Below are 72,089 nucleotides of genomic sequence, written 5' to 3'. Positions count from 1 at the left end.
GCAGGTTTTCATATTGTTTTGTTTTTACAAATTTAAAGCATAAAAACAGAAAACAAACAATAAATAAATAAATAAATAAATAAAGTCAAATATACCATTTTTTTTTAAACCAGTCCAGTACAAACAGTACTCCCGCTCATCATCGGCAGCTGTCACAGTTGCTAGGCAACAAGAACAGTCCTCCATAGGCTAGACTGGTCCGAGTCCTTCGGATGCAGCCTTTGATATTGTCACGGAGTCAACTTCAACAGCACCAGACCTCTACACTCCGCCCACTCGTTCCCTGTCTCCTGAATACTAATCACCATCACCTGTCACCACCACCTGCCTGCACTCAGCACCGCTAATCACCAGCACTATATAGTCACCATACCCACAGCATTACATTGTCTGGTCTTGTCATTCCACACCAAAAGACTTACCTGACTCTTCCTTTGATGATACTTACCTCTTCATGCCATTCTTCTACCGAAGTCCTGATCCAGTCCGTCTTCGTCTGGCTTCTGTCTTCCATCCAGATCTTCATCATCTACAACCAAAACCAGATAAGAAACTCAGTCAACCCAGCCAACAAGAGCTCTACTTTACTCTTCAACAACTCACCTGCTCATCTGCTGAATAACATCTTGTGTTCAATAAATCCTGTTTACAAACGTTACTTGTTTGCTGCCTTCTGTCCTGACAGATATGAGACCCAGCTGTAGTTAGCAACAAATCTTTAATATTGTGATAATAGGTTGTGCTTGTTTCATTTTCAAAATAAACTGTGGTTGACTGTAAGGAAGTACATTCGTTAACTATTGACGTACAAATGTAAAGTACTGAGGATTTTTTTTTTTCTCACAGGACAGAAACACTATAAAAACATGTTTTTTTTTTATTGTTTGTTGTTGTATATTAAACTACTCAACTAGCCTAGAAATCTAGACGCACCCTAGCTGCAGCAAATGCAATTTGCAGCCAGGGTCGTCAAGCAACTCTCCATTGGCTTGTGAGCTGGAAAAAACAAACTCTAGTCAGGTCAATCACATTGTGTATAGAGTCGGTGGGCAGGCTTTACATAATGATGGCAGAGATTTTGTTTGTCCAAATTACCCTTGTCATAAAAAAAAATAAAAAATTGTACAGAACAATTCCTTTTTATTTCACAGGCCACCTCATCAAGTTACTTAAAAATAATGCACAGAAATTGTAGTAATTTACAAATAACTGAAATTACCAAAAATAATGTATAGTAGGCTACCTCATTTCATTTTTTTTATTTAGATTACAATTTAAAAAAAAATGTTTTACAAATAAGTGACATTTAAAAAAAATTAAACATTTTAAAGGGTAATGCCAAAAAGCAACCTAGGCTCTTTTTGTTAATCTACCTGAGGCAAACTTCCGTTTAAAAGCATAATTTGAATGGAAACGCCACTTTTAAGTTTGACCGTATTTTCGTTTTCGGTCAAATTGCCTTCTGAATGGTAGTGCTTGGGGCACTTCAATGATAGCATCAAAAATCGTTATTTTTAAAATACTAAAAGCCTCGTTTATACATTTGCGTGGCTCCGCAGCGTGAGTCTCCGTAGTCTGCACGTGCACCTCCCCAAACGGATGAGGCGTTTATACTTGACGCGCACACCATTGTACTATTCTTTAAAACGACAGGGGGGGCGACTCGAGTAATTGTCCTCTAAACCATCAGGAATCAGCGGTGAGAAGAAGCGAGCTATACACTTGACAATGTTTATTTTAGTACACCACCATCAACACCACAATACAAAAAGAATCGTGTAAAACCCAATAAACCCTGAGATTATTACTCGTGACATTAAAATAAAATATATGGATATGAGAACGTGTATGCAATATAACTAAATGAACTCTCTCTTAAATATTTTCTAATTTCACTAAACATTTCATTAGGTTCGTGAACATTTTTTATTAAACATGGACCTTTGTGTTCATTAAAAATACTTTTTATGCTATTGTATGCTAATTTTCTAAATGTAAGCAACTAATTTAGACGTGCAAACTTGGTGCCGGTGTGATGAGAAGTTCGTGCTCGGCCAGATTCGGCTCGAAGTCGTTCATCTTCGGATGCGGATCCGCGCGCGCTGTTACAAATAAAGCTGTGCACACCCATAGACAGTAAATAAACTGGACACAGCGACCCCATAGGTTTCAACGGAGAGAAGTGAAGCACATTAGAAGCCCTCATTTCCTGATTGCCGAGCGTACTGCGCAGACTCAAACTGAGCTTGACGACGTGGATGTGACGTGAGCAGCCTGTCTGACAGTTGTAAGTTTTCTAGTAGCTGTGCCGAACAAAATCTGAACCATTCCCTTCCGAATCTTGCAGAGACGGAAAGCGTGAGTAGGATCTGTCCATGAGCTAGGAGCAGGAGCAACGTCATGACTCTCTATGGGCTTCTCCCTTGACTTTATCGGACTTTATGCCTCCACGTCCCCCCGATTGACTGCGAGCTTCTCTTCCTGTCTCTACGGTAATTTCCAGAGAGTCGCGTGGTTATGACGCAATCGTTAGCCTACTTTTACAAAAACTGCTTCTACGGGGCCATAACGTAAGCTACAAGGTAATGGCTTTTATACATTTTCGTGTTTCTTTAGAAATAAACCATGGACAAATGGAGTCTTTAAACGCCTCAGATATAAAGTTATTCGCTGTCAAAGTGACGCCAAAATGAATGGGAGTCAATGGGATGCTAACAGCAGGTGAAGGCTTGTTAGCCAATGGCGGCTCCCGGGGGTACCTTCAAAATAATATGAAACGCTGCCCCCCTGTGCACACCATCAAGCGAAATGGGGTCTTACGCACGACCGCCCACACCGCAATGACGTCATTTTTGCAGCGCGCACCTTTGCGCTCGTGTGGACGCATCGAGTATAAACCTAGCTTAAGAAGACTCGACACAACATGAAACTTTGCTCGAAGTATCACCAGGGGCTCTACACATGAACTATTGAGAACATTGTTTGTGTACACAGTTTACTAAAAAGAAAGATTTTGAACAACTCACTGTATCTGTGTCCGCCGGCATTTTGACAGTCAAAAATGCTGTTGTCTTTCCTCCAAGCCACGCTGGCAGATTTTTTTGCACCCGTAAATAAATGGTCATTTTCAGACCTCATTTTAATAATTTGAGCTGTCTGCTCCTTGCTCCCTGAAACAAAACAAAATATTAGCACAAGTTTTGCCTCAAACCACCTGACAAATGAAGCCACACAATGGTAACGAAGGAGTTATGTTCAAGTTATGAAAGAAAAACCTGTGGCTTTTAACTCTTGTTTCACTAGCTTTTTGAGTAAATTAAAACACAATACTTACATTTATATGTGAATTCGTCGGCCGCCACAGAACTCAACCACCATTTTTCTTTTATAAAAATCCTGTCGTCACCAGCGCGCAATTACGGGTAGGGTAGGCTGCGGATCCTTCTGATGTATCCACCATTTCACAGGGAAACGAAGAGCGCATTTGGAGTCGCTTTTGAATTGGGGTTGCCTTTGCCTCGCCGCGGTGACGCAATCGGCCTTCGAAGGGCGCAGCTTTTGAATTGGGACATCCTTCGTTGCGCGCTGTGATGCAATCGGCCTTCAAATGCGCCCTACGGAGGGCACAGCCTCCGAATTGAGACACACATACATTATTACATTTTCTTCATTAGCATTTGGTACCATGGTTATTCATTGTTTGATTAATGCACCTTACCCGTTTCTCATTTCTTTGATTGCTTTTTGTTGGTATATATTTAAATGTTTTCTATTAGCCTTTGTTCCGTTCTGGTCTATGTTAGGTGGTTGTTCTGTTCATGTTTTTTTATTTGATTGAATCCTGAGTATTTTTTAGGTTTTTTGTTATAAATAAAAACTACTGTGGTTAGATCCTGCCTTTTTTCATCTTTGTCTCAACTATGTCGTGACACACACACACACACACTCACACACAAAGAAACAGTCATCTGAACAATGTGATTCTTGTAAGCTTTCATTAATTCCTAATTTGACAATAATTATTTATTCGCTTGAACTAATGTACTGCAGAGGTGGACAGTAACAAAGTACATTTACTTGAGTACTGTACTTAAGTACACTTTTTGAGTATCTGTACTTTACTTGAGTATTATTTTTTCTGGAAACTTTTTACTTTAACTTCACTACATTTGAAAGAAAAATATCATACTTTTTACTCCACTACAATTCTGTCAAGGTCCTTGAGTAGAAAGTAACATCAGTCAGTGGATGATTTTGGTTGCAGGGGTTGCATTTTGGTTGGAAATGAAAGTCGGGTTGACGTCAGAACCCTGCATCTGATTGACATCAGAACCCGACGTCAGATTGACGTTGGATATTGATTGAAAATAAAAGTCGGGTTGATGTCAGAACCCGACTGATGTTGGTTTCTGATGTCAACCCGATTTTCATTTTCAACCACAATACAACGTCTGTCCAACGTTGGAGATCAACGTCAATCTGACATTGGATTGACATAAACCTGATTTTCATTTTCAACCACAATACAACGTCTGTCCAACGTTGGAGATCAACGTCAATCTGACATTGGATTCTGACATAAACCAGATTTTCATTTTCAATGTTGGGTTTGGTTTTCTAAATGTGACTTTTGTCACTTTTTTGGAGCACACTAGCTCATAGATAACAGTAAGGCTAACATATTCATACTAAAAGCCAAAAAACTTTAAAAAGGGCACTATTTGAGGGAACAGCCATTTGGGTGTCCGAAACCATTGTGGACGTTATTGAGTGACTTATTCAATCTCACATTCAATCCCACTACTGGAACTGTGTTCTAGAAATAAATGTTATATTGATATGAGGGTAGGCAGGCGTAGATTCAGAGGCATACGGTAATTTAAGTATTACATACAACAATGCAACAATAATAAAACAATGCATTGACATTTACTTTTTACTTTTGATACTTAAGTATTTTTAAAAACGAGTACTTCTGTACTTTTACTTAAGTAAGAATCAGTCTTTACAACTTTTACTTGTAACGGAGTAATATTTGACCAGTAGTATCTATACTTTTACTCAAGTAAGGAAGTTGTGTACTTCGTCCACCTCTGATGTACTGTATAGTCTGAGTATTCAAATACAAATGGATAAAAACCATGTGGTGTTGTATAATGTCTATAACACTGATGACCCATTTCTCTAGGTCACAAATCTCTTCTGAAATATTTTGATAGGAGGCTGGTTCGGGCAGAGGAACGACAGACACCCGCTCGACATGTTCACTTATTTTACTGAGTTCTTCAGCCCATACAGACAACTCACGTATCTACAATTGGGCATGGCTTAACTTACCCGTCACTTAGAACATCTTACATCTTCACACAGTGACCACAACAGCAGTCTATGGCCTTGCTTTGTATCCAGGCCGTATCCAGATCTGACGAAGGACCTTCGCCTGGACCCGATGACAACGCAGTGCTGAAGTGCTAACTAGTCTCTCCCTATGGAGGATCCCTTTACCACTCTACAGATAAGGCGTTGTCGGGAAAATTCGTTTCGCGTTCCTACCCCGAAGTGACAAAATAAAATAAAATTCTTTATCAAAATTTATAAGGAAAGACAAGTACTTTGTTTAGGCTTGGCTTGTAGGGAATTCCAAACCTGCGCACATATATTCAAACGCACATAACTATAGAACCAATTCTAAATGCGCACGTGAACGGCATCAGCGTTTCTCACAGGTTCGCGTTTAAAGTCTGTGTAGAGAGAATGGTGTCGTCTTAGCGACCCCTAATTTAATAACAAATGATCGTTGCGACGGAAGCAAATCAATCAAAACTAACTTTAGCTGGAAAATAACTTTATTAAAGAACCGCTATAAAGCCAAAACAATCTCTGTTACCATAAATTATACGCTTATCTCTGTAAAGCTGCTTTGAAACAATCTACATTGTTAAAAGCGCTATATAAATGAAGATGACTTGACTTGACTAAAGACTTTGTTTGCCCCCTCGTGGACGAGGGTTCTTCTTATTAAAGGGGCGGCAGTGTAATGTCAGTATAAATGGAAGACACTAGTTAGTGTTATGTTAACCATGTTACCAATAGCAACTAACAGCTTTTAAAGCAAGCAGTTTTCAATAGCCACTAGATAGCCTTTAGAACAAGCAGTGTTTCAATATATATATATATATATATATATATATATATATCGTCGCTGCCCGATGAAACTCACGTATGTCCAAAACGGTTACTTTTCAGGAAGTGAAAAAAACACTGCAATTTCAAAAGCAGTTGAACGTAGCGTTGTCATACTTGGTACAGCATCTTTAAATGTAACCATATTCTTGCCAGTGTAATGATATAATCCACATTTGACCAAAATTGAGTTTAAATGGACATACGTGCATATTTTACAGTAACGGTGGTCGATACGCGTTCTTCCGATCATTAATTAGAATGGTCAAGTCGCGTTTCATATTGACAGATATTCATCTGTCAATATGAAACGCGACTTGACCATTCTAATTAATGATTCAGGCTACGCTCAGTTTATTAAATAGCCTACGTCTCAGTTTATTAAATACGCTCAGTTTATTAAATGTCTCTTGCAAACTATGAAGGGACAATGAATCAATACACTGACATGGCAATGCTAGACAGATACTTTGTTTGCACAGTCCTACCGTAATTTTGTCACTCCTCTCCACTCCTAGACGTACGTCTGGCGTCAGGGGGGAAACGTTTACCTCGATAAAGTTAGGCCTACTGTAAAGGAAAGTCATTGTCTCACCAGGCTATGTTTATTTGGCACTGTATTGCAGAAAAGAAAAGTGAAAATGAAGTTGCAGTTCCAGTAAACTCCAGTTAACCAGTTCATGTTTATTCTTCAGGTGATTCAAGCAGTAACGACTAATTAGACTCAATACTGCTACTACAGGTGGAATTATAAAATAGCAAATTATAAATTAATTAAAATGGAATTATAAAATAGCAACAGGCTTTAATGCAAGATTTTAATCACGTCTTTCCGGTCAGAATTGGCTGATAGGAATTCCAAGAGTTCAACAGATGAGACCAAGTCATTTTAAAACATGCACATAAACAATTACATGCCAATACACAATAAATAGAACATTTAATTAATAAATTAATCAGTCAGTCAGTCAGGACAGCCCATTCATCCAGGTAGTGAAATAGTGCATCACTCATGGTCAAGTGCATTGTAAAATGGATGAAAGTCCTTGGGTAAAACATGTTTCAGTTCTTGAAGGTGCTTGAACTTCCATCCATCCATCCATCCATCTTCTACCGCTTATCCGGGGCCGGGTCGCGGGGGCAGCAGTCTAAGCAGGGATGCCCAGACGTCCCTCTCCCTAGACACTTCCTCCAGCTCTTCCGGGGGGACACCGAGGCGTTCCCAGGCCAGCCGGGAGACATAGTCTCTCCAGCGTGTCCTAGGTCTTCCCCGGGGTCTCCTCCCGGTGGGACATGCCCGGAACACCTTCCCGGGAAGGCGTCCAGGAGGCATCCGGAAAAGATGCCCGAGCCACCTCAACTGACCCCTCTCGATGTGGAGGAGCAGCGGCTCTACTCTGAGCTCCTCCCGAGTGACCGAGCTTCTCACCCTATCTCTAAGGGATCGCCCAGCCACCCTGCGGAGAAAGCTCATTTCGGCCGCTTGTATCCGGGATCTTGTCCTTTCAGTCATGACCCACAGCTCATGACCATAGGTGAGAGTAGGAACGTAGATTGACTGGTAAATCGAGAGCTTCGCCTTGCGGCTCAGCTCCTTCTTCACCACGACAGACCGGTGTCATCCCTTACAGCCCCCAGTGCTTGACCTTCAGGGCTTTAATTTTTGGGGGGGATGTATAGAGTGGGGCCACGATGACACACGTCTTCCTCAGGGATGGGGATGTGAAGGGTTGCCAGTTGTCAGAGTGTAGTAATTTAAACTCCATACTGCCATCCACATTGTATCTTATAGATAGATTAAAGAAAAGAAGGGGGGAGGGGTGTCGAGGAACATAGGACACAGAGATAAGAGGGAACCAAAAGCATGTTTAGATTTATGAAACTAAATATTTTAATATGATATGGCTCATGTTTCATGTATTTGTGAAAAAAGTGTGTTAAAAAAACACACAAAAAAAACACCTGACTGCTCGAAGGTCATGCACCATAGGATCTCCAACTTTGCTACCAGGTCGGACTGACTTACAGATGTTGACTTTGCTGAAGTCTTGGAAAAAGCTGTAACCAACATACTTCACCTCGTATGGTTTTGGACTGGAACGAGCTCCTCGAATAACTGCAGCATACTCAGCTGGAACATGTATATCACGGTTTCTCAACCCTCTTTCAAGGTACTTCTGTGTCACACGTTTCTTTTTCTCAGTAGCAAACTTTAAGAGGGCATTGCTCAGGACCAGATTTCTGTTTTGATAACCACACCCATCACTCCAAAGGATGAATTCATTGTAAGTGGGGTGTGCTTCAAGATAATCCACAATGCAGGAGGCGAACTCGTTGGCAGAGACCCCAGCTTCACCCTCATGCCAAAGGTAAATTTTTGCTTCACATGATGCCATATTGTAGATGGTAAAATTATGGACACCAAGCTTCATTTTGTAGTAGAGGGCAGACGCTTGAAGCTTTGTGCACAGGAGAAGGCCCTGCAGATCCATGCATGCAACCAAGGTGGTGTTGTTTGCAAGTTGTTTGTCCTTTACCTTTTCTGCTCGTGCGTCGTCCTTTTTAACACAGTGTTCCTCCCAAACGGCAGCCTCGATATTCCCGGCTTTGAAGGCACAACAAGTGTCACACTGATCTTTCTTCGGATGGAACAGAGAAAGATTTAAATCGTTGAAGGTGTTAGGGAATACTTGCCGTGACAGAGGCTGGATACTGTGGTCTGCACATGATTGCTTATACTGTGTGTGGAGATAACTGATGGACTTGAAGAAAGGCTCCAGGTACATCTTTGATGAGGAGGACCTGCAGTAGTGCGATGGAACTTTTGGCAGATCCAGAAGGAAGGTCTTTAGAAAGTCCTGCTCCTCTGTCCTTACCCTCACTCTCGCCATCTTCTCAGGACTTTCCCCTCTTCGCCCAACCCACTTTAAAAAAGTCCACTGCTTGATGCCAAGTGTAGACAGGAACATCCTTTGACAAACTCTGAGCCTTTTACCATCTACACATAAACAACAAAAGAGAGATGCTGACCTCCGAGATTTAACCGCTTCTGTCCGGCGCCGCTTGACATCACTCACCTCCACCGATGTTTTCACATACATTCTCCTCTCTTTCCATTCCAATTTCCCCCAAAAATACTTGAAAATTTCCTCCCTCTTCCCTTCATCAATTTCGGAGCAGTGTAGTTTGCTCGATTTCTGGCAGGACACAGCTTGGCACCGCCCCCCATTTTTCTTTCTTCTTTGATGACAAATTCAATTTTTTTTTCGTCCAAGATAAGATTGGCCCCTCATTCTTTTCCTTTTCTGGATGTTACCCTTCCAAGTGTTGGCCCTCTTCCTTGACCTTCCCCGATTATCAATGGCACCTTCATATGATTAAAATAAAAATAAAATAAAAATGTTCTACAAATGCACATTTTAATTACATGGTTTCTTAGCATGTGGATATGTGTGTGTGTGTGTGTGTGTGTGTGTGTGTGTGTGTGTGTGTGAGTGTGTGAGAGAGAGTGTGTGTGTGTGTGTGTGTGTGTGTGTGTGTGTGTGTGTGTGTGTGTGTGTGTGTGTGTGTGTGTGTGTGTGTGAGCCCACTAGTAGCTGACAGAAATGTAAAAATAATGACAATAAGTTACTCACCTTCATTGACAGGCAGTGTTGGGGGTAACTCATTACAAGTAACTTGAGTTACGTACTCAGATTACTTTTTCAAGTAACTAGTAAAGTAACGCATTACTTTTAAAATTTACAACAAAATATCTGAGTTACTTTTTCAAATAAGTAACGCAAGTTACTTTGTTTTCCCATTTATTGACTGACAGCTCTCTTGTCCCCATGTTGAGACAAATCAAAGTGCAGAGGTGTGTGTGTGTGTGTGTGTGTGTGTGTGTGTGTGTGTGTGTAAACATGATGGTTATTGTAGTTCTAGACTAAATATGAGCATATACTCATCTCACTTGCACAAAAAAAGATTCAATATTCCTCAAAATGAATATAATCAGTGAAATGCAGAATCAGAATACTATGTAAACCTCTAATAACTAAATATGTTAAATCAAACATACTTTTTTTTTTTTTTTTTTTTTTGCATTTTATCTCACTTTAAGTGACCATTGTACTTGCTTCTGACCTTCGATGATTCAGTTAAACCATAAGCAGATTTAGATTTAGACAAAACTATAGATTTTTTTGTTTTTATTGGTAAAATGTTAAACTTTTCTCTCCTGCATCCTCCTCTTCTGTTATCCAGAACAGCAGCAGCTGAAAGGTTTGTTTGAGCGGCGCCCTCTAGTGGACACTTGTGAATCTGCATTTCCTTCATCCTGAGGATTATTATTGCACTTTTGGGGCCGTATCTTGCACCCAGCGCAATTGACTTTGTACACCGACGCATGTTTCATTCCTATTTTGCACCCGCACAAAGCGCGCTTTTCCCTCCACAGAAGCACGTTGCTAAACTAGGGAATGAACTTGCCTGGGCGGTTCAGCGCAAAAAAGGAGGCGTGTTCCGGCGCAAACAATCCCTGGTGCTATTTTACTGTTCCATAAAACAATAGCGCCACTGGCCAGAAAAAACCTAGTCTAAAGTCAGTGGCGCGTTGCGCGTTGTTCATTATGCTATTTTAAGGGCGCATGCTTGACCATAATGTATAGCGTGCACAACGCGCATACACTTTGATTCTCTAATCTACACAGAAGCAGCAGTTTTCATTTTTGCAAATCATATTATTACAAACGATAGATAGATAGATAGATAGATAGATAGATAGACAATTTATTATAAAAGCATACATCTAGCTTACACATTTACCCACATTATTATATACCTGTTTAACCGAAGCTAATTTGGGTGTGTTTCTCCATCCCCAATGTCACTTCTCTCTCTTTTACGGCCGTGACGAGAGCGTTGCTCTCCTCGGCTGTGAACCGCTCCTGGCGCGCGCCTGGCAAATCCACCGTTATAATAGCAATACGCCAAGGAAAAAGCGCGTCTGCTCTTAAAGGAAATGTGAGATGTCGCTCTGATTGGTTTATTTCACGTTACGCCCAAACCACACCTATGAATAATGAAGCTACTTCAGACCAACCCATTTTAGATTTGCGCCGGGCGCAAGAGTCATTTATCCCGCCGGTATAATAGCAACAGCGCCGAGACCCGCCCACAAAGTTACTTGCGCTTTGCGCTTTGACACTTGCATTTCAGATCGTTAAAATAGGGCCCTTGGTCTGAAAGGGTCTGTACATTTGCCCAAAAATATAACTTTTTTGTTATAAAAAAACAAGAAAAAAGTAACGCAAAAGTAACGTAACGCATTACTTTTCTAAAAAAGTAACTAAGTAACGAAATGAGTTACTTTTTAAGGGAGTAACGCAATATCGTAATGCATTACTTTTCAAAGTAACTTTCCCCAACACTGTTGACAGGTGTGTAATCCGGGTCATTTTCTGGATCGTGTTCAAGTGAGTCTTAGAATAATAAAGAGGAACACATTTAGTACAACGAATGCACTGTTCACATCATTCAGATATAAGATTGCATTCATTTTGACTGGTAATCGATTAAATACGCTAGATTTGTAATTAGTAATGGGCTTTAGTCTTTAAGTCCTACTCAAAACTAATGTGAGGTGGAGGCTGTAGTATAGTCTAATCTGAGAAGAAGAAGAATAAGAATAATACTTACCCTCACTGGCAGCTATTTCGGAATGATTTTCTTTATCACTTTCCAGAGAATCTAACAACAATAAAGATAAAAATGCATTTAGCACACTGAATAGCCTACAATGTTTGAATAATTCAGAACTGAGCTTGCATCAGTAGCTTTGACCAGCAAATGTACAGTAACTATACATTTTGAATTCTCTGATTAAAATGTTTTAATTTAGCCACATACAATTTGATGGGTTAGTACTTGGAAATGCAACAGCAGTTTCCTTGATCAAGGGAACCAGAATAACATGTGTGACACCTGTTCAGTCTCAGAACTGTTTCTTGTCTCTCTTATGTTTGTTTTTACACTTGCATTTTTACCTTTTCTACTTTAGTTTAAAACACCGTCCTCAATCAGCATACAAGTTGACAAATTCACAACCCTGTTAGATATAGGCTAAACACTTTTCTCCTGAATTATGTAGAGCAATAACGAAAATAAAACAATATTTCTTTGAAAACAATTAAACACTTGGAAAAAAAATAACACGATTCACAACATAAGGTTTTTCCTTTCAGTATGCAAATTAGTTATGAGTCAGTGACGCAGTCAAATATACACGAGTCAGTGATGCAGTCAAATATATGGTCATTCGTTGGTGCACATTTACAGCTGATGAATTCAATGTACTCCCGCACATTCAACAATCCCGAAAATGAGTTCACTTACGTCCATCCGACGAAAGAAGCAATGGTGAAGTCACTTACAATACGAACACAGTTTCACACGAGCAGTCCCGGTACGCGATGAATGCAGTTGATCCACATCCCACGACGACGAACCACACAATCTTTCCAGTCCCGGATGAATTCTGAAGTCGACCACGAACGTCCAATAACTTCGACACAGTTATTGACCATGAATTTGAATGTCACTAGCTGTTAAGCTCTCATCACGCACGTCTTGACTCAGCACTATGACTCACGAAAGATCACGAAGAAGATAACAGAAATAAATAAAAAACACTTCAAATAGCAAAAAACAAAATAAACCACACGTCGTTTCTCTACACTTTGGGCCTTATATTACACAGAATATATTAAGTCAATAATATATATAGCTGAAGCTATTCCATTTGCATCATGAATGGTTAATTCCTATCAAGCCATCTGCTTGAATCTGTGCTGCATAGTACTAAAAGCACAGCGTGTGCAACGCAATCAGTTGCCAATGACCACACATAGTAATGCAAATAGCCAATATGATCGCATAAGCCTAGCAAGAGCATTTAATGAAAACGACTAAGTTAGATAAGCCCAAGCCACACGTATAGCATTAGCAACGAGCATGTTGCCAATACCCTGATAGCTTTTAGCAATGAGTATTAAAAAGGACTTAGCTTAGCTTTGTGAAGACTTTCAGAGATCAATGGAGAAAGAATCACGTCGAGTCCTGTGTCAATAATGCAGTGATGCGAGCAGCAATGCGACTGAGGTCACTTCCAAATCAGGCAACTTATGATCAATGCGGCGAATCTCGTGTTCAAGTTTACGATGAATCTGAAGTGAAATCCTTGTGGGGATCGAATTCCTCTTGCTGAATTCCCGATTGCACGATTCCTTGTGAGATGATGTTTCGCCATTTAATTAGCTCCTGAGAAACGCGATAGCTGCTGATAATACTGAAGGAGCTTATACAGTATATGTATATGTCATATTCCTATAGTTAGATGTGGATCAGCTGATGCGAGCTTGACTAACGTGACCTGCCTGAACTAACGCTACGCTTGTATGATGCTTTTAGTGTTTTGTTTTTGGACAGTACTTTAATCCCTCACTATAGCAAAACCGTTTGAGATATTTAATATCTGTTCACAAATTTTCATCATGGTGAAAAAGTTTGGTGTGAATAAAATAAACAACTTAGAGTCTGAAATGTAAAAAATATCCACATTCAAACAAAAATATCTGACTTCCTGTTGGTCGGAGCTAATGACTGTAAATTCTAAAGTTGTCTGGCTGGATGAGATCAATATAACCTACCGAGTTTTGTTACTGATAAAACTAACCCCTCCACTTTTGTCAAAAGCACTTTGAAAGTGATACACTTCCTGCTGCCAGTTGGTGGCACTATAACTTTGACTCACAATAGTTACATCCATGTGATCGGCCACAACGAACATTCTGATGAAGTTTCATCAAGATCAGTTAATGTAAGCAGAAGTTATAACACTTTGTGTTTCTCTTTTCTCGCCATAAATTTGTTTCCTTAAGAGTGTGAAAGTTGTTTAGCCCGATGAGATCTATATGTGTACCGAGTTTCATATTAATTCATGCAAGCATGTTTGATATACACTGTAAAAAAAAAAAAATCGTAAAAAAACGGTCAATGACTGTCAGCTGCGGCTGCCAAACAAAAACCGTAAAAATAAAGTAAAAAATCCTAATTTAAACGAAGTGCAAAAAACTTTTACAGAAATTTTCCTTAAATGTTTTACAGAAAAACACTGTTATTTTACAGCTATTTCCTGAATTATTACGATCAAACACCTTCACTGTAAAAAAAAAAAACATAAAAAAACAGTCAAATGACTGTCAGCAATGGCTGCCATACAAAAACCGTAAAATTAATGTAAAATATCCAAATTTAAATAAGTGCAAAATACTTTTACAGAAATCTTCATTAATCTTTTTTAATAGAAACAGTTATTCCACATTTATTTTCTGAATTTTTTACTGAAAAACATGCAGTTAACTACATGCATGATTTGTTGTGACTATACATCACTGCATCAGCAACTACACAGTTACTGTCAGTTAAATAAAGCAACATGCAGCATATCGTCAGAGTTTCTCTGCTCATCCTGGACTGAAGCACAGGCTCTACTCTTCAATACAACGGTGACACACAAAACACACCATACAGAAACACTTTAAACCCCAACAGAACATTAAACACTAACAGATCTCTCAGGATCTCAGCATCTTCACTTATTACAATCCGGACTTTATTTCTTTCATACTAACATTCTTATTGAGAATTAACAGAAGTTTAGAAGTTGAAGTTTTATTGAAAAGAATAAAGTTTGATGTCACCATTATGGAGATCAGTGTTTGCTTTAGTTGGGCTCTTGACCTTTTAGTTTAACATAAGTATTTCTCTGGCTGCTTTAACTGTGTCTCTGATACATATTTGTTATGGTAGGAATTCAAGAGAAACTCAGATCAGATGATGTTGGTAACTTTTTAGTGATAGTAGTCATCATGTAGTTTCTTGCTTCATTGAAACCATCTGAAGTGTAATATCTGATTAAGTCATTAAATATTAGTTGTTAATTTTGCATGATGAAACTGCTATAGAAGATCCTGCAGTGCTGTGATATTCAGATTTTATGAAGTCATTATACAGAAAATGTTTTGACAGGATCATATAGACTCACTCAGACATCAAGAATCAGCGTATGAATCGCAACAATGGTGACAATGAAAAAAAATCTGAACTACTATAAAGTCACAAAAAGGCTTTGTTGGTTGTTACCATTGTTGAGATTCATATGTTGATTCTTGATGTCTCTATAGCCTACCACAAAAAAAATAAAATAATAATTAACCATTTCAAAACCTTTTTTGTATAATATATATATTTTTTTAATTTCAGATTGTTATAATACTGATGCCACAATATTTCAAAGGACATGTGAAAAATTATGACATTAACTATAGACTTTGTATAAAGCTAAATTCCATCATATTTTTTAATTTAAGCGATCTAATTCAAAGATTTTACTGTCATATCAGTGAATCAGATTATCATATGATGACTATAACATCAATAAATGACCAAGATCATCTGATATTTTCTCCAGCATTTATTGCTATAACAAATGTGTATCAAATACACAGTTAAAGCAACCAGATAAACAAAAGTTAAAAACTCAAGGGTCATGAGCCCAACTAAAGCAGACACTGATCTCAATCATGGTGACATCAAATTTATTTTAAAGTTGTTTACACTTTATTTAAATTAGCATATTTTACTTTAATTTTATGGTTTTTGTTTGGCAGCCGCAGCTGCCAGTCAGATGACCCTTTTTTTACGATTTTTTTACAATGAAGGTATATGATCGTGATTATTCAGGAAATACCTGTAAAATAACAGTGCTTTTCAGTTTATTTAATTTAGGATGTTTTACAGTTTTTTGGGGAGCTGACAGTCATTTGACCATTTTATCATTTAACTGTTTTGTTACTGTTTATTTACAGATTATATTTGTAATTTTACATACATGTTTATGTAATTTAAGAAAACAGAAAAAATGCTGTGTTAAAAATACGATCAATTTTCTGTATAAAAAATGTGAATTACTAGAATGTCATTAATGTCACAATACCTAAAATAACAGCTGAATTTTTATTTTACAGATATTATTTGTAATTTTACAGTGTTTTGACTACAATTTAAAATTAAAGAAAATGATGGTCAAAAAATCACAGTTATTTTCTGTAAAATTAGGAATTTTTTTTACAGTGTATGGACCAAGTTTTCAGACTCCGTTCAACGGGGTGCTGTTGAGCCCCCCGCCACCCCTGGATACCAGCTTCAGCCCGGCCCTGATGGCCGCGGGTTCTGACCTGTGTGCAAAGTTTCAAGAGTTCTCTTACGAGAGGTCTCTCGTACTGCGTTTGTAAAAACGCAATGGGGAAAAACTCTTTTTCCACGAAATACTGAAGCCAAAAAATTATCCTATAATTTTGCATTGTTGTAAGGCGCGTTGCAGCAGCACACAGCCAAAGGCGAGACGGCTCGCTCGCTCATTGGCTGCTCTGCAGCAACTGCATTAGCCTATCGAGCGAGGTCTGAGGTGACGTCAGACCAATGAGGGCTCCGTGCCACTTCCCGCCGAAACGGGTGTGGCCTAGCCTTATAAAAGGAGCTTGAAAAGGCTGATTCACTGATTTTTCAACTCTTCAGCGAAGCTCTCGCATCGCTGGATCACGGAAGGAGCTGCGCCGTCTGAGAAAGCACTTCAGCGGGACGAGCCACTCAGAAGCTGCTGGCCCACGCCGCCTTCGACTGCCGTTCCAGCTGCGCTATCCGGCGCATATATCCTTTAAGCCTTACTGTTCTTGTGTGTATGTGTGTGTTCGCCCTGCAACACGCACTACTAAAAGAGCTAGCGTCTTTCTAAAGATGCCTTCCTGCGGCTCGTGCCGAGCCCCACTCAGCGAGGGAGACCGCCATGTCATCTGCGTCTCCTGCCTGGGTGAAGATCATGCAGCGCTCGCGCTCGCCGACGGCGGCTGCCCTCACTGCGAGCTATGGTGACTCTTAGGACTCGCCTGGCATTTTTCTCCGAGCCTGCACTTCCCGCTACACTGCCGCGCCGTAAAAAGCGTCGCTCTCAGCGGGCCCCTGAGCCTTCTCCAGCCCGACCAAGCTCGCCGGTTCGCCCGCCTGCTTCTCCGGCTTCGCCCGAATCACTTCCCGATGCACAGCGGCCGCGGTCTGCCGCTGCTTCATTCGAGGAAGATGATGCTAAAGCCGCGTCGGGGGAGGATGACACGTGTTCTCTGCTAGCCTCGGGCAGCGAGGATTGGGCGAGCTCTGAGGATCTCGCGCCTCCTGCTCGTAAACCTGGCAAGAGAGCTAACATCGAGAGGGAACTGATGCGCGTACTAATGTTGGCCGCGGCGAGCCTCGGCCTCGAGTGGTCTGCTCCGGAACTCCCTTCTCATACCCGGCTGGATGGTTGCTTCCTTCCTGGTGAGCACTCTTCGCCTGAGTCCAAGCCCGCTCCATTTCTTCCTGAGTTCATGAAGAAGTTGCGAAAGCTTGGGGCGCTCCCCTCTCAGCACGAACCCGTTCGTCTGTGTCACCAGCATTCTCCACTCTGGACGATGCTAAAAACAGAGGCTACCACTCACTTCCGCCGGTGGAACAGGCGATAGCAACCCATCTTTACCCGCCCTCTGCTGGACGGCGGACGAAACCGGTATTGCCATCCAAAGCCTGCCGCACGACGTCAACACTGCTCGCGCGAATTTTCTCCGCCGCTGGGCAGGCTGCGTCTGCACTACATACGATGGCCACGCTGCAGATATTTCAGGGTGATCTCCTCCGTAAGTTGGACGAGATGGGACCTGACGCTATCTGCCTCACGGACCTGCGTAGCGCTTCGGACCTCACCCTTCGCGCTACTAAGTCTGCTGCACAGGCCATTGGACGGTGCATGGCTTCCGCTACTGTAGCTGAGAGACATCTTTGGCTGACGCTCTCGGAGATGTCTGAGTCTGAGCGCACCGCGTTCCTCGACGCCCCGCTAAATTCTGCCGGCCTCTTTGGATCCTCCGTCAATGAGTTTGTGGAGTGATTCACCGAGGCTCAGAAAGCGTCTCAAGCCTTCAAGCACTTCCTCCCGAAGCGCTTCGGCTCTGCGTCGGGTCGTGCTAAGCCGACCGCTCGGAGCTCTCAGCCACAGCGACCGCCTCCCGCTGCTTCATCGCAACGGCGACAGGAGCGCAGCTCGAGACCCCGTTCTCGCTCGACCAGCTGCTGCCCCGCTCCGCGTGGACCGCGGCAGAAGGTCACGGTGAAACCGGAAGCCCCGAAGACATCCTAGCATGCCTAGGAAAGCGCCGGTGTTTGAGTCCCGCTGCGGCCGTACTCTCACCAAAGCGCACTGCTGTTTCAGTTCCAGGAACTGCGACTGTCTCAGCGTATTCTGCAATGCGCAAGCCCGTACAGCTGCCCGCTTGCCTGCACACAAAAGCCGTTTTTACGGCTACCCAGATAAATCCTGTAAAGAGTGTATTTTCTGGTGTCCCGGCCACGGCCGATGGTGCTATAAATGTAGAGCTGATGCCCACTTCCCAGTGCCCATCCCTACACACAAGCACAGCCCTTCACACAGGGCTCGCGCTCATAAGCTCGACCCAGGTCGAACGCGCACCCAACATAGCAAACGTGCCCACAAACACTATGTTATGCATGTCGCACGGTTTCTGTAAAAACGAAACCGGTGTGCGCTCGCTCTGTTCAGACAGACAGCGCGCTCAATGCAGTAAATGTGCCCGCCCCACTGCGCCCACATTTACCCACAGACATCATGAGCCCAGCCACGGCCGATGGTGCTATAAATGTAGAGCTGATGCCCACTTCCCAGTGCCCATCCCTACACACAAGCACAGCCCTTCACACAGGGCTCGCGCTCATAAGCTCGACCCAGGTCGAACGTGCACCCAACATAGCACAAACGCTATGTTATGCATGTCGCACGGTTTCTGTAAAGACGAAACCTGTGTGCGCTCGCTCTGTTCAAACAGACAGCGCGCTCAATGCAGTAAATGTGCCCGCCCCGCTGCGCCCACATTTACCCACAGACTTCATGAGTCCTACGGAACTCGCTCAGCCCTCCCTCAACCGGTTAAGCACCGTAGCGGGGTCGAGGGCGAGTGTCCCGCCCGCTGTAATCAGCGCGCTCCCCGCCTCGAATGTCACAGGCATCACGCCTATGTTGCTGCACACCGAAGTGCTTCGGTCGCCCAGCGACCAGAGCGCGCTTCGCATCCAACCCTTAGCCAACCACGCAGATGCATGGGCAGCGCTTCCAGGGGTTTCGGATTGGGTGCTAGACATTATAAAGAGAGGCTACTCGCTACAGTTCTATCGACGTCCCCGCCGCTTTACAGCGCGCGTCGAGACGAAAGTAAATTCAGAAGTAGCACACCTACTTCGTACCGAGATATCAGAACTGATGAGCAAAGGGGCTATAGAGCCTTTATCTCAGGCTCAGAGCGAAGGGGGGCTGTACAGCAGATACTTCCTGGTTCCCAAAAAAGACGGGGGTTTCAGACCCATACTGGATCTAAGACAGCTGAACAAAGCATTGACGAAACGCAGTTTCAAAATGCTCACAACCAGAAAAATCCTCGCGCATATTCGCCGAGGGGACTGGTTTATGTCAATAGATCTGAAGAACGCGTATTTTCAAATACAGATAGCGTCACGTCACAGGCGTTTCTTGAGATTCGCCTTCGAGGGACAGGCATACCAGTACACAGTCCTGCCGTTCGGCTTGTCCCTAGCACCCCGCACATTTACGAGGTGCATGGACGCAGCGCTCGCGCCCCTCAGGCTTCGAGGCATGCGAGTGCTAAATTATTTGGACGACTGGCTGATTCTAGCTCAATCGCGATCAGAGCTCGTGGAGCACAGGACCATTTTACTCGATCACCTCGAGAATCTTGGTCTCAGAGTCAATTGGGCGAAGAGCTGTCTGAACCCCAGTCAAACGATATCGTTTCTGGGCACAGTTCTGGACTCGCGGTCTATGATAGCGCGGCTGTCTTCACAGCGCGTGATGAACATTTAGCGCGCAGCGAGCTCTTTTCGCTGCGGCGCGATCGTCCCGCTCAGGGGTTTTCAAAGGATGCTCGGCCTTATGGCCTCAGCATCATCAGTTCTTCAGCTGGGTCTGCTCCGTATGCGCCCTCTGCAGTTCTGGTTGAAAGCGCGAGTACCGCACAGAGCGTGGACGTCCGGTCAGCTTCGTCTCAGGGTCAATCAGAGCTGCGTTGCAACCTTGGAAAACGAGCGACTGGTACCAGTCAGGTGTAAGCCTGGGGATTTCCTCGAGAGTGAAAGTGGTGTCGACGGACGCCTCCACCTCGGGATGGGGAGCGCTGCTCGAGGGCAGACCGTTCTTCGGCCAGTGGTCAGAACGGGAGAAGCTCCTACATATCAACTGCCTGGAAATGCTGGCAGTGGACAACGCACTGTCGCGTTTTCGTCCCCTAATAGAGGGCCGTGGTGGTCTTAGTCCGATCGGACAACATGTCTGTGGTGTCCTACATAAATCGCCAGGGCGGTCTCAGGTCCCGAAACCTATACAGGTTGGCAGAACGCCTCCTGTTATGGGCCCAGCGCAACCTGCGCTCGTTGAGAGCAGTGCATGTGCCCGGGCTACACAACCTGGGACCAGACAGACTGTCCAGGAACAACATTCCGACGGGCGAATGGTCTCTACACCCGCAAACAGTCCAGCTGTTGTGGGAGAGATTTGGCAGAGCAGAAGTGGACCTGTTCGCGTCTCACGAAAACGCTCACTGCCCCGTGTTCTTTTCCAAGAGCGAAAGCGCGCTGTCCGCTCTACGCTTTTCCCCCCGTCTCTCTCCTGTCTCAGGTGATAGAATGGATCAGGGAAACAAAATGTTCAGTACTGCTTGTAGCACCGTTCTGGAGAAACCAACCATGGTTGGTTGGCCCCTTGGCCAGTGCCATTGAGGAGGGACCTCCTCTCCCAGGCCAGGGGTTCGATTTGGCATCCTCACCCGGAGTTGTGGTCCCTCCACGTGTGGGCGCTCAACGGGTACCCGCTGACCTCTCAGTGGGAGTGCTGAATACTATCACTCAGGCTAGGGCTCCGTCTACCAGACGGCTCTATGCCTCGAAGTGGTCGGTGTTCTCCAGCTGGTGCACAGCTCGGGGTTTTTCACCCTTCGACTGTGGGGTGACGGAGGTTCTCTCCTTCCTACAGGAGCTGTTGGATAAGGGCAGAGCCCCTTCCACGCTCAAAGTCTATGTGGCGGCTATCGCGGCGTTCTCTAAGACAACGCTCGGTCAGTCGTTGGGAAGAAACGATTTAGTCATCCGCTTCCTCAGGGGAGCTAGGAGGCTTAATCCTCCCAGACCTCCCTCGGTCCCTTTGTGGGACCTCTCTACTGTTTTGGAAGCCATGAAAGGTGATCCTTTCGAGCCTATCCAAACAATTAGCCTCAAGCATCTGTCTTTCAAGACAGCGTTTTTGCTGGCTCTCGCTTCAGTGAAGCACGTGGGTGACCTGCACGCGCTCTCGGTGAGCGCGGCGTGCTTAGAGTTCGGGCCAAATGACTCCAGAGTCATACTCAAACCTAGGCACGGTTACGTCCCAAAATCCCTCAACACGCCGTTTCGGGCTCAGGTCATTTCCCTGTCTGCCCTGACGGTGTCGGGCGAGGAAGGGGACGCAAGCTCTCTTTGCCCAGTTAGAGCCCTAAGAGCTTATGTGTCTCGCTCGTCTGTTTTCAGACAGACTGAGCAGCTATTTGTCTCGTTCAGTGGACGTTCCAAGGGAGCGGCTGTTTCGAAACAGACTCTATCCAGATGGATAGTTGATGCCATAGCGCTGGCATACACCACCAAGGGCTCACAGTGCCCATTGGGTGTTAGAGCGCACTCCACGAGAGGCGTCGCCTCTTCGTGGGCTTGGTCTAGTGGGATTTCCTTACAGGACATATGTATGGCGGCAGGTTGGGCCTCGCCGTCTACATTTATAAGGTTTTATAACCTTGAGGTTCCCGCCTTGCAGGCTAAGCTTTTGTCGGTGTGAGCGAATCAGTTCTCTCTGATCCGGAAACGCTGAGATCGAAAGCGCTGCGCGCTGCCGACTGTTATATTGAATGGGCAGTATTGCGTAAGACCCACATTTCCGCATTAGTTCAGGCTCTCCGCCTTGTCTATTTGATGTCATATATTGCGTCTGTGACGCTGCTATATATGGATAGAGGGATTCCCCATCCTCTCTCCCGGGCTCTCTGTGAGTCCCTATGGTGATTGTGCACTCTGTATCCTGGACTTCGCTTCCAGTTTTAGTAGTGTTGATCCCTGCATGCACGGCGTCTTACAATGGGTCCCCATTGCGTTTTTACAAACGCAGTACGAGAGACCTTCGTAAGAGAACGTACTCGGTTACTAACGTAACCTCGGTTCTCTCTAGAAGAGGGAACGAGTACTGCGTTCCCTGCCGTGCATGTGATTCACTCTGGTTCGCTTCGGCGTTGAAAAATCAGTGAATCAGCCTTTTCGAGCTCCTTTTATAAGGCTAGGCCACACCTGTTTCGGCGGGAAGTGGCACGTGACGTCACCTCAGACCTCGCTCGATAGGCTAATGCAGTTGCTGCAGAGCAGCCAATGAGCGAGCGAGCCGTCTCGCCTTTGGCTGTGTGCTGCTGCAACGCGCCTTACAACAATGCAAAATTATAGGATAATTTTTTGGCTTCAGTATTTCGTGGAAAAAGAGTTCCCTTTCAAGGGAACTCCCGTTGCGTCGAGAATGACGCTATGGGGAACGCTTTGCGTGATGACGTCTTGAAGCACATGTAAAATCAGTCCAATGGTGTAGCGGGACGTCAGAGGCGGGTGACGTCACGTACCAGGAAGCTATAAAAGCCGGCCCGAAACAGAAAACGAAAGCTTTCTGAGTCTTCAGTCGCGCTCTGTGTTGAAATCTGTCCTTGTTATTTGGTGTTGTCTGTCTATATATATATATATTTATTCAGATATGGCGAGCAAGCAGCAGTATCGAGTGTGTGTCCATCCCTGCCCGCGTTATTTAACGGGAGGTGACACACACACTCTTTGTGTTGTTTGTTTGGGAGAGGAGCATGCCCAGTCAGCACTCGAGGGTGGTGACTGTGTGCATTGCTGTGCGCTTCCATTGCGGACGCTCCGATCCCGGTTGGCTCGGTTCAATCCCGACCACGTTCCCCAGGGCTCGGGTCCCGCCGCGGCTGAGGCTCGGCGGCGATCTCAGACCTGGGGTTCGCAAATGGATCTGTCAGTGGATGTTGAGACGGGCTCTGCCTTATCTCAGCCTCTTACTGACAGATCCAGTGCCTCTCATCAGGGTGTGGAAGCACGCGCTGCGGTTTCTTCCCCCCCGATAGAGGCACCAATACTGCAACTATCCAGCTCTGAGGAGTTGGATGTTGTAAGTATTGATGCTGAGTCTGAGGATTCGCCACCTCAGTCTCATGCTTTTGAAGAACTGCTCGATGTGATCACGAGAGCAGTTGACAGATTGTCTATTGAGTGGCCAGAGGATAGGCAGGACGTTCGTTCAAAAAGCAAACTCGACGAACGCTTCCTGCCATCTCGTGCTCAGCCCCAGCGTAGGAGCCTGCCGTTTTTCCCCGATCTCCACACCGAGGTGTCGAGATCGTGGGGGAGACCAGTCTCTTACAGAGTTTACACACCACACACCTCTCTATATTCCACTATTTCACAATATAAAGAGCATGGTTATGGGGAGATGCCGAAGGTGGAAGAGACGCTCGCGGGCTATCTCTCTCCAGCAACGGCATCTTCCCTGAAGGCTCCTACACTTCCCTCAAAGCCAGTAAAGTTGACATCTTCCCTGATTAATAAATCGTATGCAGCCGCTGGTCAAGCTGCAGCGTGTCTGCATACGATGTCTATTTTACAAGCCTATCAGGCAGAATTATTGGGGGATTTAGAGGAGGGCGGGGGAATCGGTCCCGACACTGTGGCTGAACTGCGCAGAGCCACGGATGTTTCTCTCAGAGCCACCAAGGAGACCGCTAAATCTATCGGGCGGTCTATGGCAGCCCTGGTGGCTACTGAGAGGCATCTGTGGCTCAACCTGAGCGATATTAAGGACAAAGAAAAGCATGTTCTGTTAGACGCTCCGGTTTCCACTGCCGGGTTATTTGGGGATGCAGTAAATATTGCGGTTGCAAAATCACAAGAAGCCGCTAAACAAGCATCTGCTCTTCAAAAGCTTCTTCCCCGCCGTTCTTTCTATGAGGCTGCTGAGCGGGAGCAGCCTCACTCCTCTAAAAAGGGTGCTGAGCATCGTGCCACTCAGAAGCAGAGCGTGTCCTCCCGTGCTCCCCCACAAAAATCTCGGGGACACGGAGGGCGCGCTCAAACCCAGCAGTCTTCGAGGGGTAGAACGGATCTGCGGACCGTTATTACCGCCAAGAAGGCTGCTGGGAAGAAATCCTGACGTCCGAGGGCTCAGGATTAATGAGGGTAGTCCCCCCCGAAGCAGAGCGGTTAACACCTCTTTTTACGGTGCCCGTCTCTCTTCGGTACCCTCAGGGGACCGTTCTGCCAACCCTGCCGCCATCGGTGTTACAGGGCGCAGCGGTCTCCGGCGAGCACATATCTCAAGGACCACCCGGAAACGTAGTGGCCTCGGGATGCCCGCCCCCTCCGAGGAGGGTGTTAGAGCAGTCTGTTCGGTCGCTCCCTGCCGGTGCGCCGTTACAGGGCGTCGAATTGACTGCTCAACAACAACAAAATCCAGAAACCAGTCTCGAGAGGCTGGTACCTCTAGTAGAATCTTTGACAGCGTGGAAGCTACTGTCAAATGTTTCTCGTTGGGTCCTGCAGACCGTAGGAAAAGGGTATCAGATACAATTCAAGAAACGCCCACCTCGGTTTATGGGGGTCCTACCCACAGTGGTGGGCCCCGAGCAGGTTCTGGTTATGGAACAGGAAGTAAACACTCTGTTAGAGAAAGGGGCCATAGAATATGTACCTCCCTCCGACAGGGAAACCGGGTTTTACAGCCGGTACTTCATAGTTCCAAAAAAGGACGGGGGATTGCGTCCCATTTTGGATCTTCGAGTTCTGAACGAGTCAGTCATGCAGCTCAAGTTCAAAATGTTGACATTGAGACAGATCGTGCCACAGATCAGGTCCGAGGACTGGTTTGTCACGATAGATCTCAAGGACGCATATTTCCATATTTCCATCCGTCCGTGTCATTGGAAGTTCCTGAGGTTTGCTTTCGGGGGCAAAGCATACCAATATCGTGTTCTTCCATTCGGCCTAGCTTTATCACCCCGCACTTTCACGAAATGTATGGATGCAGCTCTGGCGCCTCTGCGCCTTCAGGGGATTCGCATCATGAACTACATCGACGATTGGTTGATTTTAGCTCAGTCGCATCAGTTGGCGGTTCAACATCGAGATGTTGTTCTCGCCCACATGAAAGAGCTGGGGTTACGGCTGAACGCCAAGAAGAGTGTGCTTTCTCCACTCCAGAGAACCACTTTCCTAGGCGTGGTTTGGGACTCAGTGTCGATGCAGGCGCGCCTGTCACCGCCACGTATAGAGTCCATCCTTGCAGCTGTGAAAAGTGTAAAGCTAGGCCAGCTACTCACTGTCAAACAGTTCCAGAGACTGTTGGGTCTCATGGCAGCAGCTTCCAACGTGATACCTTTTGGACTGCTGCACATGAGGCCCCTGCAGTGGTGGCTCAGGACCAGGGGGTTTTCCCCGAGGGGCAACCCATTTCGCACAATCAAGGTCACGCGGCGATGCCTACGTGCCTTGGTTATGTGGAAGAAACCTTGGTTCCTGTCCCAGGGCCCAGTGTTGGGAGCTTCTTGTCGTCGCAGACTGCTAACGACGGATGCTTCCCTCACGGGTTGGGGAGCGATCCTGGAGGGTCGCTCAGCTCAAGGTCTGTGGGAAGACCATCATCGTTCCTGGCATATCAATCGCCTAGAGATGTTAGCTGTCTTCCGGGCTCTGAGGAGCTTTGTCACAGACCTCAGGGGACACCATGTGTTAGTGCATACGGACAACACGTCGGTAGTCGCCTACATCAACCACCAAGGGGGTTTGCGCTCGCGCCCATTATCAAATCTGGCACGCCATATCCTCTTGTGGTCCCAGGGGAAGTTGCTGTCACTCAGAGCAGCCTACATCCCCGGGGTTCAGAATATAGGAGCAGACACTCTGTCGAGGCAGGGGCCGAGGCCCGGGGAATGGAGGCTCCACCCCGAGGTGGTGGAGCTGATATGGAGGGAGTACGGCCAAGCACAAGTGGATTTGTTTGCGTCTCGAGAGACGTCTCACTGTCCACTTTGGTTCTCCCTCACGCATCCAGCTCCTCTGGGACTGGATGCTATGGTTCAGACGTGGCCGAGGCTACGTCTGTACGCCTTTCCCCCAGTTGCTCTGCTCCCGGGAGTTCTGGAGAGAGTTCGCAGGGACCGGGTTTGCCTGCTTCTAATAGCCCCGCGTTGGCCGGGCAGAGTATGGTTTCCCGATCTGGTCTCCCTCCTCGACGGGCATCCTCTGGAGTTACCCGTCAGGAGAGACCTTCTGTCCCAGGCAGGGGGCTCAATATTTCACCCCCGCCCAGAACTGTGGAACCTGTGGGCTTGGCCTCTGAGGGGGCCCAGCTCATAGAGTCAGGTCTCTCAACTGAGGTTGTTGAGACCATTCTACAGTCCAGAGCTCCCTCCACGAGGAAACTTTATGCCCTGAAGTGGAGAGTATTCACTTCTTGGTGTAGTGACCGTCGGTTGGACCCAGTCCACTGCCCAATTGGTACAGTGCTGGAGTTCCTGCAGGACCGGTTCACTGCAGGTCTGACCCCGTCCACTTTAAAGGTCTATGTGGCGGCCATAGGTGCTTACCACATTCCTTTGGGTGGAATGTCTGTGGGGAAGGACCCTCTGGTATCTCGTTTCCTTCGTGGCACTTGGAGGCTGAGGCCTGCAGTCCGCTCTAGGGTGCCGCCATGGGACTTGTCCATTGCTCTACAAGGCCTGTCCCTGGCCCCCTTTGAGCCCATTGAGGAGGTTTCGGAAAAGTTTCTGACTTTGAAAGCTATTTTCCTTCTTGCCATTTCTTCTCTTAAGAGAATTGGGGATATTCAAGCATTGTCGGTTGCTCCGTCCTGCTTAGAGTTTGCTCCGGGTATGGTGAAAGCTTTTCTCCATCCCAGACCGGGTTATGTCCCCAAGGTCCCCACTAATGTGGCCAGACCTATTATTCTGCAGGCCTTCTGTCCTCCTCCCTTCCAGAATGCGGACCAGGAGGCTAATAATTTGCTTTGCCCAGTTCGGGCGTTAGACGCCTACGTCCACAGAGCTGCCCTGTGGCGCAGAAGTGATCAGTTGTTTGTTTGCTTTGGCTCCCCTAACAAGGGAGGGCCGGTGTCTAAGCAAAGAATGAGCAAGTGGGTGGTCGAGGCTATCTCACTTGCTTATGAGGCGGCTGGGCAGCCTTCTCCTTTGGCTGTCCGGTCGCACTCTACAAGGAGTATGGCGGCCTCTAAGGCCCTTATTTCAGGAGTTTCACTACAGGATGTCTGTGATGCGGCAGGCTGGTCCTCACCGCACACTTTCGTCAGGTTTTACTCTTTGGATCTAGACTCTGCTCCAGGGTCTCATGTTTTGTCATCCTAGTGCTGCTCTATTAGATTACACACAGGACAGACATTCGTAGCTATGGAGGCGTTGGTATAGACGTTCCCCATAGCGTCATTCTCGACGCAACGGGAGTTCCCTTGAAAGGGAACGCCTCGGTTACGACTGTAACCTCGGTTCCCTGAAGAGGGAACGAGCGTTGCGTCGCCTTGCCATATCTCCTTCATGCCTGTCAGCTCGACTTCAGACTTTTACGAAGCTTTCGTTTTCTGTTTCGGGCCGGCTTTTATAGCTTCCTGGTACGTGACGTCACCCGCCTCTGACGTCCCGCTACACCATTGGACTGATTTTACATGTGCTTCAAGACGTCATCACGCAAAGCGTTCCCCATAGCGTCATTCTCGACGCAACGCTCGTTCCCTCTTCAGGGAACCGAGGTTACAGTCGTAACCGAGGCGTTTTTCCCCATTGCGTTTTTACAAACGTAGTACTCGTTCCCTCTTCTAGAGAGAACCGAGGTTACGTTAGTAACCGAGTACGTTTTCGAGCACTTTAAGGGCCCCAAAAGCCCCCGAAACCTTGAAAAACAATAATTAAAAGCAAATCTCACCCAACAGACAAATTCTCTCGGTCGGCAGCAGCACACGAGGTCCCAGTCCCTCTCTCTCTCTCACACCCTCTCCCGGTCGGGTTTATATCCGGTCTCTCCACGCCAGTTACTGAAATCAGACACAGGTGTTCATCATCTGCACTTGACCTACTTACTCACCGCTCGCTCGCTTCCTCTCTCTCCCGCTACAGACTCCGCAGAACCACGCCCCCCTCGCCACAGTCCCTATTTACTGTATGTGATTATATAAGTATACTGATGTGCATCTGCATTGTGTGTGATTGTATGCATATATTGCTCTGCATGTCTTTCACTCATATCTCAACACTTTTCTGCCCTGTTAGAGATGCAGATGAGTGGAACCGTTATAGAGAACAAGGAAGCATAAATGAGAGAGACAGATAGAAGATATGCATATGTTTGTTTATCACTGTTATCTGACACAACTGTTTCTTTGAACATCCTTGAGACTGAAGTCAATCTGGAATTAGAGCTGCCATCATCATCATCATCATCATCATCATCATCACTCTCTGCCTGATCTCAGGTCAGTTCTTTACTGGTATGTCTGGGTCAAATATCTTATTATTACAATTAAATGACCTTGTGTTTGGCAGGTCAGGTACTTTGTTTCAAAGTGACTGGATGCTCTGGAGGGAGTTTCAATGTTCAAGTGCATGAAACCGAAAACAAAAAAAGTCTAATGATTAGAGAATGCCATTCTTGTTTTTTAAAGATAACACTTTAGAATAATGGTCCGTCATTAATAAGTAATTAACTATTAACTAATACAGAAACAAGCTTAATTTATCAGTAAATAATATCAAATTTAGGAGATAATTCCCTATTAGGTAATCCTAAAAAATATTTAACCAAATTGCATGTTTTTGTGGTTTTCATTTAAATCTCAGGCATACAACTAATAATAATATTAGAATTATTCATACAACAGGGGCCTATATTGTATAACTGCTGGATTTTGCTATAACTGTCACCACCTTTCACCCCACTAGCAACAGACCAGAAAAGATCTACTAAAGCTTCTCTGATATATATATACCAGACAAATGTCTGGGGAAGCTCTCTGAAAATGGCAGAGACTTTATTAAAAGTGTGAAGCATAGACATGTCCATAGACAGACACATTTTAATAATCAATGAAAGTATGTTCAGAGGCAAATATGGGCTAACAGGCAGAGAGTCAAGACTAAGATTAGCATTGACACAAGGATATCCAGGGCTGCCAACTCTCACGCATTGAGCGTGAGACTCACGCAATTGACACTTTTCACACGCTCTCACGCCACACATCCATTTTCTCACACACAGAAAAATTGCGGAGCAAAGAGGTACTTTTAATATTAAACTAATTCTCAGCTCTTAGATTCCGTCAATTTTATTACGAAATTCAGACAAAAATACGTTTGGCGCTTGTAAATGTGACGTGACAGATCGCTGAGCGCCTCAGTTCAAGTGCACGTGAACCGATCACCTGTTACTTTTTGAAGTCAAGTGCTCGGTTCGATCATCTGTTACTTTTTTATTTAAAGATGCAGTACAACTTACCGAAAGTATACATAATATCGACCAATTAGTGTTTTTCAACCACGGAAAGAGGTCAATATAACAGCAGGAGAACAATTATGTCACATAACGTTACATTTACCTCAGGAAAGCCATTTAATGACCATAGCATGTTAATTAAATAGAAAAAATAGCTAGAGAGGAGATTTTGCTGAGCACTATATTACATATTTATTATATTTTTACTTATGTCATTAAATAATTGTTATTATAACAAAAACTGCATTATATTTAATTTAATTTGTTATTTTTAACCTTTAATAATACCAGCAGATTGGGCCCTCTATGTTTACAGCATTAGGTGAGATTATTTTTTTAAATAAAATTTAAAATAAACATGTATCCAAATTAGACAATATAATATTGAATAAAAATCGGAATCAAATCACAAGAATGAAATTGAAATCTTGAAATTTTTGTCAAGCAATAATAAAAACTGTATCCTACCAGTCACTGTACAATGTAAACATTGTAACATGTCACTAAACTTCATAAAATTCTATTTAGTTACCAAATGTTTTGACAATCACAATTACACTTATTGTGATGCAATATTTGTTTTTACATAAACTGGTCATAAACTGCATCACTCAAGTGTTACTTAGTCACTATGAAGGAACTACTAGTGATCTGGACCATTATTTTAAAGTGAAAAACATATTTTACACTTTAAAATTTTGAGATCACTAGTAGTTCCTGCATAGTAAAAAATATTTGCAAAATATATATTTGAAATATATATATATATATATATATATATATATTTTTTTTGTATGTGACCTACTGAGAAACAGGTAGTTACTGTAAAAAAGAGATGAAAAATTGTAGTACAGAAATAGGGCCACAAGCTGAAAACTGTTGTAAATACAAAAAAGCTGGTAAATACAAAATGTATATGCTCATTTAATTAAAAAACAAACAAAAAAACATAATGTATCCAAATGTTCCACAATCGTTTACCCTGTTAATTAATATAATATAACTTTTATAAAAATGCAGATACAGTTGAAGACCTCCAATGCAAAAGCCTCTAAAAGCCACCTCTGTCAAAAATGAGATAATAATATTCTCCGCACATAGTATACGTTCATCAAATACTTTCACTTCAAACTCACTAAATCCCAGCCTCAGCCCATTCAGAAATGCTGGTACTTGGCTAGAACCCTATACATAGGAGCCTGATAAAAATGTTCATATTAAACAAAAACTTTAGCCGGACTTAAGAGGCTTTTACATCTGAAGTCTTCGATTACAGTTGTTTTTATAATCGCTACACGTTTCTCAATACTGTCACTTTTTCAAAACTCTTCACACGGTTCCCCGAACCAACTTTAAGCTTCACACAGCGGTTCATTTCACATTCAAAATGCTCTAAAACTGACAAAATAATTCAAAAATGCCTCAAATCAAGTCATTCTTCCATAACACTGGCAAAAGTTGTGACCCAACAAACACACTTTGTCATTCATAACTGACCTAAAACCCCTAAAACAGGAAGAGTTTCATGATGTGTGGAAGAGAGGGATGTATGTACAGAACTGTGAAGGTTCTAGTTCTCCCTCTCTCTTCTTTCCTCGTGTGTTTTCCTTGATCCATGTTCATGCATGTGGAACAAAATCATTCTGAAGCCATCCTGTTTTACTAAAAGATGACTGACAAAAAAAGAGAAACTACCTGGGCAGACTTTCAGCTGAAATTGCAATTAGCTTTGTTTGCAATAATTATTATTTTATTTCATTATAAATATTATTCTAATATTTTATAATAAAATATCCTGCAGAAATGTGCAAAGTTTGCCATCATTCTGATTTGAATGTGCTTTTATCAGTTTTGCATTTAAAAAAGATACTTACTGCAAATATGCATATATATTACATAAAACTATGTTTTGCAGATGAAGAATGAATGACAAAAGTGTTCATGAATTTGAGAAAATGTGCTCATTGAATGCATTTTGTGTGAAAGCAATGAAAAATGATTCAGTTTGTTCTGCAGAGTTTGTGGCTTCAGTTTTGAACAATGCATGTGAGCAATCGGAAAAAAAAGAAGAAGAGAACTGAAAGTTTCTCAGGTTTAATTTCCCACACCACAACTATTTTTGTCAGTAACAGCTTTTTTTCCCCCCAGTAATGATAGACCAAGACTCAAACTAGTAACTGTAATCTGCAAACATTTAGTATTTTTGAGATTGTCAGCTTATAACTGTGTCCGCTTAGCTGATTAACAGAAGTCAGTCGGACTAGTTTCTGCTTTCAGATTGTTATTGTTTAAATATTTTGTGATAATTTAAATTTGCTATCGTTTAATTGTATTTAATTTGACTATAAACTATTCTTGGAGCTCAATAGCAGCTGGACTGAACTGCCAGGAGCAGCAGGAGCCAAACATTCAGATGTGGATGAAAATAAATAAATATATTCATTTATTCAAAGTATTTTTAAACAATTTACAGAAAATGGAAAATTATTGTAACTTATTTAATATAAGCCTAAATGAATAAATCTGCATTTATTCAGTAGTTGTCTTAACTGGGGCGGAAGGTCATGTGACCTGTTATTGACATCTTCTGCCAGCAAGCTGAAGATTGAACCCACACACACAGTTTACAGAGTGTGTGTGTGTTTGTCCTCTGGGTTCACCTCACACAACAGGATTACTGATCGTAAATATTCAACTGTTCGGTATTTGTTGGACATTTTACGATTTGAGATCGTAAAAGTGCACTCAAAGTGCAGCAGTGAACTTAGACCATGGAGGACAACGACAGAGATTTCATCTCTACCACAGCTTATGATTTCTATTACCATGACATTGGAAATGAAATACTTTCTTATCCAAACTATTATAATGATTTTGAAATCAGACTGTCCATCTTCTTCATCACTGCTCTGTGTGTGGGGGTGCCGTATATATTGTTATGATTCTTCTGTGGCATTCTTTCAAAGGCCATTTTTAATTTCCTTAACTTACCTAAAGTGAAAGGGAACTTCATATTTTCATATTTTCTAAAATAAATTAGTAATTTTTCTGGTGAAAGGAAACAATATAAAATCAACTCAAAGTGGTTTGCTATAGTCAGTTGCTATAGTAAACTGGTTTAGCTGGTCTCTCAACCCAAACCCCTCTAAAACCAGCTTAGCGTATTCTTCTTAAGTTTTTTTTCTCTCTTTTCTTTCAGCAACTCAAAGTGCAGCAGTAAACGAAGCCCATGGAGGACAACGACAGAGATTTTCACATCAGACTGTCCATCTTCTTCATCACTGCTCTGTGTGTGGGGGTGCCGTGTCTGATTTGGGCTTTTTATTTTGTGCATCTTCAGAGAAAGACCAGAGGCCGGATCTCAGTCTTCATCATCCTCCTCCTCCTCTGTGACCTGTTGCAACTGCTCCTGTATATATATATAGTGTCAAAGCTTATTTCTTCAGGTCTTGGCTTTAACTTCATATTAATCTATGGATATTTTTGTCTGAAAGTGTGTGGCGTTCACCTGCAACAGCTGGTGTCTCTGGAGGGGGTTCTGGCACTGAAATATCCACTGATCTCTGCTCATATTTTCTCAACCCCTTGTTACATCATAATCTCCATCATTATACTTATTTTTCCTGTAATGTGTGCATTATTGCTGGCTTTCAGTCACAGTGGTAATGGTTTGTATCTCGCTGTTGGCTCAATTCTGGCACCTGTGTGTTTATTGGTTGTCACAGGCATAATCACATGCAAAGCCCCGCCCACTCCTGCCAGAACACCTGTCAGTGACAACAGACCAGGCGCATCATTGTTTCTTGTTACCATGGTTACCTTAGTTGTGCTCTATTTACCATGTGTGTTAGTTCACGGTTTCCCCGTCTTTCATGAGTACGGCACGGTTTCACCGTCTTGGTCCGTGATGTCTCACTGCTTGTTGAGTTTGACAGTGATTTCAGAGCCTCTCCAGTGTGTGCTGGTCTGTAGAGAGAATCTCAACACTCAGACCAAACAAACACACATAGAGCTCAACTCTGAACAGACATCAGTCTGAACTGAATATCCAGACGAGGCTTATGTCTATAAAAAGAAAATTGGTTAAACTTTATTTTGATGGTCCCTTTAACACATTCTGTTGACTATAAGTAATGTTGCTCCTACATGTCAACTAACTCTCATTAGAGTATTAGTAGAGTATTAGTAGACTGGTAGGGTTATGGTTAGAGTTAGTTGACATGTAGTTGCCAAGTTACTTATAGTCAACAGAATGTGTTAAAGGGACCATCAAAATAAAGTGTTACCAAAAGTTTTAAAGAAATATAATCACAAATACATAATTCATTTTTTCTCTTGTGCTGAAGTTAGCAAAATGGCTTAAATGGCTTATGACACCTGTACACACACACAGACACACACACATGCACACACACAGTTGCAGCTCATACAGAACGCTGCTGCCAGAAAATATGAACATATCACACCAGTCCTCGGGTCCTTGCACTGGCTTCCAGTTGCATTTAGAATTGATTTTAAAGTACTGTTACTTGGTTATAAATCACTCAATGGTCTACTCTAGGACCTCAATACATTGCAGATATGCTCATCGAATATACAACTAACAGATCAGTCAGATCATCAGGATCACGTCAGTTAGAAATAATAACAGTGGTTCACTCAAAGCAAGGAGAGTCTGCTGAGTCTGGAACCAGCTTCCAGAAGAGATCAGACGTGCTTTAACAGTAACATTCAAATCCAGACTCAAAACACTTCTGTTTACCTGTGCATTTACTGACTGAGCACTCGCTGTGCCACTGTATGTTCCACTGATTGCATTTTATCTTATTTATGTAACATCTTTTTATTCTTTTAATTCTTTTTATAACTGTTTTACTTATGCTGTTTTGATTTTTGGTTAGGGCTGTCTGGTTGGAAGAGTTGAGAGGATTGGGAAGTGAGACGGTGATTACTGAAAGCCATCAGAGGCGACAGTCACTAGGAAGTCGGGAATTGTTACTAGTGTGTCTCGCGATCCGAAGCTCTCCGACTCTTCCATTCAGACAGAGGCGCACCGAATTTAGTGATTCAGGACTCTCTGCTTTTATTGTTATTTTTATCTCTCATAAACTATATTTTTACCTTATGCATCTGTTGTGATTAGTTTATGTCAATTTAAATTCCTTCTCTATGTAAAGCATTTTGAATTACCATTGTGTATGAAATGTGCTATATGAATAAACTTGCCTTGCCTATTGTGTTTATATACAGCTAGTTATAAATACTGTTTAAAAAAATACAAATGAGGATATCCCCAAAAGGAGGCCATGTTTCACACTGACACAATTTATATATAAAAAATAACATGAATAGTTTTCTCAGCCTTGAATCTGTGTGACTGTCAGGGTTCCTGAGTTTCATTGTGTTTCTCCCACTACTTCCCATTGAACACTGAGCGTCTCATTTAATTCCTGGATGACCTCTATGTGTGTGTGTGTGTGTGTGTGTGTGTGTGTGTGTGTGTGTGTGTGTGTGTGTGTGTGTGTGTGTGTGTGTGTGTGTGTGTGTGTGTGTGTGTGCGTTTGGTTTATATTACATTGTGGGAACCAAATGTCCCCACAAGGGTAGTAAAACCTGAGATCACCTCCATTGTGGGGACCAGCCAGCGGTCCCCATGAGGGAAATGGGTTAATAAACATACTAAATTATATTTTTTTGAAAATGTAAAAATGCAGAAAGTTTTCTGTGATGGGGTAGGGTTAGTGTAAGGAGATAGAATATACAGTTTGTACAGTATAAAAACCATTAAGTCTATGGAGAGTCCCCACAAAGATAGTGAACCTATTTTGGGAGAAAACGCCAGCGTGATCACAACAGCAACAGAGCATTTATATGACAACGATGTACTAAGAATGGAGAAGAGGAAGATTGATGATTTGGAAGCAGCTTTCCCGATCCACAGGGCTTCTGTGACCGACAGTAATGCAGTCCCGGCTGAATGCCCTTTCTTGAAGCCAGATTGGACATCCAGCTGGTTATTCTGAGACAGGGAAGATGATACTTGGTTGAAAGTAACTTGTTCAAGTGTTTTCGTTTTGAATGGTAGGAGAGAGACAGGTCTGTAACTCTCTACAAGTGACGTGTTTAATGGTTTTTTTAAGCAGTGGGGTTACCCGAACCTGCTTGAATGCTGTAGGATAAATGCCAGTATGGAGGGATGAGTTGATGATGTGTGTGAGTGCTAGTATGTGTGTTCCTGTAGCTCCACAGCAAACTGTTCCCATCTTTTATCCCGTCTGTTAAACAGCTGCTTACACACTAGGTGTGTCCCAATTCAGGGGCTGCATCCTTCGAAGGATGCTCAGAGTCTAGCCTTCGTAGGATTTGTAATTGGGCCACCAGGTGTTCCCGATTATGAATCTGTCGCAGAGCAACAGTGCGAGAGGAGATCTGCCATCCTACACAGCATTCTAATATGATAATGGAGCGAGAATTGGTCATTTTAATTTTTATGTTTTATATTTTACTGGAGAAGATGGTGGGGATGTATCTCCGGCTTAGTCAAGACCATGGCCAGGTAGGTTAAACTGGTTTGCTGCGTCCCAATTCAGAAGCTGCGTCCTTAATTGCTGGAGTACACTTTAAAATGTAGTAAGTATTGGGTTTACTTGAGTAATGTAATGATACTTATGAAAATACAAAATACACATAAAGCGGTTTAAATGTTGACTTATACCTTACCAAGATGTGATTTTTATTCTCTTGACCATGGAGAGCATATTTGGGCAGGTTTTCATATTGTTTTGTTTTTACCCATTTAAAGCATAAAAACAAAAAACAATAAATAAATAAATAAAGGTTTTTTTTAAACCAGTCCAGTACAAACAGTACTCCTGCTCATCATCGGCAGCTGTCACAGTTGCTAGGCAACAAGAACAGTCCTCCATAGGCTAGACTGGTCCGAGTCCTTCGGATGCAGCCTTTGATATTGTCACGGAGTCAACTTCAACAGCACCAGACCTCTACACTCCGCCCACTCGTTCCCTGTCTCCTGAATACTAATCACCATCACCTGTCACCACCACCTGCCTGCACTCAGCACCGCTAATCACCAGCACTATATAGTCACCATACCCACAACATTACATTGTCTGGTCTTGTCATTCCACATGGAAAGACTTACCTGACTCTTCTTTCGATGATACTTACCTCTTGATGCCATTCTTCTACCGAAGTCCTGATCCAGTCTGTCTTCGTCTGTCTTCCGTCCAGATCTTCATCATCTACAACCAAAACCAGATAAGAAACTCAGTCAACCCAGCCAACAAGAGCTCTACTTTAATCTTCAACAACTCACCTGCTCATCTGCTGAATAACATCTTGTGTTCAATAAATCCTGTTTACAAACGTTACTTGTTTGCCGCCTTCTGTTCTGACAGATATGAGACCCAGCTGTAGTTAGCAACAAATCTTTAATATTGTGATAATAGATTGTGCTCGTTTCATTTTCAAAATAAGCTGTGGTTGGCTGTAAGGAAGTACATTCGTTAACTATTGACGTACAAATGTAAAGTACTGAGGATTTTTTTTTTCTCACAGGACAGCAACACTATAAAAACATGTTTTTTTTATTGTTTGTTGTTGTATATTAAACTACTCAACTAGCCTAGAAATCTAGACGCACCCTAGCTGCAGCAAATGTAATTTGCAGCCAGGGTCGTCAAGCAACTCTCCGTTGGCTTGTGAGCTGGAAAAACAAACTCTAGTCAGGTCAATCACATTGTGTATAGAGTCGGTGGGCGGGCTTAACATAATGATGGCAGAGTTGCAACAGTTCCGTGTGAATTCCCTGCTACTTGAAAACAAAGAAGAGCTGCTGCTGCTGGCGAACAGCGGTCTTTCCAATCGGCTTTAGCCGCGACTCTGGAAGACTTGGAGTTAAGCTTTTCTTTGAGAAAAGAACAAAAAACGGCACTGAAGTCATTCTTAAAAAGGAAGATGTGTTTGGAGTTTTGCTGCTCTGACTACGTCACCTTCTTCATTGCTCTGGTTGGTTGTAGCGCTATCCTATTGCGTGCAGAGGGAATTTGAAAGACAAGTGTTTATCCCACCCCTCAGATTGAGCCCTGCCAATGGTGTGTTCCCAAACCCAATATCTTGATGTGGGTCTGGCTTATCAGGCTACTACTCAACAGTAAAGTACTTTAAATGTAACAACCCTGAACATATTCAGAAGTAAAATGCAACATACACATAGTGCAGTAGTAATATTAATGCAAAAACGCTATTAATTTCTAAAAACCCTGAACAGGTGTTTTTTTTCTGTTTGTTTTTTGTTTTTTTCTGCAGAATACATACCTTTACTTGAACTCTAACTCTAGATAGCTTTAGTACATTACAGTATGCAAGATAACACTTGTACATAACTAAGGTTTTACTAAAAGTAGTTTACTAAAGTATCACAATATTTCTTCCAACAATTACTTTTTTTACTTTGTCATAGCTCTAAACAATTTCCATTTCCTTTGTTTCCCTAAATCAGACCAGACCCCTTTACTGCAGGATAAACCTGAGCTTGCCAGTGCTGGACATGTTTTTTAATGACCGTGTCACACGGCCTGATTTTCAGCTGAGCAGGGAGGCCCTGACAGTGCTGCTGGACCTGTTGAGAAGTGAACGGCGACACGGATGGGGTGCCACAATACAAACGCTGGTATTTCTTTTCTGGCTGGCGTGTGGTACATCATACAGGGTCGTCTCCAGAGTGTTTGAGATGCTTCGTTCCACCGCATTGTCCACCGAGATGCTGAGGAGGTGGCAGCCATTCGCCACCAAGTCATTCACTTTCCCAACATCCCAGAGAACCTGGAGGCAGTTTGCCGTGGGTTTGCAGGGCTGCCAAGACAACAGAGCAGGAAACTGTTCCCGTCCATCATCCTGCAGGCTGTTAGTGACCATCAGGGCCGCTTCATTGACACCTACATGGGCTGGCCCGGGTCAGTGCATGACGCACGAGTGCTCCGGTACAGCCCACTGTACAGGAGGTCAGTGTACCCTCCTCCAGGGCACTTCATCCTAGCAGACAGAGGGTACCCATGTCTCCAACACCCACTCCCCCTCATCAGTCCCTACGAGAGGCCAGTGCGAGGTGTGGGAGCCCAGCGCTTTAATCTGCTCATTCCAGGGCATGCTCCATTATAGCGTGCGCTTTTGGGATGATGAAGACCAGGATCAGGGCCATCTTTCTGAAAGCGCTGGAGGTGCACCACACCTTTGTATCTCACGTAAGTGAATTGAAAATACAATTAAAAAATACAGAAAAATAATGGAAAAATAATGAACTCAATTTGTTTTTCAGAACATGTAATTTTGTTTCTTTTTTAATCATTTCAGGTCATCACAGCCTGTGCCATCCTCCATAACATCTGTCTTGGGGTTGGTGACAGCGTGGCCCAGAAGGATGAGCACAACGAAGATGTGGCAGATGAAGAGGGTTTTGGAGACAGTCAGTGGTGCTCCCTGGCGAGACCAGATGTCTGCAGAGGTGTCTATTTGTGACAGTCAAGTCAGAGAACTGTAAAGCTACGATGCCTAAGACAAAAAGTGAATGGCCATAGAATGGTTTTGCCTGTTGAAATATTTAATGCTTTGATTGACTCTTTCTGAAATTACCTCAGTGACATGGCAGCTGTCGATTGTTGGCAGACAACTCAGTGGACAGTGGAAATATGCAGTCAAACACTCTGGAGACCATCCTAGATGATGTCCCACCAGCAGAGAGGCCTTACCAGGGTCTCTATTGTGGAGCCCATCCAGGTCCAGCAGCACCAGAGTCTCCCTGCTCAGCTGAATTAAAGTGTACACAAAATTTTTATTTATTTTATTTTTATGTACTGTTAATTAAAAATGTTATGTTGTTTTTCAGATGTTAAACATAAGTTATGTTGTAAATAGTTGTAAAAAGTACTTTATGTATAGAATTATTTATTTTTATTTACAAATTTTATTTAAAAAGAAAATGTATTGAAGATTGTGTATGACGAATTTACAAATAAATTAAATGACCAAAAATAAATAATGTATAGTACCTCATTTCATTTTTTAATTTAGATTACAATGACATTTTTTAGTTTACAAATAAGTGACATAAAAAAAAATAAAAAAAATAAAAAAAACATTTTAAATTAAAAATCTATTTCTCAAGTCTGTTCATCCTCTCCCTGCTCTCCTGTGCTCTTCTTTCCTCTGTCTCTCTTTGCAATGTCATGCCTTCTCTTATTAAGTCCATGAGCTCATCATCACAATCTCTCTTTCTCCTTGCTGCTGGTACTGGTGCTAGTGTCTCTGTCTCCTCCTCATCCTGGTCACCCATAGTTGAACTCGGCCCTGGTGTGTCGTCAGGGATGGAGGCAATGACAACAGGGGGTTCGGTTGGCCTCTGTCCCAACATCTCATCCATGAGGACAAACCAGGGCCAAGTTTCAGCAGTGGGTTTCCCACTCACACCCTCACCCATCCCAGGACACTTGCAATCCTAACGCAGAGCAAATTAACCATGGCTTGTTAACAACAACAGCACAATACATTTCAGCAAAGATGTGTCTATTTAAACTTTCTTTGTTTTTGTTTTTTTTGTTTGTTTTTTTGTTTAAGTTGTCCCATTTTTTTTTACCCCAGCAGACCCATTTTCTCCAGAATTGTCCTAAAACAGCAGAAAAAGGTACTTATGAAAAACATTGCAAAATATGACACATCAGGACATGCATACAAAATACTTCAGAAATCATATTTCTGGATACTCAAATTTGGTTAAAACATTTGTAGACATAGCTTGCATGACAGCACTAAAAAAACACACAAAAGTGAAATATATGGGCTTTCTATAGGGTGAAGGGTTTTTGTTCTAATACACAAGTGAGACTAGTGCAAATATTACAAATAGGTTGTTGTCTTGCCTCCAAGCCACGCTGGTGGATTTTTTTGCACCCGTAAATAAATGGTCATTTTCAGACCTCATTTTAATAAATTGAGCTGAGCCTCAAACCACCTGACAAATGAAGCCACGCAATGGTAACGAAGGAGTTATGTTCAAGTTGTGGCTTTTAACTCTTGTTTCGCTAGCTTTTTGAGTAAATTAAAACACAATACTTACATTTATATCTGAATTCGTCGGCCGCCACAGAACTCAACCACCATTTAAAAAAAATTTTTTACAAATCCTGTCGTCACCAGCGCGCAATGATTTATGGGGTAGGGTAGGCTGCGGATCCTTCTGATTTTCGGATCCTACATTTCACAGGGAAACGAAGGGTGCATTTGGAGTCGCTTTTGAATTGGGGTTGCTTTCGCCGCGCCGCGACACACATACTGTCACATTATTACATTTTCTTCATTAGCATTTGGTACCATGGTTATTCATTGTTTGATTAATGCACCTTACCTGTTTCTCATTTCTTTGATTGCTTTTTGTTGGTATATATTTAAATGTTTTCTATTAGCCTTTGTTCCGTTCTCGTCTATGTTAGGTGGTTGTTCTGTTCATGTTTTTTTATTTGATTGAATCCTGAATCCACACACACACACACACACACACACACACACACACACACACACACACACACACACACACACACACACACACACACACACACACACACACACACACACACACACACACACACACAAACAAAAGAAACAAAAGAAACAGTCATCTGAACAATGTGATTCTTGTAAGCTTTCATTAATTCCTAATTTGACAATAATTATTTATTCACTTGAACTAATGTACTGTATGGTCTGTGAGTATTCAAATACAAATGTATAAAACCATGTGGTGTTGTATAATGTCTATAACACTGATGACCCATTTCTCTAGGTCACATATCTCTTCTGAAATATTTTGATAGGAGGCTGGTTCGGGCAGAGGAATGACTCTGCATGTTCACTTATTTTAGTTCTTCAGCCCATACAGACAACTCATGTATCTACAATTGGGGGTGGCTTAATGGTAGCATGTACAGAGTGAACAGCAACGGTCCTAGTACTGAGCCTTGTGGTACGCCATACTGAACTTTTCATCGATAAGACATCTCGTCATTTACTGCTACAAACTGATAACGGTCAGAGAAGTATGATTTAAACCATGCTAATGCAATTGCACTAATGCCAACATAATTTTCGAGTCTATTTAAAAGAATGTTGTGGTCAATAGTATCAAATGCAGTACTAAGATCGAGTAACACTAATAGAGAGATACAACCACGATCGGATGATAAGAGCAAATCATTTGTAACTCTAATGAGAGGAGTCTCAGTACTATGGTACGGTCTAAATCCTGACTGGAAATCCTCGCAGATATCATTTCTTTCTAAAAAAGGAACATAGTTGTGAGGATACTGCCTTTTCTAGTATCTTTGACAGAAAAGGTAGATTTGAGATCGGCCTGTAATTGACTACAGTGCTGTGATATTCTGAAGGATTTTATGAAGTCATTAGACAGAAAATGTTTTGACAGGATCATATAGACTCACACAGACATCAAGAATCAGCGTTTAAATCGCAACAATGGTGACAATGAAAAAAATTCAGATCAACTCTGAACTCGTCACAAAACAAATTCTACTAAATTCACAAAAAAGCTTTGTTGGTTGTCAGCATTGTTGAGATTCATATGTTGATTCTTGATGTCTCTATACTCCTAAAAAAAAAGAAAAGAAATTTAGTTCAAGACATTTTCTGTATAATATATTATATCTTTCTGTATTATATATATATCTATATCTATATCTGATTTCACAACTGATTTCATCTTGTGAAAAATTGGGACATTAATCATACTCTCTATATGAAGTTAAAGTCTCTCTATATACATTATGTAACCTCAGCTAATATATTCAGAGATTTGTCATATCAGTGAATTATGTCACCATAATATCATCAATAAGTGACCATCACCTGATGTAGTTTTCTCCTACATTTATTGCCATAACAAATGTGTATGGAAATACACATTAATGTCCATCATGGTGACATCAAATTTCTGTTAAAGTTTTTTGCACTCTATTTAATTTTGCATATTTTACTTTAATTTTAGGGTTTTTGATTGGCTGCCAGTCATTTGACCCTTTTTTTTTTTTTACAATGAACGTATTTGATCGTAATAATTCAGGAAATACCTGTGAAATAACAGTGTGTTTTTGTTTTACTTAAATTAGAATATTTTACTTAAATTTTCCGGGAATTTCGAATCTGTAAGTATACTGCCAACTTTACTGAACTCCTTGAACTAAGAACTGACTGTATTTCTTTACACTTCAGTCCAATTTCAAAATAAAAATCTATGAACCTAAATTTAGTCAAGTCAAGTCAACTTCATTTATATAGCGCTTTTAACAATGTAGATTGTTTCAAAGCATCTTTACAGAGATAAACGTATAATTTATGGTAACAGAGATTGTTTTGGCTTTATAGTGGTTCTTTAATAAAGTTATTTTCAAGCTAAAGTTAGTTTTGATTGATTCGCTTCCATCGCAATGATCATTTGTTATTAAATTAGGGGCCGCTAAGACGACACCATTCTCTCTACACAGACTTTAAACGCTGATGGCGTTCACATGCGCATTAAGAATTGGTTCTATTGTTATGTGTGTTTGAATATATGTGCGCAGGTTTGTAATTCCCTACAAACTTAGCCTAAACAAAGTACTGGTCTTTCCTTATAAATTTTGATACAGAATTTTATTTTATTTTGTCACTTTGGGGTAGATACGCAAAACGAATTTTCCCAACAACGCTTTATCTGGAGTGGTAACGGGATCCTCCATAGGGAGAGACTAGTTGCCACTTCAGCACTGCGTTGTCATCGGGTCCAGGCGAAGGTCCTTCGTCAGATCTGGATACGCCTGGATCCGGCAGGCTGCGGGAAAACCTCGGGATAAACAAAGACACTAAAATTAGTGTAGACGCCATTCTTCTCATGATGTAACGAGTACATCAGGATTTATGGAAAGTGTGACCGGTTCCAGCTGACCTAATCTATGCAGCCTGACAGAGTGTGTCTGCTTCCCGGACAATGTTCAGAAGACTGTTCCAAAGTTTTGGTGCTAAATAGGAAAAGGATCTACCGCCAGCAGTCGATTTTGATATTCTAGGTATTATTAACTGGCCGGAATTTTGAGATCGCAATAGACGTGAAGGACTATAATGCGTTAAGAGCTCGCTCAAGTACTGCGGAGCTAAACCATTTAGTGCTTTGTAAATAATCAGCAATATTTTAAATGTATGCGATGTTTAATAGGGAGCCAATGCAGTGTTGACAGAACCAGGCTAATATGGTCATACTTCCTGGTTCTGGTAAGAACTCGAGCTGCTGCGTTTTGGACCAGCTGTAGTTTGTTTATTAAGCGTGCAGGGCAACCACCCAGTAGAGCATTACAATAATCTAGCCTTGAGGTCATGAACGCATGAACTAATTGTTCCGCATTTGTCATTGAGAGCATATGGCGTAATTTAGATATGTTTTTTAGATGGAAAAATGCGGTTTTACAGATACTAGACACGTGACTTTCAAATGAAAGATTGGTATCAAAGAGCACACCCAGGTTCCTAACCGACGACGAGGACTTGACAGAGCAGCCATCAAGTGTTAGACAGTATTCTAGGTTATTACATGAGGAAGTTTTTTGTCCAATAATTAGAATCTCTGTTTTTTCAGAATTAAGTAGTAGGAAATTACTACTCATCCAATTTTTTATATTAGCTATGCATTCCGTTAATTTTGTGAATTGGTAAGTTTCGTTAGGTTGTGAAGAAATATAGAGCTGAGTATCATCGGCATAACAGTGAAAACTAATGCCATGTTTCCTAATGATATCTCCTAATGGTAGCATGTACAGAGTGAACAGCAACGGTCCTAGTACTTAGCCTTGTGGTACGCCATACTGAACTTGTGATCGATGAGACATCTCTTCATTTACTGCTACAAACTGATAACGGTCAGATAAGTATGATTTAAACCAACCATGCTAGTGCAATTCCACTAATGCCAACATAATGTTCGAGTCTATTTAAAAGAATGTTGTGGTCAATAGTGTCAAATGCAGCACTAAGATCAAGTAAGACTAATAGAGAGATACAACCACGATCGGATGATAAGAGCAAATCATTTGTGACTCTAACGAGAGCCGTCTCAGTACTATGGTACGGTCTAAATCCGGACTGGAAATCCTCACAGATTTCTTTAAAGAAAGGAACACAGTTGTGAAGATACTGCCTTTTCTAATATCTTTGACAGAAAAGGCAGATTCGAGGTCGGCCTGTAATTGACTAATTTTGTAGGATCAAGTTGCGTTTTTTTAACAAGCGGTTTAATCATAGCCAGCTTAAAGGTTTTTGGTACGTATCCTAGAGACAAAGACGAATTAATGATATTAAGAAGAGGATCTGTGACCTCTGGAAGCATCTCTTTCAGTAGCTTAGTCGGTATAGGGTCTAACATACATGTTGTCGATTTAGATGAATTAACGAGTTTAGTAAATTCTTCCTCTTCTATAGCAACGAATGAATCAAATTTTTCCTCAGGGAGACTACAATGCACTGCCTGATGCGATACTGTAGTTGACGGTTGCATAGTTATAATTTTGTCCCTGATATTATATCAATCTTATAAGTGAAGAACTTCATAAAGTCATTACTGCTGTGCTGCTTGGAAACTTCTGGGTTTGAAGCTTTATTTTTCGTTAGTTTAGCCACTGTTTCAAATAAATACCTAGGATTATGTTTATTTTCTTCTAATAGGGTTGAAAAATAAGCAGATCTAGCAGCTTTTAAAGCCTCTCTGTAAGTAATAGAGCTCTCCTTCCATGAAATCCGAAATACCTCTAGTTTTGTTTTCTTCCAGTTGCGCTGCATTTTTCTGGCTGCTCTCTTAAGGGCCAGAGTGTGCTCGTTGTACCACGGCGTTGGACTATTTTCTTTAATCTTCTTTAAGCACAACGGAGCAACTGTGTCTAAAGTGCTGGAAAAAAGAGAGTTAAAAGTTTCTGTTGCAATATCAAGTTCTTCTAAGCTATCTGGGATGCTGAGATGATGAAACTGATCAGGAAGATTATTAATAAAGCAATCTTTAGTGGCAGAAGTGATAGGTCTAACATATTTGAAACACGGAGTCGGCTTTGCAGCCTTGGCTAAATGTAATTTACACGAGACTAGATAATGATCTGAGATGTCATCGCTCTGCTGCAGAATTTCAACGGCATCAACATCTATTCCATGTGATAATATTAGATCTAGAGTATGATTACGACAATGAGTAGGTCCTGACACTTGTTGTCTAACTCCAATTGAGTTTACAATGTCTTTAAATGCCAATCCCAATGCATCTTTTTCATTATCGATGTGTATATTAAAACAACACCAACAATTAGTACTTTATCTGCAGTCAATATTAATTCTGATAGAAAGTCAGCAAATACTTTGATAAAGTCTGTATGGTGCCCTGGTGGCCTGTATACAGTAGCCAGCACAAATCTCAAACGTGATTTATCATTTACACTATATATATTTACATTAAGCACCAACACTTCAAAAGAAGTATATTTAAAACTTGATTTCTTAGTGGTTTTGAAAATATACTATAAATTATAGCAACACCTCCCCCTGTTACAAGACAGAAGGGACAGACACACGGATGCGGGTAATGAGAGTTTATTTTGAACAACCAGATGAGTGATCGGCAGTGCAGGTGAAGGTAAGTGGGTGAGTAGAGATCCAGACGATACAGACTTGAATGACTCAGTTCGTTTTCTTGTAGATGGAGATCAGATGGAGACACATAGGAATAGAGCAGACTCAGGAGAACACACTGGAGACGAGGAACAACCAGGAAGACTTGGAGAGATCACAAGGAAACAGGTAAACAGCTTTGGAGTCCTAGAGGATGCAAACGATACCGGACAATGACTGAGAGTGAGAGTGGGGCTTAAGTGCTGGACTGATGACGTGCAGGTGTGTGAGATCAGTAATCAGGAGAGGGAGTGCGCTGTGATTGTGTGAGGGTGGAGTCTGGCGTGGTTGTGACATCCCCTTTCCGTTTCAGACGAGGCTCATGTTTATAACAGTAATCTTGCGGGGTGGACTCATTTAAAGTAATGTAATCGTTTGGTTTTAGCCAGGTTTCTGTCAAACACAGCACATCTAGGTTATAATCTGTAATCATATCATTAACAACAAGTGCTTTTGGAGTAAGGGATCGAATATTCAGCAACCCAAGCTTTATCATTTGCTCATTTGTATTATATCTTTTTTTTATTTGTTGAACATAAATTAAATTTTTAACCTTAGATGGGTTTGGACGTTTTTTGGATTTCCAAATTCCAGAGGCTCTATGTGATGGGATTTATCTGACCTTGGTGACGCGAGGCCGCTGGCAGACGGTCGGTTTAGCCAGTCTTTCTGCTTCCTGACCTGGTGCCCAATTTGTCATTTTTTATCTCTAAGACTATGTGCCAAATTACTAGAGAGAAGAGCAGCACCATCCCAGGACAGATGAATGCCATCTCTTTTCAACAATGGAAGTGAATCAATCAAACTAACTTTAGCTGGACAATAACTTTATTCTAGAGCTGCTGTAATGCCAAAACAATCTCTGTTACTTTAATTTCCTATAATCACTGTAAAGCTGCTTTGAAACGATCTATATATAAATGAAGGTGACTTGACTTGACTCCACTGCTAACATATGGAGCTGTCTGAAACACTGCCAGCACGACATTAAACAGGAAATGTTTGTCTGATCTCACACCAAGGCCTCTTCTTGTTCCCATTATCTAATTTTGCTCAGTGCTTTTCACACAGTTGGTATAAGGCAACACTTTTCTGCCCTGTTAGAGATGCAGATGAGTGGAACCGTTATAGAGAACAAGGAAGCAGAAATGAGAGACAGACAGAAGATATGCATATGTTTGTTTATCACTGTTATCTGACACGACTGTTTATTTGAATATCCTTGAAACTGAAGTCAATCTGGAATTAGAGCTGCCATCATCATCATCATCATCATCACTCTCTGCCTGATCTCAGGTCAGTTCTTTACTGGTCTGTCTGGGTCAAATAACATATTATTACATTTTATGACCTAGATTGATAATATTTAATAACCCAGGGGAAATGAACTTGTGTTTGTCAGGCAGGGGTGAGCGGGGCACAAACTAACCCGGGGATAGTGGTAACACACATGGTTTAAAGCTTTTCACACATGCCAGCATGACGGAACTTAGGGTGTTTACTAGTTGCCATATCAACACAGTACGGAGAAAAAATATGAATAAAAATAAATCTTTGGAAAATATATATATATCACTGAACATTTATTTAACCATAGCAAAAGTAAATTTCTTACTTAGGTTAATTTTTCATATCTGTTTTTTTTTTTATATATATAAAATTAGACAAATATAATATTATTTTAATCGTATCTCTGTTATTTAACAGTTGAGATAGTTGTTTAAAGCTGATCTAACCAGCAGAAGACACTAGCCGGGTTTGAATCTGTGCAGGTGGGGCATGTTGTCACACTGCATGTGCTCCTCATATGTTACAACATGTCCCACCAATGAGTTGTGCCCCACTCTCCCCTACTTTGTTTCAAAGTGAACAGAGAATGTCATTCTTGTTTGTTTTGTTGTTGTTGTTGTTGTTGTGTTTTTTTTTTTTTTTTTTAAAGAAAACATTGTATAACGCTTTCAGGTGTATGTTCAGTCTGTTTGAGTTTTAGTTTTGTTTTTTCCTGTCTGTCTGCCCATCTTCCTAGTAAATCTCCATGGTTGTTACTTTAGCATGCACCTGGTTCCCTGTTCTGTTCATTAGCTTTCAGTGTGTATTTAAGCCCTAAGTTCTCCCAGTTCTTTTTCAGTGTTAATGTGGTTGGGATTTATTTCCTGATGTTTCCAGAGTAGTTGTAATTAAAGATTGTTACAACTATTTTTTTTTATTATGACAAACGCTACCTGTTGTTAGTGTTTTTATTTCATTGTTTTATAAGTGACAAAGTGTATTTGTTGGATGACAAACTTTTCTAGTGTTTTATGGAAGAATGACTAGATTTGAGTCCTGAATGAAGTGTTTTGGTAGTTTTGGTTTATTTTAAATGTGAATTTAACTGATGTGCCATGCTGAAACCTGGGTTGTCTAAAGGGGACCATCAAAATAAAGTGTATCCGAATGTTGGTAGTGTAACCTTCAAATTTGCTAGTTTATTATTTTATATTATTTCACTATTTGTAAATTTATTTATTTTATTTGGGGAAAATAAACAGATGTTAAACAATGTTTTTCATACATTTTATTTGTCTTATACAAAGTTTTATATATATATTTTGTGTAGAGGTTATTTTGTGCTTAAGGCAGAGCGCGCTGGGAAGAGAGAGAGAAAAAAAAGAGAAGAGAAGTGAGAAGTGACTTGTATGCATAGACAGTATGGTTGTATGTGAGTTAGGCGGCTGTTCATGCTGTTATGTCGATGCTTCTGATTAAAGAAGAAACGTGAATTATCACCATTGTAACCCGTGTTTCATTTATGTTACCCACGACGAAGAGACTGGAGTAATCGCCGACACGGCATCAAGAAATAAGGGTTACAGTAGGGATAAATGTGTGATTTTTTTATTTTTTTTTATTATTTTTTTTTTTATGTGACCTACTGAGAAATGGGTAGTTATTGTAAATACAGTAACAAAACAAAAGAAAAACTGTAATACCAGAAACAGGGCAACAAGCAGAAAACTGTTCAGAAACATGCAGCTGGGAAATACAAAACGTATATGTTCATTTAGCTGAAAAATAAATGAATGTATGAAAATATTCCACAATAGTTTGACCATGTTAATTAATATTAAATAACTGTGATAAAAATGCAAATAATTACAGTTGTTTTTATAATCGCTACACATTTCTCAATACTGTCACTTTTTCAAAACTCTTCACACGGTTCCCCGAACCAACTTTAAGCTTCACACAGCGGTTCATTTCACATTCAAAATGCTCTAAAACTGACAAAATAATTCAAAAATGCCTCAAATCAAGTCATTCTTCCATTACACTGGCAAAAGTTGTGACCCAACAAACACACTTTGTCATTCATAACTGACCTAAAACCCCTAAAACAGGAAGAGTTTCATGATGTGTGGAAGAGAGGGATGTATGTACAGAACTGTGAAGGTTCTAGTTCTCCCTCTCTCTTCTTTCCTCATGTGTTTTCCTTGATCCATGTTCATGCATGTGGAACAAAATCATCCTGAAGCCATCCTGTTTTACTAAAAGATGACTGACACAAAAAAAAAAAAATATATATATATATATATATATATATATATATATATATATATATTACTAAGAGAAACTACCTGGGCAGACTTTCAGCTGAAATTGCAATTAGTTTTGTTTGTAATAATTATTATTTTATTTCATTATAAATATTCTTCTAATATTTTATAATAATTCCTGCAGAAATGTGCAAAATTTGCCATCATTCTGATTTGAATGTGCTTTTATCAGTTTTGAAAGCAGTGTTTGCATTTAAAAAATATATATATTTACTGTAAATATGCATATATATTACATAAAACTATGTTTTGCAGATGAAGAATGAATGACAAAAGTGTTCATGAAATTGAGAAAATGTGCTCAATGAATGCATTTTGTGTGAAAGCAATGAAAAATGATTCACAGTTTGTTCTGCAGAGAGTTTGTGGCTTCAGTTTTGAACGATGCATGTGAGCAATCGGAAAAAAAAGAAGAAGAGAACTGAAAGTTTCAACTATTTTTGTCAGTAACAGCTTTTTTTTCCCCCAGTAATGATAGACCAAGACTCAAACTAGTAACTGTAATCTGCAAACATTTAGTATTTTTGAGATTGGCAGCTTATAACTGTGTCTGCTTAAGTCAACCGGGCTAGTTTCTGCTTTCAGATTGTTATTGTTTAAATATTTTGATAATTTAAATTTGCTATCGTTTAATTGTATTTGATTTGACTATAAACTATTCTTGGAGCTCAATAGCAGCTGGACTGAACTGCCAGGAGCAGCAGGAGCCAAACATTCAGATGTGGATGAAAATAAATAAATATATTCATTTTTTCAAAGTATTTTTTTTAAATTACAGAAAATGGAAAATTATTGTAACTTGTTTAATTTAATGAGCCTAAATGAATAAATCTGCATTTATTCAGTAGTTGTCTTAACTGGGGCGGAAGGTCATGTGACCTGTTATTGACATCTTCTGCCAGCAAGCTGAAGATTGAACCCACACACACAGTTTACAGAGTGTGTGTGTGTTTGTCCTCGGGGTTCACCTCACACAACAGGATTACTGATCGATCGTAAATATTCAGCTGTTGGGTATTTGTTGGATATTTTACGATTTGAGATCGCTGTTTCAATATTGTTATGATTCTTCTGAAGAATTCTTTCAAAGGCATATGGCATTTTTAATTTCCTACCTGAAGTGAAAGGGCCCAACTTCACTCTTTATAAATATCAAAAAATAAACCAACTGAAAGTGGTTTGCTATAGTCAGTTGCTATAGTAAACTGGTTTAGCTGGTCTCTCAACCCAAACCACTCTAAAACCATTAAAACTGTTTGGCCAGACTGTGAGACCAGTTTAGGGTGCTCTTCTTAAAAGTTTTTTTTTTTTTTTTTTTTTCAGCAACTCAAAGTGCAGCAGTGAACTTAGACCATGGAGGACAACGACAGAGATTCCATCATCTCTACAGCAGCTTATGAATATAGTGATTTCTATAACCATGACATTGGAAATGAAATACTTTCTTATCCAAACTATTATAATGATTTTGAAATCAGACTGTCCATCTTCTTCATCACTGCTCTGTGTGTGGGGGTGCCGTGTCTGATTTGGGCTTTTTATTTTGTGCATCTTCAGAGAAAGACCAGAGGCCGGATCTCAGCCTTCATCATCCTCCTCCTCCTCTGTGACCTGTTGCAACTGCCCCTGTATATATATATAGTGTCAAAGCTTCTTTCTTCAGGTCTTTTCCATGTCTTTGACTCAGTCATTATAATGCTTGTATATTTTTGTCTGAAAGTGTGTGGCGTTCACCTGCAACAGCTGGTGTCTCTGGAGGGGGTTCTGGCACTGAAATATCCACTAATCTCTGCTCATATTTTCTCAACCCCCTGTTACATCATAATCTCCATCATTATACTTATTTTTCCTGTAATGTGTGCATTATTGCTGGCTTTCAGTCGCGGTGGTAATGGTTTGTATCTCGCTGTTGGCTCAATTCTGGCACCTGTGTGTTTATTGGTTGTCACAGGCATAATCACATGCAAAGCCCCGCCCACTCCTGCCAGAACACCTGTCAGTGACAACAGACCAGGCGCATCGTTGTTTCTTGTTACCATGGTTACCTTAGTTGTGCTCTATTTACCATGTGTGTTGGTTCACTGTTTCCCCGTCTTTCACGAGTCTTGGTCCGTGAAGTCTCACTGCTTGTTGAGTTTGACAGTGATTTCAGAGCCTCTCCAGTGTGTGCTGGTCTGTAGAGAGAATCTCAACACTCAGACCAAACAAACACACATAGAGCTCAACTCTGAACAGACATCAGTCTGAACTGAATATCCAGACGAGGCTTATTTCTATAAAAAAGAAAATTGGTTAAACGTTATTTTGATGGTCCCTTTAACACATTCTGTTGACTATAAGTAATGTTGCTCCTACATGTCAACTAACTCTCATTAGAGTGTTAGTAGAGTATTAGTAGACTGGTAGGGTTATGGTTAGAATAAGTTGACATGTAGTTGCCAAGTTACTTATAGTCATAAGAATGTTCAAAAGGAACCATCAAAATAAAGTGTTACCAAACGTTTTCAAGAAATATAATCACAAATACATAATTAATTTTTCACTTGTGCTGAAGTTAGCAAAATGGCTTAAAATGGCTTATGACACCTGTACACAAACACACACACACAGTTGCAGCTCATACAGAACGCTGCTGCCAGAAAATATGAACATATCACACCAGTCCTCGGGTCCTTGCACTGGCTTCCAGTTGCATTTAGAATTGATTTTTATGTTTTTTTTATCTTATTTATGTATAATTGTTTTATTGTTTTTATAACTGTTTTACTTATGCTGTTTTGATTTGTGGTTAGGGCTGTCTGGTTGGAAGAGTTGAGAGGATTGGGAAGTGAGACGGTGATTACTGAAAGCCATCAGAGGCGACAGTCACTAGGAAGTCGGGAATTGTTACTAGTGTGTCTCGCGATCCGAAGCTCTCCGACTCTTCCATTCAGACAGAGGCGCACCGAATTTAGTGATTCAGGACTCTCTGCTTTTATTGTTATTTTTATCTCTTATACATTATATTTTTACCTTATGCATCTGTTGTGATTAGTTTATGTCAATTAAAATTCTTTCTCTATGTAAAGCATTTTGAATTACCATTGTGTATGAAATGTGCTATATGAATATGAACTTGCCTTGCCTATTGTGTTTATATACAGCTAATAAATACTGTTGTTTTTTGTTTGTTTTTTAGCTTTTTTTTTTTGTTGTTGTTTTTTTTACAAATGAGAATATCACCAAAAGGATGCCATTTTTCACACCAACACAATTTATATATAAAATGTAACATTGAATATAATAGTTTTCTCAGCCTTGAATCTGTGTGAATATCAGGGTTCCTATGTTTCATTGTGTTTTTTCCCCCATGACCGAGTTTCCCAGTGTGTCTGATTAGTTCACTAGTATAATAACTAGAAACTAGTTAATTATCTCATTAGTTCCTCTGTGTATTTATTCTCCGTTTGGTTCTCTTTGTTGTCTGGTGCCGTCTATGTTAAAGGCGGAAATACACTGTGCGATTTCAGCAAGGTTACCTACTCACATTGTACGAGTAGATCGCATGTGATGTAAAGCCACACAGCCAAATATTAGTGATGGGAAACCAAGGCTTTCTGAAGCGTTTGAGGCTTTCATCAAATTGTGCTCAAAACTGTTCATTATCCGAAGCTTCAGACTTGTTTTCTCAACCATATCTAACAAATCACCACAGAGCAGAAAAAGCATGTGACCAAACAAAGCTTCGGGAGTGGAATCAATACAGTTCTATCTAATCTTCTAAATTAATTTGTACCAATGAGACAACAACACGTGTCAAGTGTAGCCTGGTCAACGGATTCACACATTGATCAATAATATAAAATATACAAGTATGTGATCATAATTAGTAATTGATGTAATTAGTTGAAAAAATGTTGTTCTGTTTTTTTTTTATATATATTTATTTATTTATTTATTTGTTTGTTTACAATTTATGTTATAGTAAGTAAGTAAAGTTTATTTATAGAGCACTTTTCACAGATAAAATCACAAAGTGCTTTACAAAGTGCAACCACGATAATAAAACAGTATACAATCAATAAAAATTAAAACATTTAAAAAAGCCCAAAATAAAACCCAGTCAACTGAAAGCTTGTTTAAATAACAGTGTCTTGAGTTGCCTTTTAAAAGAATCGTCAGAGTCGGCCACACGGAGGAACAAGGGCAGGGCGTTTCACAGTCTGGGGGCTACAGCCTGGAAGGACAGGTCTCCCCGGGTTTTATAACGAGTCTTTGCGACCATTAAAAGACTCTGGCCTGAGGATCGAAGGGCACGGCCTGGGGAGTATGTACATAACAAATCAGCGATGTATTGTGGGGCCTGACCATTTAAAGCTCTAAAAGTTAAAACTAATATTTAAAATCAATCCGAAATTTGATGGGTAGCCAGTGTAGGGAGGACAAAATGGCTGTGATGTGTCTCCTTCTGCCAGATCCTGTTAAAAGCCTTATTAATGTACAACATTTTGAACCATTTGAAGACGATTTAGAGCAGATTTGTTAAAAAGTAAAAAGAGAGTTACAGTAATCTAAACGTGAATAACTAAAAGCATGGATAACCATCTCGAGATCAGAGTCCGATAAAGTTGCCCTCAATTTTGCAATATTTATTAGATAATAAAAACAATTTCTGACCAAAAGTCTTAGAATGGCAGTGCAAAGACATTGACCGGTCAAACCAGACACCTAGATTTCTGATGCTCGACTGGACAGAGGAGCTCAGAGAACCAAGGTGTTGAAGGATGGATGGGATTTTGTTGTCTGGGGCAACAATTAGGGTTTCAGTCTTTTTCAAATTTAATTGGAGACAGTTACTAGCAAGCCACGATTTAACACAAGAAATACAATCATTGAACGAGCAATACAACTGTATGTCATCATCATAAAAATGGTATGACACATTGTTAAAATGGCTCAAAATTTTTCCAAGAGGGGTAATGTACAGTAAAAACAAAAGTGGACCTAGGACAGAGCCCGGGGGAACACCATTCAAGAATGGAGTGGCTTATACCATTTACATATGCAGAAAAGGTTCTGTCACTCAAGCAAGAGGAAAATCACTTTAAAACAGACCAAACAATACCAAACTCTTTTTCCAATCTATTCAACAGTATTTTGTGGTCCACTGTATCGAAAGCTGATGATACATCCGTATAAATAAAGTGTGTGTGATACAATAGTGGTTTGAAAACTGCGTCAGGGTATCGGAGCCCCTGTATCAACCGTCCCATAAAGCTCAAGGTTTATGTGCACACACTACACGGTCCGAACTTCAAGCTGCTCACACTATGCATGTGAAATATGTGCGATAAACCCCTGTGCTGCTGTGCCAATAGATCATGATATCATGTATCCAGAGATACTGTCAAAACAAGCATAAACCATCAATATCAAGAGGATTTAGCATTTCCAATGTATGTTTTAAATTATTATTATTATTTTATTATTATTATTATTAGGGAAGGCCTACTTTTATTATTAAATTGATAGGCTATTAAAATTTCACAGCGTATTACCACATAACCGACATGCTGCGAGGATAATAAAAGATTAGATAGAAGCTTACTCCTCATTGAAAATTATCTAAAAACCTTTAGGTCGATTATACAATGAATTATAGGTCTGTAATTAAAATGATTAACAGTCTATAACATGTCCGAACAATGCAATAATCAGTCATCAATGAAAATTAAAAACAGCTTTATTTCAAAAACAGCTTGTTTAACACAAAATACTTCTCTTCTCATTTTTCACTACATGGGCCACAAGAAAAACATTAAGAAAATAAATTAAGACATATGATAGGATTTAGCCTATCTCTCGTTGTCTCTGCGGGAATATGCGCCGCTAGTCAGTTTTTACTTCTTCTTCACCGGCATAACACTCACACAACATTTGCACATTGCTTGTGTTGTGTGATATCAGCTGACTCATCTTCATGGTTTAAAACGGAAAGACTCCAATAGGCCTTAAGAACCCTATGCGAGGAATGATGAATCATCATGAATATTAAAGTGTTTCACATTTGGGAAAACAAGGACTCTCCCCTAATGGCCCTATCAGGTGGGACTGTGAGGGTACTTGAACAAAGAATGAACAAACACCATGTTTGTTTTGCCTTGTAGGCATATACTTGTAGGGCTGCATAAAATAACAACAATAATCATTTTTACTTTACAGAAATTCAGGCGGCCTATAACGATAATGGAAATTGGATTGCTTCAAATGTTATCATTCGTTGTGACGTTATGAAATGAGATTGGAGACTAAAAAACATGTAGCCTAATGTTTGGCGTGTTTTGCTTTCAAATGCAAAGCGTGAGTGAGCCAAACTTACAATGCTTACAGAGACCAGTTACTGAAGCGATCGAACGATCAAAACATTATTGTTACCACATTATAAACATCTATGTTTGAGCAGATATCCACAAACACAGTATTTAACAGTAAACATGGGCCTAAACTATTTTATATTCATCATGTTAGTGTAAACACTCATACTAGCCTACTTTTATATCATGCTGTGTTTTATATTATTGAGCATAAAATCACCCTTGTATTGTATATGTTTATTTATTTAGCATTGAAAGGTTGCCTGCCTGTCTATAGTTCATATAAGTGGGAATACATATTTGTTTCCCCATTTATTCTGCATAGTAGCAGGGTCCGCTTTATTGGATATGTTCCTTTTTAGAAAGAAATGGTATCTGCGAGGATTTCCAGTCAGGATTTAGACCGTACCATAGTACTGAGACTGCTCTCATTAGAGTGACAAATGATTTGCTCTTATCATCCGATCGTGGTTGTATCTCTCTATTAGTGTTACTCGATCTTAGTGCTGCATTTGACACTATCGACCACAACATTATTTTGAATAGACTCGAAAATTATGTTGGCATTAGTGGAACTGCATTGGCATGGTTAAAATCATACTAATGCTGGGTACACACCAAAAGATAATCTGGCTGATTTGGGCCAATTTCCCCCCTTCCGACAATCCTAGCTATGTCTTGATTATCTTGATGGTTCTACAGATTATCTTATCAGATTTTCCCTTGTTGTGAGGTGTGTTAAGAGTGTCCGAACCTGCTCGGAAGAACGTCGGAACCGCCCCGATCGCGAATCGTAAATATTCAACATGTTCCGAAATCCTGATGTGTGGGGGGAACCCTGAGGACAAACGCGCGCACGCTTTGGAGATTTCACGTTAAACGAAACAATATCCAATCAGAAAGCGAGATGTAGGAAGACGGACGCATAACAAACGCAGTCATGCACAAAGTGAAATTGATGTGGACAGTAGAGATGGAGGATCAACTTGTTGATTTGTGGCAACAGCACGAATGTTTATACAACGTGTTCTGTGAAAATCATTCCAAATACTATCATCGCAATTTCTTCCTGCATATCCTCTGCCATGCTTATTCTGAAGTCTCACAAGATTTTGCGAGATTTCCTGTGTTCACAGTCGAGAGTCTGGTTGAAAATCTGTTCGTGTGTGCTGTCTTTGTCACATCATGGCACACCACACACTATAGGAGCAAAACGGTTAAATCTAGGATTTTTTGTCCTCATGTTTGTGGTCTATCACATTTTAAAAATCTTATAAGATGTAAAAAATATTTTGGTGTGTACCCAGCATTATCTGACCGTTATCAGTTGTAGTAGTAAACAAAGAGAAGTCATATCGATCACAAGTTCAGTATAGAGTACCACAAGGCTCAGTACTAAGACCGTTGCTGTTCACTCTATACATGCTACCCTTGGGAGATAACATTAGGAAGCATGGCATTAGTTTTCACTGTTATGCTGATGATACTCAGGTGTATATTTGTTCGTGCCCTGACAAAACTTACCAATTCACAAAATTAATGGAATGCATAGCTGATATAAAAAACTGGATGACTAGTAATTTCCTTCTACTTAATTCTGAAAAAACAGAGTTTCTAATTATTGGACCAGAAACATCTGCACGTCATAACCTAGAATACTGTCTGACATTTGATGGCTGCTCTGTCAAGTCTTCGTCGTTGGTTAGGAACCTGGGTGTGCTCTTTGATACCAATCTTTCATTTGAAAGCCACATTTCTAGTATCTGTAAAACCGCATTCTTCCATCTTAAAAATATATCTAAATTACAACGTATGCTCTCATTGACAAATGCGTAACAGTTCATGCGTTCATGACCTCAAGGCTAAATTATTGTAATGCTCTACTGGGTGGTTGCCCTGCACACATAATAAACAAACTACAGCTGGTCCAAAACGCAGCAGCTCGAGTTCTTACTAGAACCAGGAAGTATGACCATATTAGCCCGGTTCTGTCAACACTGCACTGGCTCCCTATTAAACATCGTATACATTTTTAAATATTGCTGATTACTTACAAAGCACTAAATGGTTTAACGCATCTTAACGCATTACAGTCCTTGACGTCTATTATATATAGCAAAATTCTGGCCAGTTGATAATACCTAGAATACTGATCCAGTCCATATCCAGTTCAGATGGTGGACCTGCACCTAGCAAATTTTCAGCTGTTAAGAATCCAAGGTCAGCCTCTAAAATGGCAAAGAGAAACCAGTATAAAAACAGGAGCTTAACAAGTCGCTGTTGCTGTTCCTCGCTTAATGTTCCGCTTGAAGCAGCATAAAGTCAGTGGTTCGGTAAGTCAGTGGCAGTTGGCAGTTATCGCAGTTCTTAATGAATTGTGTCATCACACTGCTCTTTAAGGCTACAGTCGTCTTCTTCTTGCTGTGTGTAATTTGATAAGCTCTCATCTGTATAAGTTTCAACTAAGAGACCAAGACAATCTCCTCTCAGTAAAGTGGTCTTATTGCAGAGTCTTACTGTCACGGTTTACAGATGCATTGCTTTCTTTTTGTCTCGTGCGTTTGTTATTTGTGTATGTGTGTGTGTCGCGTGGATCTTTGGGTGTGGCCGGAGCAATCATGCTCATTCATCAATCTGCAATCATTATCGGCGCCAGCTGCGACTCATCATCACTTCCTTCAGGTCGTGGTACTCCGCGGGCACGTTAGACAAATCCACTGCTTTCTCCTGTAACACAGACATAGGAACAGACGAACAGGCAGACACAAGACAGGACTCATGACATTTAGTGCTCCACTCCGTAATGGACCTCCGGAGCCAGTCCACTCTAGGGTTGTGTTGAGTCAGCCAAGGATGTCCGAGTACTATGGGTGCAAGAGGTGAGTCCATGATGTAGAATGACAGAGTCTCTGAGTGGTTACCAGATGTGATGAGGGTAATGGGACCAGTAGATAGTGAAATCATAGGAAGCTCTTGACCATTGAGTGCGTGAACTGAAATGTCATGTGGGAGTGACTGAAGGGGAATCTGAAGGTTGTGTGCGAGAGTGCAGTCCATAAAGTTTCCTTCCGCCCCGGAGTCCAATAGTGCTTGACAGTCGTGTTGGCGTGTTGACCATCTTAGACTTACCGGGAGGAGGGTAGATGTCGATGAGGTCTTCTCGGCGGAGATCCCACCCGATAGTAGCCTCACTGTTACTATCGGGCGTGGCCCTTTTACCGGACACGTGTTCGGAAAATGTCCAGCTCCGCTGCAGTAAAGGCAAAGGCCTTGGGACCTCCGCCTCTCCTTCTCCTCCCGGGAAAGCCGAGCTCGCCCTACCTGCATGGGCTCGGGGATCGTAGGTAGGGCTGACCGCGTCCGTGCCGCTGGACCGCAGACTCTCCGCTCCTCCAAGAGCTCGACTGGAAAGGACGCGTCGCTCGACTCTTGACAGTCTGGCATCAACTCGTAGTGCTAACTCAATCAGTCCATCCAAGGTAGTGGGCAGGTCCAGGGCGTAGATCTCCCTCTGGACGCGGTCAGCCAGCCCATGCAGGAACATGTCCCACTGCGCCTCGTCGTTCCATTGGCACTCTGCCGCGAGAGTCCGGAATTCGATCGAATAGTCCGAAACTGACCTCTCTCCCTGGCGAAGTTCCGGCGACCGCACGGTCGAAGACTCGCTTCATGGCGGCGGAGAGTGCCTGGAACGACTCACAGCATTGGTCCTGGTTTTCCCACACCGCCGTTCCCCAAAGTGCCGCTCTCCCAGTCAGCAGTGAAAGGACGAATGCGACCTTGGATCGCTCATTGTTGAAGGTTCTCGGTTGCAGTGCAAAGTGCATTGAGCATCCAGTCAGGAACGCTCGACAGAAACTGGGTTCTCCGGCATACCTCTCAGGCACAGGTAAGCGAGGTTCCGACTGGGAGAGAGGATCCGATGGTGTGGGAGGAACGGCCGGTGTGGGCGGCGCAGTGGGAGCTCGCAGTTGTTGGATTTGCTGGGTGAGCTCGGACACCTGCGCCACCAGAGTCTGAACAGCACGGCCAGTGTTGTTAAGCCCCTCCTCCTGGGCGTCCATGCGTTGAATGCTGCGATTGACGAACGTCTCCATGGAAATCTGAGCTCCGCCCGCTGCTTCCATGCCATGGTCAGATCGTTCTGTCATGCTGATAGAACGAGGAAGCAATAGCAGGTGCAATAAACTCTTTATTGGAAACACAGATGAAACATAAAAGGCAACAAACACTGGCGGGTGACGCAGGGACCTCGATGGTCAGACACGGGTGAGTCTGAGCTGGTGCAGAGTGAAGTGAAGGTGATGGTGAAATCCAGCGTGAACAACGAACTGAACAACGAACAGGAATCCAGGACGAACACCACACGATCACAGAACGGGGAACAGGAACACCAGACAGCAAGACATCAAACAACGATCTGACAATGGAGAGGAGAAAATGGTGAGTATTTAAGGAAGTGATGATGAGTCGCAGCTGGCGCCGATAATGATTGCAGATTGATGAATGAGCATGATTGCTCCGGCCACATCCAAAGATCCACGCGACACACACACATACACAAATAACAAACGCACGAGACAAAAAGAAAGCAATGCATTCGTAAACCGTGACACTTACAATCACCCGTTGCTCCATGGTTGTGAAAACATTTCCAGAAGCCACAGTTTCTGTGGTCAGGTAGGGTTCCAAAACAGCACAGACACTAGGTTTTGCATTGTCGACTTGCCCCCAGAGAAGACTTGAAGTAGCATTGTGTCTTATCTCCAGGACCACTTGTGCAACATGATAGTCTGTTTTATTACTGCCAACAATAATTTAGTGGGAACCAGCAGCTCCTCAATGAACACTAATCCACTAGTGTGGGTTGTTACGTGTGCAGCCTGCAAAAGATCTAGGCCCAAAAAGATCTAGGCCCAATAATTTAATAATTTAGTGGGAACCAGCAGTTCCTCAATTAACACTAATCCACTAGTGTGGGTTGTTACGTTTGCAGCCTGCAAAAGATCTAGGAGCCACAAAGATTTCCCATTCTGTACTCCAGGTAACGATTTGGAATTTACCTTTTAGTCCACCTTTGGCACTCATGCCTTTCCCTGATTCTGCATTATGGAAGCATGTCTGTGTTAAAGCTCTCTGCTTATTAAAGGAAAACTGCTGATATAAGGTTTCTGAGATAACTGTTTCAGCTCCTGTGAAAATGTTCTTTTTCATCACAGTGATAACACAAACTTGGTGAGTAGGATTTGGTTTGTGTCGCACCACTTTGTGCTGGAGACTGCCCTCGCACCCTTTCCTGATTTGCTTCCTCTAGCTTTCTTGGCTCCTTAGCCACATGATTGTCTCGTTTTGATTGCAGCTGCTCCATCTTTTCCATTGGGAGGTGAAACTGGTCACTGCTCTGTAGTGCCACTGGGCCTGTTTCACAAGCGGCCCCTTCATTTCTGGCTCAAGAACCATGTCCCAAGCATTGACTGGTGCGGCTCAATCTCAGTGTAAAAAAGGGCACTATTAGGGTTATATTCAAGTGTCTTAGTTCCTTTGTTATATGCCAGAATTGACGCATTGGTCGCAGCATCTGTCGAGCGAGCCAATCGGCACCGCGGAAAAGACGTGCAGGTCAGTGCTCCCGCCCACTGAACTGAGTCTGACCGATCGGGAAAGCGGACGGATGCAAGCTGTACTGTAGCGATTTATCTCTGTTAAAGTTGTGTGCATGCCTGTAAAAAAAACACACACACACACACACACACAGGCAAAGCAGAATTTATTCAGTGTACTGAGTTTTGGTGACAATAAATGGGTTATTCCCGTATACCTGATCATCTCTGGTTAAAGTCTCTCACTGGACTATCTGTAGTGGGTCTGTTATCAACCGGCAAATTCAGCTTCTACTTGCCAACATTTTTACATGTGAGGGTGACCTGTGGCTCTGTCAGAGCCTTGGCCCCATGGAAAGCACTCAGCTCCTGGTCGGGCCCGGATATACGGTGGCACATCAACTGTCTGGAAATAAGGGCTGTTTTTGTGGCACTTAAAGCCTTTCTGCCAAACCTGAAGGAGCACCACGTACTGGACCATTCAGACAGCTGGTGGTGGTGGCCTAATTTAACCCTCTGGGGTCGACTGTTTCGCCGGCGCAACTGGCTCGCTTTTTTTCTTATCAGTGCAAAAGAGACTAAAGAAAAATAAACATGATGCGAGTTCTGCCTTCTCTCTGTCAGTGAAGTCCATTCTGAAATGCGTCCAAAAATGAACTGTAACTCAGTGAATACTCAGTCACACAGGCATGAGAGATACATCTTTATAAAGCTTGAATTCTCTTCTTTTAAATGAAGTAATTTATATAAAAAACAAATATTCTTTGTTTATGTAATCTGTTTAAAGAGAGAGAGATGTCAGTGGGTCTCATTTCAGCTCATTATCTGCTAATGTGAACACGCCTACGGAGAGCGTGCACTATTCAAACGCAAATGATCTAAGGCAATCCATGCAAACCTGTGAACGCCCACATCAACTCGATAAAACTCATCAAGTTTGATCAGATTCATGTACTTTATGTCGTCTTGCTATGCTGTGAGAAATAATACTATCATAATAATAATCCTGGGAAATTTACCTCAGAAGTGCTAGTTTAGTTTAACTTTGAGGAGCAACGTATCCAGCTGAGGATTGTGAATAGTAAGTTCTTTATCCTTAAGTGCTTTGTTCTAATCGCGATATGGAATAGTGTCTGTAAACCACAAAAAGACTGTTTAAATATGAATCGCGTGTCTGTGTGTGAATGAATGAACTGCACAGCTGTAGTAAACAACAGCGCGTATTTCTGCTGTTCATTCACACTCGCACTTACATTTGTAAACATGTTATTTTTTTATGAACACATCTACTAGTTTAGCTTTTACTAAACTACAGTATATTGCTATACTGAGATGAGTAAAACTCGATTGAAATTTGTTTAAATAAAATGTCTTTGTATAAGCAACATATTAAACTGCAAATTAACATTTATACTGTATGCTAATATATCATAAAAACTATATGTTACAGATGAAATATGAATGTTTAGACAAGATTTCGTTGATTAGTATTGGATAGATTATAGATAAGTTTTTACTGTAAAAAAAAAAAGACCACATCAAATAACCTTTTGTTCGCCAATTTCTGCTCATATGTTAAATATATAGTATGGGATGTTTTGTCAAAAATAAAGTAGGTATATTGAATTATCATCAACTAAGATGTTATTATAGTGTTTGTTCCAATATTCAAACTAATGAATCCTTAACTTTGAAATACGTATGATAAAATGGTCATTGTCTTCTCAGGTGTAAATCACAGCATTATTCATGATCATTCACGCCCCCACGCATATTGCCTTTCCAAACAAAAAGTGTCTTACAAAATTTAAATCAATGTATTGTTTTATGTGAATGATTAGGCAGGATGATTTTCAGATCATTTTGAAGCAAAAACTCTAGGCAACAACATCCATTAGTCAAAAGTCATGTGGACACATATTTAGTATGTGTTTTGTGGCCTTATTTCAGGAACCTTAATTTTTAGTTTTTTCAATTACCATGCCTAAACATTATTCTCTCAAAAATACAAACATGTACATCCTTGTTGCTGTAACGACTGAGACAATCTGTTGGAAAGAATGAATAGTTAAATTCCTTAAGGGGGCTAAAAGGCTTAATCCGCCTCGCCCCCATACGGTTCCTACCTGGGACCTGTCTCTGGTCCTCAGGGCCCTCCATTCAAACTGATTCAAATGGCTGAGCTGTGGCCCCCATCGCTCAAAACCGTCCTCCTGTTGCCGTTGGCATCAGTTAAGTGGGTTGGCGACCTGCAGGGGCTTAACGTGTATTTAAACATGGTGCGTTCATATTTTGACTCATCTGCTTTTCTGTACATAGAATGCTTTATTACTATGCATTATAGTAAGCAAAGTTAAGCATTTTCCCGCCATCGCGCATAACTCCCCCCACGACTATGCAAGGAACCGAGGTTATGATAGTATTTACGTTATATGTGTGAACGACTTCCAGTCAGCTTTCTGTGTTACGTTCTGTAGTATCCAGAAGACAGTCTGACTTATTTTCTCTGTTTGCTCATTTCTCTGTGGGTAAGAGGGTGTAGTGAGGTGCAATACCACAGTGCTTCTGGAGTTACAGGGTTTTTTTTGTCACTTTGTCTGAATTACCAAAACCCTTAGTACAAAGCTGACAAACATTTGTTACATAGCAAGTCATTTATTAAAATGAGGATCTCATGATTTCATTGTATTTGTACATTTTCTTTCCACATAATCATTGTTTCCAAACATCATTTAAAGATCACTGTGAAATGAAATGAGAACATTTCAGTATGATCTTGTTATGATCATAACAGTATGATCTTTCAATTTAATGTTTTTACCAGAATCACTTAATTTAGTACCAACATGTTACAGTACAAATGCAACGTTAATACAGACTATGGAAACCCTGAACTGCAACGTAAATAATAATAATAAGAAGAAGAAGAAGAAGAAGAAGAGGAAGAGGAAGAGGAAGAGGAAGAAGAAGACGAAGAAGAAGATTACGAGAATAAAGTTGTAGCAATTTGAGATTAAAGTTGTAATATTTTGAGAATAAAGTCAAAATTACATGAATAAAGTCGTATTATTAGGAGAATAAAGTTGTAGGAATAAAAGATTAAAGTCGAAATATTTTGAGAATATGGCCAAAATTATGAGAATAAAGTCGTAGCAATATGAGAATAAAGTTGTAGCAGTACGGGACTGAAGTCGTAATATTTTGAGAACAAAGTAGGCTATATTGCATGAATAAACTTGATTATTTCGAGAGGGGGTATTACGAGAAACAGCGTGATTGTCACAATGAATAGAGAGCCGTTCCAACAGCATGGGTTTGGAGGATTTAGTTAAATCTGTGCGGAAAAGTTTGGAGTTCTATGGAAGCTACAGTCTTACAAAGATAACATTAGCACAAATAAGTTTACGAGTTTATAACTATACAACTAGAATGAAACATTTAGACTGCAGAATTATGCCTCAAACTAAGATGTTCTGTTGCCTCTTATATGCCCACTGTCCACACAAGGGGCCGTGTGAAAATTCCTCTTACTCCGCAAAAAACCTTTGTGGCGTCCAACCTTTACATTTTCAAATGTATTTAACTTTAAAAACATTACTAAGATATGTTCAAAAGTTCGAATTAGGCTCCAACTCGTTTAACTGACTGATTTACAAGAATAATAAAACAAATGTTGGGAAAGTGATACCCTTGTTCCCTTTGTGTGTATATCTAACTTTTAAATTTATCCCAGTTCCCTTCCATCTTTCCTATAAGAAAAGAGTTCAAAGAGACGCTGAGGCCCAGTGGCCTATACCCACCTAATATGGTCAAATGAGAGAGAATAACCAATCCAATAATAATTTACTTTTATTTTACAACCTCTTATTCTTCCTCTTTAATATCCAAAGGTGTTTTTTTTCCCCATTTACCTGACCAATGGTTTTGAAAAGACTTCATCTTTATGAAAGACTGAAGACTGGAGATGGCGCCCGCCGTGGCAAGATGTGTTTGTTCGCTACACTCGAGAACGCTCCCTTTTTATGTTAATGTTTATTATTTTAGTACTTTTGCTTCAGGAAATTTGCAGACATATAACATATGATAGAGAGACTCTATTAAAGATTGGAGTGAGAACCCAAGAACAGTTTTTTAGTGGATTGTATTATGCACCCGACCTCAAACGGAGCAATCCTTAACATCCCCGATCCCACCAGGAACAGCGACGGAAGCGGAGGAGAGGCAAGCTAGGGGGACTGCATGCTAGGCTAAAGGCTCGGGCAACCAGGCCACCCCTACCTATCCTGTTGCTTGCAAATATTTGGTTGCTTCTAAACAAAATGGATGAGATCCATACCAGCGTTTCAATTCAAAGAGAGTACAGGGACAGGCACATGCAAAAATGAGAATCTGTTTTTTTCTGAATTAAGTAGTAGGAAATTACTAGTCATCCAATTTTGTATATTAGCTATGCATTCCGTAAATTTTGTGAATTTGTACGTTTCTGAAATACACTGAAAGACTGCTCTGCATTGGCTTCCTATTAAACATCGTATACATTTTAAAATATTGCTGATTACTTACAAAGCACTAAATGGTTTAGCTCCGCGGTACTTGAGCGGGCTCTTAACACATTATAGTCCTTCACGTCTATTGCGATCTCAAAATTCAGGCCATTTGATAATACCTAGAATATCAAAATCGACTGCTGGCGGTAGATCCTTTTCCTATTTAGCACCAAAACTTTGGAACATCTTCCTAACATTGTCCGGGAAGCAGACACACTCTGTCAGTTTAAATCTAGAGTAAAAACACATCTCTTTGACCTAGCATACACAACACATTAGTGGTGTCAACAATAATCGATTCGGCGATGCATCGCAATGCGGGGCATGCACGATTCAGCATCGATGCGGCAAAGTGCCATAATCGATTATGTCACTGTTTATTTTCTGGCCTTGAGTTGGACAATAAAGTTGTTAAGTTTCAATTACTTTCAAACAAAAAAAGTAAACCGGGACTTTCAAACATCAAAATAACATTTATTAATATGTATTCTTGTCAAAATGACATATAAACATCTTTTCCTGTTCTATTTTGCCTGGAAACGCTTCCAACACGCTTGCGTGTCGCGTGAAAAATAGGCGTCGGTTCTATTTCTAGCATGCACGTGTTTTCCGCGCGGCTCGAGCCGTGCCTGTGTGTCACGCAGGCAGTGTGCAAGCTCTACCTGTTAACATAGGAGCCGAAAAAAAAACGGACACGCCACGCAGCCAGTGTGTTGCCGGCCTTACGCGGTGTGTAAAACCTGCCACACTAAAATCAAGCACGTTGGCAATACAACTAACTTAAGTTAGTTTAAAAAAAAACACTTATGTTCACTGCTGGAAAAAGTTGGCTGTTATTATTGCTCTATTTAATTTCAAATGGTTCTAAAGCAGAGAGAAGAGAAACATTTCTCATTCAAAGCACTGAAAGCAGTGATTTATGTTTTCTTTTTCAGTTTTCAGTTTTGAAAATGCCATATCCAATACCCTGTAGGCTACCATTAAATTTTATTTAATGACATTTATGTCAAAGATACAGGAGAGTGATAATACACACATAGCAGCCAATAAAATCTGTTGTTCAATATCTGACTGCTTGTATTGCCTCATGACTGATGAAAAATGTGCCTTGTGTGCAGTAGAATTTTGATGCATCGCAATGCATCGTAGAATCGAATTGAATCGAATCGTTACCTGGTGAATCGTAATCGAATCGAATCGTGAGGGCAGTGCCAATGCACACCCCTACAACACATTATCAACTTCTATAATTCAATGTTAGGCTGCATAAATTAGGTCAGCCGGAACCGGGAACACTTCCCATAAATCCTGATGTACTCGTTACATCATAAGAAGAATGACGTCTACGCTAATATTAGTATCTCTGTTTATCCCGAGGTTTACCGCAGTCCGCTGGATCCAGGCTGTATCCAGATCTGATGAAGGACCTGCGCCTGGACGCGATGACAACGCAGTGTCAACTAGTCTCTCCCCTGTGAAGGCCTCCTTCCCTTCCCTTTAGCTCTGTACAGATAAAGCGTTGTTGGGATAATTCCGGTTCGCATGGCTACGCGGAAGCGATAAAAATTCTGTATTATAAATTTGAAGGCCAGACAAGTAGTTTGTTGAGGGTTGGTTTGTAGGGAAGGACTACACGCCTGCGCACATATATTCAAACGCACATACCTATAGACTGAACACGTAATACACGTGCACGCTATCAGTGTTCTCACGGGTTCGCGTTTTTGAAAGTTTGCATAGAAATAACTTAAGGGACACTTCACCCATTTGCATCAAGCCTTGTATCGTTAGAAACCCAGTCATATTTTTTAATGGTTGTGTATTATTCCCTCATTTTTCCCTGAGACGGGAGAATTAAGGCAAGGCAAGGCAAGGCAAGTTTATTTATATAGCACATTTCATACACAATGGCAATTCAAAGTGCTTTACATAGAAGAAATTAAAATAATAAAAAGAAATAAGAATAATTAAAACAGTTTATAAAAATAAAAATAAAATGCAGTACAGTACAAACAGTCGGACGAACATTGGCACAGTGCTCATTCATTAAATGCATAGCTAAACAGAAGTGTTTTGAGTCTGGATTTGAATGCGACTACTGTAGGAGCACGTCTGATCTCCTCTGGAAGCTGGTTCCAGCTGCGGCTGGCATAATAGCTAAAAGCGTACTCGCCATGCTTAGAGTGAACCCTTGGTATTTCTAGCTGATATGATCCTAGTGATCTGAGTGATCTGTTGGGTTTATATTCAGTGAGCATATCTGCAATGTATTGAGGTCCTAGGCCATTGAATGATTTATATACCAGTAATAATACTTTAAAATCAATCCTAAATTTAACTGGGAGCCAGTGTAAAGACCTGAGGACTGGTGTGATATGTTCATATTTTCTGGTTCTGCTCAGAATCCTGGCGGCAGCGTTCTGTATGAGCTGCAACTGTCTTATGGTCTTTTTGGGAAGGCCAGTGAGGAGTCCATTACAATAATCCACCCTGCTGGTGATGAAAGCATGAACAAGTTTCTCTAAGTCTTGTCTGGAAACAAAGTATCTAATTCTTGCAATATTTTTTAGATGATAGTATGCTGATTTAGTTATTGCTTTGATATGACTACTGAAACTAAGGTCTGACTCTAGTGTCACACCAAGATTCCTGACTTGATTTTTAGTTGTTTGACCCCTAGAGTGAAGGTATGCGTTCACCTTGAGAACTTCATCTTTGTTTCCAAATGCAATAACTTCAGTTTTGTCTTTGTTTAACTGAAGAAAGTTTTGACACATCCAACTGTTGACTTCGTCAATGCATTGGCACAGGGAGTCAATGGGGCTGTAATCGTTAGGCGATAGGGCTAAGTAGATCTGTGTGTCATCTGCATAGCTGTGGTAAGCAATTTGGTTCTTTCTCATTATTTGGCTCATTGGGAGCATATACAGGTTGAACAGGAGTGGCGCAAGAATTGAGCCTTGAGGGACTCCGCATGTCATGGATGTCCACTCAGACTTATGGTCTCCTATACTCACATAATAACCTCTCCCATCTAAGTATGACCTGAACCATTTTAGGACTATCCCAGAAAGCCCCACCCAGTTTTCCAGCCTGTCAAGAAGTATGTTGTGATCGACAGTGTCGAATGCAGCACTGAGGTCGAGTAGTACCAGCACTGATATTTTGCCTGAATCAGTATTTAAGCGAATATCGTTTACTATCTTTATGAGCGCTGTCTCTGTGCTGTGGTGCGGTCGGAAACCAGATTGAAAATTGTCAAAGTATCCATTCGAGCATAAGAATTTGTTCAGCTGATTGAAGACAACTTTTTCAATCATCTTGCCTATGAAAGGAAGATTTGAGATCGGCCTATAGTTGCTTAATATGGTCTTATCCAGATTGTTCTTTTTCAGGAGGGGCTTGACAACTGCAGTTTTCAGGGAGTTTGGAAAACTCCCAGAGAGAAGTGAGGCATTTACCACTTCTAGAAGATCTGCTTCTAAACTGTTTAACACACTTTTGAAAAATGATGTGGGAAGTGTGTCAAGAGCACAGGTTGATGTTTTAAGGTGCTGTACGGTTTCTTCCAAAATTTTGCCATCAATTTCTTTGAAGTCAGACATAGTAACTACTTTCTCAGGTGGTTTGATCTGTCTGACACCAGCGCAACTCAAGGATGTGCTGATCACCTTTCTGATATTACTGATTTTCTCAGAGAAGAAAGAAGCAAACTCACTGCACTTGTTGTCTGAGAGCATTTCACTGGGAATCTGGCTTGGGGGGTTTGTCAGTCTCTCTACAGTAGCAAAAAGAGTGCGTGTGTTGTTTAAATTACTGTTTATAATATTTGAGAAGAAAGTCTGTCTAGCTTTGCCTAGTTCCATATTGAAAGCATGGATGCTGTCTTTGTAGATGTTATAATGGACTACAAGTTTTGTCTTCCGCCACATGCGCTCTACTTTTCTGCATTGTCTTTTCATATTAATGAAGGATTTCAGTGTTGCAGTTCCTGCTTACAATGACGCAAAAATCGTCATTTTGCGTCATTCTAAGCAGGAAGTCCCATATCTTTGTAGAGGGGTTGAGACTACAAACACTCGTTCCTCATCTTTCCCAGGGGATGGGACCCGCTCACGCTACAGACCTATTACAGATCAGTGGGTGGGACTTCACTTTCTGAAACTATAAGCAATATCCTCCATCTTGTTTGGAAGCTAAGCTAACAGGCGCTGTGGAGCCAGACGTGAAGTTATGACAATGGCGGAAGGTACTCAATATGATATGGAAGAAGAGGATTTCGAAAGTCTGATGCTCGAATCAGATGTTTGCGGCTACCTTTACAAGCCGCATTATAGCAAAGAGCAGCTGAGGCTGATGGAGGAGCAGGAGGCGGAGGCAGAAGACCTGCCTGTCGCGGACGAGGAGCCTGGACTGGCTCGAGCTGGGGCGGACTGGGAGTGTCCGTGCTCTCACTGTGTGCCTATGGACACAGAGATAGAGTCCGTCTGCTGCAAAGAATTTCAACAATGCCAATTTCTCCTGGACAAAATCTCTGAATCAAACGGGGACACGGACGTTTGTGTTGTGAACCATCCTAGTTTCGCATTATGTTCTGACTGAACATCCCGGTACCATGCAATAATTCACCATTTCGAAAAAAATACAAACAAGGAGTAATTCACTAATGAGTTACCAACTAACTCATAGCCAACTAACTAGACATATTGTGTGAAATTAATTTCAAGCTCTGGTGGTAGCTAGCCTTGTAGACGGAAGAGTGATTTCTTTTATAGGCGGATACCTCATATGCACTGTTCTGGATTAGTGGGAGTGGCTTGCGGAGCTGTGCAATGTGGTGCATTGTGGGAGTTGCCCTAAAGTTACTTTCTGTCTTTCTTCGGTCAAGATGGCACCAAATTCGAAATTTATTTTACATTTCGACTACATATATGACCCACTTTCAATAAAGATCAATGTTCCCACGGGTGAAATGCGTTAATTAGTTAATAACTAATGATCGTTGCGACAGAAGTGAATCAATCAAACTAAATTTAGCTGGACAATAACTTTATTCTAGAGCTGCTATAAAGCCAAAACAATCTCTGTTACTTTATTTTCCTATTATCAATGTAAAGCGCTTTACATTGATACATATATAACAAATCTACATTGTTAAAAGCGCTATATAAATGAAGATGACTTGACTCTGCATGTACTGATTGGGATGTATTCATGACAGCAGCAATACATCAGGATTCCACTGTCAATGTTGATGAATATGCATCAACTGTTACGGCC

General features: G+C 41.4%; 3 long non-coding RNA genes across 3 annotated transcripts; 2 read left to right on the top strand and 1 right to left on the bottom strand.

The window, feature by feature from the left end:
- Positions 1-7,194: 7,194 nt before the first annotated feature.
- LOC311073702 lies at positions 7,195-8,309 on the bottom strand. Its single transcript, XR_014604194.1, has 3 exons — positions 8,146-8,309; positions 7,830-7,968; positions 7,195-7,267 (listed from the first exon to the last, which is right to left on the bottom strand). It is a non-coding gene; the product is annotated as an uncharacterized lncRNA (long non-coding RNA).
- A 20,334-nt stretch (positions 8,310-28,643) lies between these two features.
- Positions 28,644-35,197, top strand: LOC311072729. Its single transcript, XR_014604050.1, has 2 exons — positions 28,644-28,936; positions 33,152-35,197. It is a non-coding gene; the product is annotated as an uncharacterized lncRNA (long non-coding RNA).
- Positions 35,198-47,780: 12,583 nt separating this feature from the next.
- Positions 47,781-53,481, top strand: LOC311072728. Its single transcript, XR_014604049.1, has 2 exons — positions 47,781-48,009; positions 51,633-53,481. It is a non-coding gene; the product is annotated as an uncharacterized lncRNA (long non-coding RNA).
- Positions 53,482-72,089: the final 18,608 nt, after the last annotated feature.

Source organism: Abramis brama (genome assembly GCF_963993115.1).
Source record: "Abramis brama genome assembly, chromosome: 22".
In the NCBI taxonomy this organism is placed as follows: domain Eukaryota; kingdom Metazoa; phylum Chordata; class Actinopteri; order Cypriniformes; family Leuciscidae; genus Abramis; species Abramis brama.
Note: the sequence above shows the minus strand (reverse complement) of the source record. Positions and strands in the feature narration are given on the sequence as shown.